The sequence below is a fragment of the Callospermophilus lateralis genome, unplaced genomic scaffold, assembly GCF_048772815.1.
Source record: "Callospermophilus lateralis isolate mCalLat2 unplaced genomic scaffold, mCalLat2.hap1 Scaffold_199, whole genome shotgun sequence".
Taxonomy (NCBI): domain Eukaryota; kingdom Metazoa; phylum Chordata; class Mammalia; order Rodentia; family Sciuridae; genus Callospermophilus; species Callospermophilus lateralis.
Window position 1 is genome coordinate 437,022 of NW_027512988.1, and position 72,089 is coordinate 509,110.

Sequence of the window (72,089 nt, forward strand, 5' to 3'; positions counted from 1 at the left end):
AGAGTTATTAGGATAGAGGAAGGAATAGAGCTCCAAATCAAAGGAATGAACAATTTATTCTTAGAAATAATATCAGAAAAATTTTCAACCATAAAGAATGAATTGGAAAACCAATTCAAGAGGTTTATGGGAGATAAAATGTATAAAATAACAACAGATCCACACCAAGGCACATTATAATGAAAATGCCTAACATACAGAATAAGGAGAAAATATTAAAAGTCATCAGGGAAAGGAATCAGATTACATTTAGAGGCAAACCAATTAGGTTATGTGCAGATTGTTCAATCCAGACCCTGAAAGGTAGAAGATCCTGGAACAACATATATCAAGCTCTGAAAAAAAATAGATGTCAACCAAGAATCTTATATCCAGCAGAATTAAGCTTCAGATTTAGTAATGAAATAAAAACCTTACTTGATAAACAAAAGTTAAAAGAATTTACAGTTAGAAAATCTGTACTACAGAACGTCCTTGGCAAAATATTCTATGAAGAGGAGATGAAAAACAACAATGAAAATCACTAGAGGGAGGTACTTCACTAAAGGAAAAACTAAACAAAGGAGATACCAAGTCAAGTTAAATAATAAAAACAAACAAAAATGGTTGGGAATACAAATCATGTCTCAATAATAACTCTGAATGTTAATGGCCTAAACTCACCAATCAAAAAACATAGGTTAGCTGATTGAATTAAAAAAAAAATAGACTAAAAAATGTTCTGCCTCCAAGAGACGCTTCTCATAGGAAAAGACATACACAGACTGAAGGTGAAATCATACCACTCACATGGACTGCAGAAGCATGCAGGAATTTTCATACTTGTATCAAATAAAGCAGACTTTAAGATAAAGTTAATCAAAAAGAATAAAGAAGGACATTTCACATGAGAACAAAGGAGAGAGAAAACTCAGACTTCTAACATACATGATGAAAATGGAAGTATCACAACAATCACTACAGAAATACACTGCTCAAGGGAACCATACACCAAGAAGACATAACAATTATAAATATATTTTCCACAAAAAATGGTGCAGCTATGTTCATCAAACAAACTCTTCTTAAGTTCTAGAGTCAAATTGATCACAACACAAAAAATTAGGTGACTTTACCACACCTCTTTCACCACTGGATAGATCTCCCAAACTAAAGCTGAATAAAGAAACTATAGAACTCAGGAATACAATTAATAGCTTAGATTTAATTATATAATATTTATATATGCAATATTTCATCCTTATATGTAATATTTATATATAATAATTATATATATAATATTTCATCCTTATATATAATATTTCATCCTTCAAAGAGAGAATACACTTTCTTCTCAGCAGCACATGGATCCTTCTCTAAAATAGACCATATACTATGCCACAAAGCAACTCTAAGCAAATATTTTTAAAAAGTAGAGATACTACCCTGCATTCTATGAGATCATAATGGAATGAAATTAAAAATCAATAATAAAAATTTAAAAAACACTCCAATACCTGGAGACTAAATAATATGCTACTGAATGAACAATGAGGTGCAAAAGACATCAAGGAGGTATTTAAAAAATCTAGAGGTAAATGAGAACACTGATACAACATATCAAAATTTGGGGACACTATGAAGACAATACTAAGAGGCAAGTTCATTGCATGGAGTTCATTCCTTAAAAGAAGAAAAAGTCAAATACATGACCTAACATTACATCTCAAAGCCCTAGAAAAAGAAGAACAAATCAACAACAAAATGAGTAGAAAACAGGGAATAATTAAAATCTATGAAGTTGAAACAAAAGAAACAACTGAAAAAATTGAAAAAACAAAAAATTGGTCCTTTGAAAAAATAAGTAAAATTTAAAAACCTTAACCATGAGAACAAAGAGAAGGAGAGAGAAAACCCAAATTTCTAACATACATGATAAAAATTGAAATATCATAACAATCACTACAGAAATACTGAAGACAATTAGAAATTATTTTGAAAACTTGTACTCCAAGAAAATAGATAATATCAAAGGCATCAACAAATTTCTAGAGTCATATGATCTACCCAAATTGAATCAAGTTGATATACACAATTTAAATAGATTCAACTAAATAGAAGATGCCATCAGAAGCCTATCAACCAAGAAAATCCCAGGACCAGATGGATACACAGCTGGTTATACAAGACTTATAAAGAAGAACTAATACCTATACTGTTCAAAGTATTTCATAAAATAGAAAAAGAGGAAGCACTTCCAAACTCATTGTATGAAGCCAATATCATCCTGATTCTAAAACCAAACAAAGACACATCAAAGAAAGCAAATTTCAGACCAATATTACTAATGAACATACACACAAAAATTCTCAATAAAATTCTGGCAAATCAAATACAAAAGCATATCAAAAAGGTAGTGCAAACAATCAAGTGGGGTTTATCCTATAGACGCAAGATTGGCTCAATATACAGAAATCAATAAATGTAATTCATCACATCAATAGACTTAAAGATAAGAACCATCTCAATAGTTTCAGAAAAAGCATTTGATAAAATACAGCACTCTTTCATGTTCAAAACACTAGAAAAACTAGGTATCACATAACATATCTCAGCATTGTAAAGGCTATCTATGCTAAGCCCCAGGCCAACATCATTCTAAATGGAAAAAAATTGAAGGCATTCCTCTAAAAGCTGGAACAAGACAGGGATGCCATCTTTCACCACTTCTATTTAACATAGTTCCTGAAACACTGGCTAGAGCAATTAGATGAAAGAAATTAAAGGATTCACATATGAAAAGAAGCACTCTTTGCTGATGATATGATTTTGATGATATGATTTTGTACCTAGAATACTCAAAAAGTTCCATTAGAAAACTTCTAGAACTAGTAAATGAATTTAGCAATGTAGCAGGATATAAAACCAACACCTTTAAATCAAAGGCATTTCTGTACATCAGTGAAAAATCTTCAGAAAGGGAAATGAAGAAAACTACCGCATTTACAATAGTCTTAAAAAATAAAATACTTGGGAGTCAACAAAAGAGGTGAAAGATCGATAAATTGAAAATTACAGAACTCCAAAGAAAGAAAATCAAGAAGACTTTAGATGATAGAAATATCTACCTTGCTCTTGGATAGGACAGAATTAATATTATCAAAATGACCATACTACCAAAAGCACTATACAGATTCAATGCAATCCCAATCAAAATCCCAATGGCATTCTTCATAGAAAGAGAAAAAGCAATCATGAAATTCATCTGGAAAAAATAAGAGACCCAGAATAGCTGAAACAATTCTTGACAGGAAGAGTGAAGCAGGTGGCATCACTATTCCAGACCTTAAAGTATACTACAGAGCAACAGTAACAAAAACAGCATGGTATTGGCACCAATTCAGACTGGTAGATCAATGGTACAGAATAGAAGACACAGAAACTAGCCCACAAAATTATGACTATCTTACATGCGTTGGAGAAAAGATAGCCTCTTCAACAAATGGTGCTGGGAAAACTGGAAATTCATATGCAACAAAATGAAATTAAACCCCTCTCTCTCACCATGCACAAAACTCAACTCAAAGTGGATCAAGAACCTAGGAATAAAACCAGAGACCCTGCATCTAACAGAAGAAAAAGTAGGCCCTAATCTCTATCATGCCAGATGAGGCCCCAACTTCCTTAATAAGACTGCAATAGCGCAAGAATTAAAATCAAGAATCAATAAATGGGATGGATTCAAACTAAAAAGATTCTTCTTGGCAAAAGAAACAATCAGTGAGGTGCATAGATAACCTACATTTTGTGACCAAATTTTTACCACACGCACATCAGATAAAGCACTAATCTCTAGGACATATAAAGAACTCAAAATTTTAACACCAAAAAACCCCCAAATAACCCAATAAATAATTGGGCCAAGGAACCGAACAGATACTTCTCAGAAGAAGAGATACAATCAATCAACAAATGTATGAAAAAATGTTCAACATCTCTAGCAACTGGAGAAATGCAAATCCAAACTATACTAACATTTCATCTCACTCCACTTAGAATGGCAACTATGAAGAATACAAACAACAATAAGCATTGCAAAGGATGTGAGGAAAAAGGCATACTCATATATTGCTGGTGCAAATGCAAATATGGAAAGCAGTATGGAGATTCCTTGGAAAACTGGAAATGGAACCACTATTTGACCCAGATATCCCAGTCTATACCCAAAGGACACAGCCACATCAATGTTTATAGCAGCACAATTCACAATAGCTAAATCATGGAACCAACCTATATCCTGTTGAGTAGATGAATGGGTAAAGAAAATATGGTGTATATACACAAAGGAATATTACTCAGGAATAAAAGAGGATAAAGTCATGGCATTTGCAGGTAAATAAATTGAGTTGGAGAATATAATGCTAAGTGAAGTTAGCCAATCCCCCCAAAATACAAATGTGGAGTATTTTTTCTGAGATAGGGAGGCTGATTCATAGTAGAGTTGGGAGGAGGAGTATGGGAGGATTAGACAATCTACGTAGGGAAAAGGGGTGGGAGGAGAAGGAAAGACACATGGGGGTAAAAAAGGTGATGGGAATGAGATGGATATCATTACCCTAAGAACATGTATGAAGACACGAATTGGTGTCAGCATACTTTACATACAACCAGAGATATAAAAAATTGTGCTCTATATTTTTAATTTTTAATGTGAATTGTAATGCATTCTACTAACTAATTCATATATAACAAATTAGAATTAAAAAATTTTTAAAAGGGCACAAGAAATAAAAAATAAAAAAATAAAGTTGATATAAATGTAGTATTAAAAATGGCAGTGTATTTATAATGGCTCTGAAACAGCATGGGAATATGATTAAAATATTTTGGAAAGATAATGGGTGGAAATTATCAATGAAATACCAAATGAAAACTGAATTCTAAACATTAAAATGCAGCTGGTATCCTCATTTTTTTGGTCTGTGTCCTTGTTTAGTCTGAGTTAAGATTTCTATGGCTATTGACAAACTATTTAAATATGTTCAGTTTTCTATTTTGCTCACATATTAGGTTCTGCATTTAGTACCTAAAAAGGCATTATTTGGTTGTTTTCTATAATTACACATTCCTATTTTGTGAATGTTATACCTTCTTTCATTTCACAGAGTATCTTAAATATGTTTATTTTAAAATATTTCTTATTCTCCAAATTAAGGTTCTATTCAGTATATTACTGTGACTATATTAACCTAATCCATGACTTTAACCTTCTAATTCTTTGTCAGCACAATGCTTTCCTAACCACAAGTTGTTCCTTGTTAAATGCTTCTATGCAATTACTGATGATGGTTAGATTTATTTCAGGAAACAATTTATAACACACTATTCATTTTTACATAATTTTTGAAAATAAATGCCATATGTCCTTCATGGATTGGCTTTGATTAGCCTGAGTAAATCATCATTAAACACAAATCATATTAAGCCCTAAAGGAGAAGAGATTCCAGTGTCATTCACATCTGATCAATAGAGTGCCTGGAAATTTAATGATTTAAGAGTAATTACCAGATAAAAAGAGCAATCCTTCCAACTTTATAATAACACTTTTAAAAAGTAGTAGTAAAATTCTAGGACTGGAGTTCTTAAATTATGGGCATATGAGAAAACTATACCTCATGAAGGTAGTAATTACCTTTTTGATAAAAATTATAATCCTAATTCTGTCTCCTTCCTCTGTGGTCTAAGTGTTGGCTCTTCCTCAAACTCTCATCCTCTCTGTGAGTTTTCCCAAGCATGATATTCATTCTGTTTTCCCTCCCTTACCAATTTCAGCTGCTTTTAGTACTTCAACTGTCATTTTTATGTAAATGATTGCCAAATATACATTTCTAGTCACAATTTCATTATTGAGTTTCTCGTGTGTATTTTAAAATTTCCTTTAAAAAAGTTTAATGTATTTACCTCAATTACCATAAAATCCATCATGTTGCAAAACATGATACTTCCATCTCTAAGAAATACATAGTTACTTCTTGTTCTGCCTTTCCATTAGGGACCACACTGCTTTTCTGTTAGTCTATCATGGAATCACTTATTCATCAAATATATATTTAATAGTTACTATAAAATAGGTACTAGAAATAAACACAACATGAAATATTATGTATTAGTCAACTTTCAATCACTATAATGAAATGTCTACAATGATAAATTTATAAAGGGTAAGGGTATTTCAACAAATAGTTTTGGAAGTTCCAATCCAAAAATGGGCATACCCATTGCTCTGGGCCTCTGGCAGGTATGGCAGATTTCAGTGGTAGGGAGCACATGGTAGAGGAAATTTCTCTCCTGGTAGCCAGGAAGCAGAAGAGGAAGAGAACAGAGTCCAAGGGAATCCTTCAAGGCACATCCCTAGTCACCCAAAAAGCTTACACAAGGCCCCTCATCCCAGAGGTCCACAATACCACCTCGTAACATTACCTAGGGAACAAGTTTTTCACTCACAAATCTTTGAGGAAAATTCAAAATAAAAATTATACCAAGACAGTTAATACTAATCTATATGAAACTTAATATTTGTGTCTGACAAAACAAATACCTTACCATAATTCTAGATGCTATGTATGTTTGACTTTGCACGTAAATACTTGTATATAAGCTGTGTGAAAATAAACAGGATGCCAGGATGGGAAATATGGAGGAGCCAAGGACTTATCAGAGAAGTCATCTTTATACTGATGAAGGCTAGCCTAAATTGTCCCTGTAAAGACTCCAGAACCCATTGACTACAGAGGCTGAGGTAGAAGGATCACAAGTTCAAAGCCAGCCTCAGCAACTTAGTGAGGCCCTAAGCAACTTAGCAAGACCCTGTCTCTAAATAAAAAGTAAAAAGGTCTGATAATGTCATCCAGTGGTTAAGTGCCCTTGAGTTCAATCCCTAGTACCACTAAATAAATAAATAAATAGATGAATGAATAAATAAATAATCATTCCCAGGAAATGTATTTGTGAGAGTAAGCACAAAGGTTGTAACATAACAAAATGCCTTTTATTCTGCTCTAGGAACAGAAAGAAGGCCAAAATAGCTGCAGTGAGAGAAAGAATGCTCTCAAAATATGTTGGGAAACTTGGCATGGTCTAGGGCATAAGAACCTTGAAGGGAGAACTTGAATTTAGTTCTAAGTACAAAAAGAAATATGCCTTGGAGACACAAATTTGTTAATCATTATCACTTAAATCTTGGTAATAGGTGAAATTGCTTAAGGAGAGAGTATAGATATAGAATATTTGGCAGAAAATAGGTCCTGTATCACAATGTAGGGTCTGTTGGGGAAAAAATAAAGCAGGGTGGGAGGACTGAGATTGTCAGTAGAAGTGGATGACAGAATTTTACTGAAAAGCTAAGAGGGTTTCAAGGAGAAAGAATCAGCTGAATCTAAGAGAAAACTAGGATAAAGTTAAAACATTGTCCTCTGATGGACAAACAGGATGACACTGGTAGCAAATGTAGCAAAGAGGGAGGGAGATTTCATTTGAAGTATCCAAATTTATGGGAATCTTTCAAAAATAATGTCTTCACTCTGCTCTTAAATTAGGCAATCAGAATAATCTAGTCTTCTCCTAAAAGCTCAATCATCATTAGGTACATTAACTCTTATTTTACTTCACTGCAACTCAATATGATGTGGGGGTGCTGTTTATCCCTACTCAATCTCTAGGTCAAGAAGTGTGGGGCAGTGTTATATGTGTGATAGCTATTTGAAATTTATTTGCTTTGTTTTTATTCTTTCCTTTAATATTGAGCTACATAGCATGACATCTTGGTGTCTTTGTTGGCATGGTTAAATAAATATACATTATTAAAAAAAACACTGAAGCTTGTGCAATTTGTTGAAATGAGAAGTTAAAAGTGAGTTGTCTCATTGGTAAAGTTTCCATCCAACGTGGCTGCAGAATTAAAGTCTGTGAAAGCGATGGAGAAAAACATAAGCCCCATGTAATTATAGACATTGATATTGGGCTGAATATTTCTAATTCTTCCCTTCTTAAATAATTCACTCATTGTTTTCCCCCTAGCTAGAAATTTTGAAGATTTTTATTATGCTCAGCCTAAAATAGGATCAAATGATTTTACACTAGAGAGTTTTTGCTTTGTGTCAACTACAAAAGATATTTTGACCCACACCCTCCCTCTGCTGATCTTGACAGTGTTGTAGAGTGTTAAGGTTGCCTGGATGTGACCTCTAGAAGGTTCTGAAGTTAGGCTTTACTGAATGCTATGTAACAGGATTTACAAAATATGAATGGCATTTGTGCCATTTCATTGCATTATTATGTCTTCTCATTTAATTCCCAAGATGATAGTGCAATAAAGAAGAAATAAGCTATAAAAGTGGCAGGTATTGCTGAAAGACTGGTTTTCTAATTTGAAATACCTGCCTCATGGGCCCAGAAGCTTTGTAGTACAGTTTCCTATTCCAGAAAATAACTGCTCAATATGCTAAAAGAACAAAATCAAATTACCTAAACAATTGTCAGAATGGTACATATAATGGTGGATTTTGTCTTTCTTCTTTATTTGCATGAAAGTTTCTATGTCACTGTTCCTAAGAAATGAATCTATTAAAGTGAAGAAACCTTATTATTAGCCACTATTTATGAATTTCAATTTCAATTAACTGAGGGGAACAAACACCTGTTAAATGACTTCCTAAATAGGTAAATAACAAAGTAGACCAGAATTTAGAAGTGTCACCAAGACAATGTGCTTTTTCTTCCCTCAGCTTATATCACTTCTTGTCTTTCCAGTATTAGAAATATCTTTACAGTTTTATAATCCAGATCAAAATAATCTAAGGCCTATTTCTAAAATGATTGAAGCAATTTATTTACCTATAACACTACTAGGACTACAGACAGCACACTGTAAAGTGGTACTAGTTTTGAAATTATTATTATAAGTAATATTTTTGGAGGATAAATGTATATGTGACTTATTGCAGTGACTTATTAACTTTTCCTTAATCAAGATAAGAATGGCAACATTTTAGCATAACCAGGTGTACAAATTCAAAGGGATAAACTCTTGTAAGAGGCCAAATGTGACCACAAGGGCCCAAGAAAGGAGGTTTTGTTTTGGTTTTGTTTTCCTTGCACTAATTAAGGGCTTCAGTGAAAATTAAGCTGTATATGTTTTTATCACAACTGAATTTATGTTTGGAGAGGGTCTAGCACCATATGGCAATTTATGGAAGCCAAAACAACTTAAAAATTTGTGAAGAAAATCTGAAGGGTGGCCACTCTAATAAGTTGTTCCTAAAAGCCTTAGAAATAACTGTCAAATCTGTGAAGAATTTTAATGATATACTGTAAGGATTCACCTTGACCTGACAATAGCTATTTTGAGTCATAACCACCATGACTGCCCTTGAGTAACCCTGATCGGTTCCCCTACATAGTTTCCCTGTAAACTATAAATAAATGAAACCAACAGATGGCATGTGGGGCTTTCCCATCCCCCGCTGGTGTGGTAAGGATGGGGAATGCACCTGACATCCGAGGTATGAGTATGGCATGAGCCAGGTCAATTCCAGCAGAGATGGATTTCTCTGCTGTCCTATTAGGAAGGCTCCTCATTCTAACCTGAGTCACAGGGATCTCCTGGTCTTGCTGTGGCCCTTGACCATGGTTCTCAATAAGTTCTCAATAGAATGTTTTCTGCACAATCATGGATCTGTTTGCCCTTTTCTTTGGTCCTACCACACATTCTGCCAAGGCCACTCACTTCCTTTGCACTGAATTTGTTCAGAATAATCAGTGACTGCAAAGAAAGAGATCTTTATCTTTTTGTTGTTGTTGTTTTTGTTAAACAAAAGGAAAAACAAAACAAAAAACTGCTGGGAATCAGGCAGTGTCTACTCCATTATCTGCTACTATAATGAATACCACTGACTGGGTCATTTATAAATAGTTTATCTGACTCATAGTCCTGGAGGCTTAGAAGATCCAGGGGCTGTACTTGATGAAGCCATTCTTTCCAGGAAGACCTCACACAGCAAGACAGCATATGAAAAGGAGTGTATGAGAGAGGGTCAAACTCTATTCTATAACAAATCCAGGCTCTTGATGACAATGGTCCACATGAGCCCTGCCTTCATAATCTAATCACCTCTTAAAAATCCCACCTCTGAACATTTTTGCTTTGAGACTAAGTTTCTACAGTGTAAGTTCTGTAGGACTCATTGAGACTACAACAGTCGGGATGGCTTTTATTTGAGAACATCTTAGGTAACTCTGAGGCCAAACTATTGAGAAGTTAAAAATATGATATCTCAGAAATAAGTGGAGAAATAGTGTGCAGTAATAACAATAAATGTTGATTTTCTATTTCTAGGGTTAAATACTATGTTTAAATGCACATTAAATTCACACTATATCTGCTATTCCCTTTCAGGTTTGCATGTTATCTATTTTTAAAAAGTGTTATGGCCAAGACACCTGTCTTCAGAAGATCTGAGAAAAATCATACACAATTATTGTGAGTTTTACCTTTAATTCATTGGAAATTAAATATGTGTACAAGTATTAGCAAACATCTGTTAAAGTATTTTTATCCTCCTTTAAATGTGTATCTGATAAAATACATTTGCATATGTGATTGTTAGTTTTCATATTTATTATTTTTTAATCATTAACTTTACACATATAGTATTCCATAAGGCTTTAAGAGAAAACAAAATACATATTTGAATTCCCCTAGGATATGGAGTTTCATAACTTGATGGATTCCACTAATTTTTCTCTTTTCTAAAACTTACTAGCTTTAACATGATCATTACTGTAACTGTACAGAGGAGGAAGTTAAGTCACAAAGAACAATGACTACTTTTATAAAATCTAAGTATGGCAGGTAGAAAATATTTGAAGGAAATTTATAATGTAATTTATATTCAGCCATTGCTCTTTAGTTGCTGTAACACTTGAGTGAAAATTTCCCTTAAGTCCTATTTTTCTTCAGGGTATGAAATGAAACATTCTACAATCCTAAAGCAGATTTGTGTTTATTTCCCAGATGGAAAGTGGGCCCAAAGTCTAACAAGGATATTTAGTTTGTGAAACAAAGAAAAATAGCAAATAATTCATAATATGCAGAATGGAAGAAAAAAATAAAACTACTAATACATACATTTGTTGTCATAAAATTCTGAAATGCTATAAAATATGGTGAATGGTAGAATTAAAATTAGGCAAATAACAACACAGAAAACAAGGTAAATACTTCTGCATGAATTTCTAGATTTCAATTGACTTAAACATAGTTTAAAGTCAACACAGTCAAATTTGTAAAATGTTTCACAGATTATAATTTGAAATTTTAATTCTCTAATTAATATTTCAACAAACATTTCTGTTACCTATAATATCTCTCTTTATACAAGGCAAAAATACAGCTGGTTAACAGACTGTCATTTTCTCAAGGCTGCAGGTTTATCAGTCACTTTCTCAGGGTAAGAACAATCTGAGCCTTAGTCCATACTCTTTTTAGCACACCAGATTGATACTTAGTCACAATATTTTCTCCCTCAGAACCTTTTTCATTCAATATTGAAAGCAACTGGGTAGGGTTTTTGACTGTGATGGAGTATAAAAGCTGGCACATCTTCTTCACCAAAAATCAAGAGTAAAACTTCAACAAATTGTCAAAAATAACCATTTTAGGACTCTGAAACTTGAACAAAGGCAAAAAACAAATTGAGTTGCATTACCACACACACACACTCAAACACACACACACACACACATACAATCTCCTAGAATACTGGATAAGAAAAGATTCTATATTTTTTGTGTGTATCTGCTCCCACGCCTCTATACACAGCTTACGTGACACTGAGGAAATGCAGAACTTCTTTGCACAAAATGACTGTCCACTGAATGTTGACCAAACTCTAGTATGGTCTCTTGTGTGGTTCCTATGATGAACCTACATCCTTAAAATGCCTGCCTGAGAAAGCTTTCAATTATAAACCTTTTCTCTGTTCCTCTGAGATGTAAATCTTATCCCATCCAGAAATGTCTCTTCAAGGACCTGAGAGCTGTCCTTGGAAATGCAAAATGTAGAAAGAGGGCTCTTGTCATCTGATTGTCCAGACCCTGTGGAAGGGTAAAATCCTAACACTGATGGGTGCCTTATCCCAAATTACACAACTGCCTATTGTCATTAATATATAAAAAGTTTGTTTCTTCCCTGTAGAACTACCAATTAACAAACTAAGATGTTCAAATCATGCAGTCCCTTTTCTTTAGTGTACCCAAGTATTTAAAATATCTTCTGCATTTTGTTTCAGTGTGATTGAGCCCACTTCTCAAGTCTCTATCTCCTCCGGCAGTGAAATCTAAACAAATTCTGTCTATATACAACCTTCAGCCAGTATCTAGTTTTATTTTTCCTTAGCAACACAAATTTGTCAGGGTGGGGTTGACTCTAAATCAAAAGGTTTATTACTAAGTGGGATGAACTGACTTGGAACAAAGAACAAAACTCCACACCAGTATTAATAAAAGCAGTAAAATTGGCAGGTAACAAGTAGGGGTTCTGACTTAGGTAGGTGGTAGAGAATCCAGATATTTAAAAGAGAACCATTTAATGATTCATAGAGGGCTAAATAAGCTCTTCACAACACTGGATGAGAATAAAAACTACAGGCAAGCACCAGGAAAACCCAAAGAGTAGCAGTACAAAGTACAACCTGAGGCACATATGAACACTGTCTGAACGTTACATGCATTCCTTAACTCATACAATCTTTAATACATTCCAGGTATAAGCTATACAATCTGAAGTTCATTGCTGTGCCCAATCATTATTTAAGTATTAGGATATGCAGACAAGGGAACAACTCCTAGAAACCCAGGAAAAAAGAAAAATGAGGCCAAAATCATATATACTGAGTAGAGACATCACTAGCTATATGTCTCAGTATGAAAGAATCTGTAAATCAAATATGTCAACTTTAAAAATTTTGAAAACCAAATCAGAATCTAGAGTTTCTATATCTATAGGTTTACTTGTCAATAGAAAGTTACAAGAGTGCCAGGTGCAGTGGCCCATGTCTGTAGTCATTCTGGCTTGGGAGGCTGAGGCACAAGGATCACGAGTTCAAAGTCAGCCTTGGCAAGGGTAAGGCAGTAAGCAACTCAGGGAGACCCTGTCTCTAAATAAAATACAAAATAGGGATGGGGATGTAGCTCAGTGGTTGAGTGCTTCTGAGTTCAATCTTAGATACTCCCCACCATAAAAAAAGTTACAAGAGTATAAAACATAAGAGAAGTGTGACCAATCCTCAGAAGAATAAAATCAGTCAATGTACCAAGAGTGGGACATGAGGTTGAATGTAGATGATTTCAAAGCAGTCATAATAAATATGGTCTAAAAAAGAAAAAAATAATATTCTAAGTATTAAAAATACTTGATTGCAACAGTAATATGAATATGAATTTTGTGAAAAGAAATAAAAATAAGAAGAATGCAAATGGAATTTCTAGAATTGAAAATGAAAATAACCAAAATGAAAATTATGCCAGATGAGCTTAACAACAAATTGACAGGATCATGAACTTGATAATAGATCAACAGAAACTACTCAATGTGATGAACACAAAGGAGAAAAATCAATATGAAAGAACTAAAGGCAGCAATAGGAAATCAAAAATTATTTGCAAATTTCAGTATTACCCTCTTAATAATTGAAAAAGTAATGAGGAAAGCAGCAAGGATATAGTTTTTATACCCATAAATAACTTATCTGACACACCTAGAACATTCCACCAAGAATAAAATACATATTCTTGAAAAAACACACAGGAAATATTTTGAAGAATAACTCAATCAGAAAAAAAATTTAAACACAAATAAAAATATTCATAGGATGCATTGAAAACATGGCTTAAAATAGAAACTTAAAGTAGTAAATACCTATATACAAAAAGAAGGACATTCACAAATTTTCATCTTAAAAAAATCAGAAGGAGCAAATTCAACCCAAAACCAGGCAGAAGAAAAAGATTAAGATCATAGTAGGATTCATTAAGTGACAAAGAAAACATTGTAAAAAGCAAATTAATAAAGATATTTATTGAAGAAATTTTTTTTTAAATTTGATAAAAATTTAAAAAGAAAAAAATCTAAAATTGGCAGAGAAGATATCATCATCAATGTTAAAAATTAATAACACTTTAAGGGAATTTTATGAACAGTATTGTGCCACCACATAGGTAATTGAGATGAGATTTCCCTGGGAAATCTTTCTCGTAGCACAATACTTTCAAAAGTGACTCAGGAAGAAATAGAAAAACTTAATAGGCCTTTAAGAATACACAGAAATGGGAACTTAAACATTTTTTTTACCAGAATAAAAAGTTCAGTCCAGACAACTTTACTGGTAAATTCTATCAAATATTTTAAAAAGAAAAATATCAATTTTACACAAATGTTTTTATTAAATATAGAAATAGGAATGCCTCTAAACTCATTTCATGAGACCACTATGAGTGGTTTGGTAGGCAGAAGTTTAATGAGTCCTTACCTCAAAATTTCCTAATCTCATTGTTCAAGCAATAATTTAAATCTTTGCATGAATGGATTTTTATAGGATGTAATTTAGGTCTCAAATCAGTTGAATTTAAAATACATAGTATAATCAGGTAGGATGGCCGTAATCAACAAACCCTTTCAAAGCAGAGATATTTCCAGTTGGTAGTAGAAGGAGAATCCAAAGTGATGGTTCCTGTTGGCCTTGAGGAAAAGAGTGACAACTCTGTTGTAAACTGCAGTTAGAAAGGGGCAGCCTTCTAGGTGTTAAGAGTGACATTCTGCTTATAGCCAATAAGAAAATGGGGAACTCAGAATTATAAACTATAACATCAAGGAATTGGATTATGCTAACAACCTGCAAGTTTAGAAAGGGACCAAAGCTTAAGATGAGGATCATTTCACCAGCTGAAGACCCAAGTTCAGTTTACGAACAGAGAGGGGATTCAGCTAACTCATGTGGGACCCATGAGGATTCGAGTTGAAATGTGGCTAATCTGAACGTGAACTTAAAAAAAAAATTTCCACAGTATGAAAAATAATTAAAGACATAGGTTTAAATGTAACAAAAATGTATAAAGTTTAGACCTGAACAACAAAACATTGTTGAAAAAAAATATAATTTATCTAAATAAATGGTACAATGCCCCATGTTCATGAATAGGAATATGCAATATTGTTAAACTGAAAATGTTTACAAAATGATCTATAAAATTAAAAAATCTTTATCAAAATTCTGTCAAGCTTTATTTGTAAAAAAAGTTAATTCTAACATGTACATGGAAATGCAAAAGAACTAAAATTGAACTAATTTTTAAAATGAAGAACAAAATTTGAGGACTATATAATTTCAAAATTTATCTTAAAACTCTAAGAACCTAGATTAGGCAAAGGACAAGAGCTTCTGGTCACAGTTATGAAAATAAACAAAACTAAATGGAAACAATTCAATGGTGGAAAAACAAACAAACAAAACAAAAATGTGGTCTACAAACACATTGGAACACAACTCAACAATAAAAGTTATGAAAGACTGACAAATGCAACAACATGGCTGAATTTCAAAAGTATTATGTTAGTTGAAAGAAGACATCTGATATGCTATATTAATTTTATTTTTCATAAAATTTCCAGACAATAAAAATACAGGAGGGTTGGGGATATAACTCAGTTGGTAGAGTGCTTGCCTCATATGTACAAGGCTCTGGGTTCAATCCTCAGCCCCATTTAAAAAAAGAGAGAGAGAGAGAGAGAGAGAGAGAGAGAGAGAGAGAGAGAGAGAGTTAGAAAGTAAATCAGTGGTTGCCTGGGCTTGTTAGCAAATTGACTTTGACTACAAATAACACAAGGAAATAATTTTACATGCTACAAATGCTCTAAAACTGGATTTTAGTAATGTTTATACAACTATAAATTCAATAAAAATCACTGACCTATACATTTAAAATAGCTCAATTTTCTAATTACTAAAATATACATAAAAACTTAAAAACAAAGTAAAAGCACCCTTTAATCCTTGTTTTAACATCTACTTTGAATACTATTTTAGATTTTTGTTTCTTTTCAGCAGTTTCATATATTTGAAAGGATTAATACAATTATCTAGTCTTAGAGGTCTTTCCTCTCCCCAAAAAAAACAAATAGAATATTAATTTTAAAAAATTAAACTCATTTTTTTCCTTGCAATTATCCTAAAGGTCTACTGAAACTTTAATATGGCTAACATATAGGTTTTGGGCATCTTATTTTCCCAAATCTTGAAATACTTTGGTATTTCATTAGGAATCATTTCATCATTACTTGCCAATGATCACTATTTTTGAAGTATTGAAATTACAGTAAAATGAGCACAGGACCTGCCCATTCGTCTATTTATTCTCATCCCTAATTGTCTAATAGTGTAGGTAACATAGGATATCCAGAACTTCACTCAGTATCCCCCTTTCTAATTCCAACTCCTTTGCCCTGGTCCCTGACCATTCTGCACTTCACTGGTGATAGCACTATGATCTGCAAAGGTCCAATGCCCAGTATATGGGAGACTTTTCAGAATGCTCTTACATTCTCACTCCACATCCAATTGATAAGTGTATCCTGCTAAATCCATCTCTTAAATACCAGTCTTATCCCTTCCCTCCCATTGTCTATTTTCATACTGAAGCTACCATCACCTCTCTTCTGGTTTCCAGAAGTTGACTCACAGCTGTGTCCACAGTCATCTTTCAAAGATATGGACATAATTCTCTCTGTTTAAAATTAGTCGAATGCTTTCCACTAAGTTTTGAATAAATGCTGAAGTCTTTAAAATGACTTAAGACTTAATGTGATTTTAGTAATTTACCACTTCATCTGTGGCCACTCTTTCCCTCTCTTTGTATTCTCTTCCATATGCTTTTCACCTAACTGCAGGCTTTTTATACTTGCTGTTTCCTTAACCCAGATGTTCATTTTCACCATCTTCCTCTGGTTGTCCTTCAGATCTCAGGTGAGATCCCCCTTCCTCAGTGACATTTTCCTAAACCCAATCACCCATCTCTGCTGTGTGATCTCTTATTACCATTCATTTTTTCCTCTGGAGTGCTTTTTGCAAATGTGCTTAAATAATTAATTGAATGACTTATTGTTTATGTCTATTTCTCCTACTAAAATGTGAGCTTCAGAGAGCTTACACACAACTTCCAAGTTTCTATTCCTGTGTGCTAGAAAGTTAGGGGTGCAGTTGGCTAGAATGAGAAACTGATAAGAATTTTCACATCAAGATGGATGGTGTTTGTCCTCAAGAGCCCTAGATCATTGGCATCTTTCCCAATATGCATTCCAGTGAAAATCCAGGAGATTGTTTCCTGGCAAATATGCAGAAATTTCTTACATGTTCAATCAGAAAAAGAGCATAATCTAAAACCTACTTTATTTTACAGTTTTCTGCTTAATATTATTCAATAACAAATTAAAAGTAACAAATACCAATTGTTGATATAGCAAACGTGTAACAAAACTGCAATTTTAGACTAGGAATTTAGATCAGGGATTTCAGAATACTTTATTGTAATTAAAAATGTTTTTTCTCATTGTGAAAAATATATATTTGGAAACAGGAAATTTGGCACCTTATTACTATATTCCACTTGTACAATATGTCATATTTATAAAAGACCTTCCTCACCAAATTATAATAAGAATTGAATAACATTAAAAATTCTTCATAAATTCTGAAATATAGATGTTAGTCACTATGTGTAGCTATAAAAGGAGAAGAGATTAGAACTCAGGGAAATAATTCTATTTTACATCCCCAATGGACTCAGACTTGAAACACATTTATGAAACTGCTGTCAATATCTTCTGTGGGAGTTCTAAGTAGTGTGTTAGAAATATATTATTAGATACAGAAAATTTTTTATTCTTAGAAATTATGTGCATATAGCTTGACTTTCCCACAAATTGTGAATGTACACACCTCTAATATCACATATCAGCTATTTTAATTACAAAAACACAAATGAAGCTTTTGTGATAACACTCAAGTATATGTGCATATAAATATACACAAATATGCTATTCTGTTCACATACAGTTCAGTTCAACTGAACCGAATCAAGGTGTTTTTCCCCTTTTCAAGCCAGAGACAGGGTGCTGATTGGCCTACCTATAAACTTCAGAATTCAATGGCCCTATGGGATATTTAAATGGCTTGGTTAATGAGGGAGTAACACTATTAGTGCAGAACCTAATGTTTCTAACTATTAATATTGACTGCCGCTTCAGATTAGAGAATATAAAAACAGCTACATTAATCACCACTCTACATTAGGAGTATATTCCAGGGATGTGAGGAGAAGGATAAATTCACAAGTATTAGGTCCTATTCCTCACAAAATGTCTAAACTACTTTATTTTTATCTGAGCAATGATGCAAAACCAAGGCACTGGTCAGTCCCAATGCTTATAGAATCACTTCAGGAGAAAGCTTGATTTCATACACCTATGCCCTGCTTCTGATTCTTTATTTAAGAGGCACCCAGACATTTTGTATAAATGTTGATGATAAGCTTCAGCAGTTATTTTGGGGAAAGAAGATGAAGGTTTGGAACAGGCCAGATAAATTAATGAATATCTAAACTTCTATCAGGAATATAGGAGCTGACAGCAGCAAAATTACAGAATCAGAGAAGCCCAAAACATTAAATTGGAACTGGATGACATTCTTAGGACCAAGATTTTAAAGGGTGGCATGGAATCTTCTGCATATCAAGTTAATAATCAGGTCAAATTGCAAGTGAATTCACCTCCTATGTAAAACTTTGGAATTCCCACAGAGAGGACTTGGAAGGCAAAGGTATCCGTAGGTGAGCAGTCAGAGCACCTGATTCCTGTATAATTACATGGAATGAGAATTTGATACATGACAGTAATTACCTAGCTGAAGGTGCAATTAGCCATTTGTGACCTCATTCTGAGTGGCAACTAATTAGCCCTTAATGTCAAAAATGTCAACCTTCATCAAGACACCAAAGAGAAGTACTACACCATCAGCTAATACTTGTTCCAACCTATTAATGGTTGAATCTGTCATTAGAAATGAGAATATTTCATTTCTACATCAGCATGTATGTTAAGATGTGGATTATGCTCCATTTCTTTTATTTTGAGGCTTCATTTTCCTCCCTTATCTTTGTGTGCATAAAAATCCTTTTATAAAGTAGGAATAACCTTTTGTATCCATATATAATAATAATGTCTAAGATAAACCTCAATCAGAGATATATAAAGAAATATAACTTTACAGTGCTATGTGATTGGTCGTGGTTATGAAAATGTCAGAATTTGAAAAGACTTGTAACATTTTCATTGTCATCAATACCTCTCATTTATTGGCCACAGTGGAAACTGACTCAGGTACCATGTTCTTATAAATGCTGAAGAAATAAAAAACTAGTTCTGGGGTTATACTTGGAAATAAATATTCTTTTTAGATAATGGGCCCACTGTTACTGCTAGTTTCTTTTTATTGTTATTGTTTATTAGTAATAAAATCATGAGACTTGAAAATCTAATTGACATATTACTTCAAATACAGGAAAGCACTGTGCTTTTTCTTCACAATCCTAGGGTTCATAAGAGTAATTTCAAAGACAATCTTACAAATAATTAGCATGAACCTGTAGCCATTTGTTCTGAAATAAATCCAATTATTAAATAAGATCAGTGTGGCAAATATTTGTTTTTAAATTTGACAAGAAAACCTAGTATGGAATTTCATTGTTTTGAATTCACCACTGAAAAAGTATGAAATGTGTTGCTGAAATTCTGTCAGGTATTGGATTCTTCTACTCCTCCTTCAAGGTCATTTCAAGGGTCTAAACTTAATCAAGGTAATTTCATTTTTTTTATAGGGACCAAACCATTTTCTCAAGCACCTTACAATCTCATCATTCTGGAAGAGCAGGTGCAAAGAAAAAAAAGTGCCTAACAAATGTCACACCATATTCTTTAACTTCTATGTGTGGCACTTCAGAGATCTGATCTTTTTACCTGGAAGATCAGAAAAGCTGATTATAACTTACCCAAAATAATATTGACACTTCTTGTTTAAAATGATTCTAAAACTTATTTCAACTTATAAGAGAAAACATGCATTTTGATTTCCTTTAATAAATTCTAATTTTTGTACTATGTATAGTATTTCATAGCATCACAATTTCTCTGCACCTGGCATAGGAAACCACATAAAGGTGCCATATTCAATTCAAGATGAAAAAATACCTCTAGAGATTCCATAACCTTTCAAAGTAGAAAGACATCTCTAATACTGATTTAAGAACTTGATTTCACTTCTTCAGAATAATTAACTACAAGAATTTCTGGATTATATAATAACTCTACTTTTGAGAATTCCCATAATGTTTACCATAGTGACTACATCATTTTGCATTCCCAACAACAAACAGTTTATAGGGGTTCCAGAGTTTCTACACATCCATAGCAACACCTATAGTCTTTATCCGATATTTTCAGATGATTAGTAACACTGAACATTTCTCAGAGATTTGTATATTTTCTTGAGAAATGTCCATTCAAGCCCTTTGCCCAATATTCATTAGGTATTTTTTTTAGCTACAAACCTGTATTTTTTTAAGTATGTTTTACATATTGACCCATTATTGAATATATGCTTTTAAAATATTTTTTGTCTTGGGGCTGGGATTGTGGCTCAGCTGAAGAGCGCTCACCTAGCATGCGTGGGACTCGGGTTCGATCCTCAGAACCACATAAATATAAAGGCATTGTGTTGTATCCATCTACAAAAAAGATATTCTCTCTCTCAAGGTGCTTTACCACTGAGCTACATCCCCAGTCCTTTTAAATTTTTGTTTTGAGACAGAGTCTTGCTGAGTTACTGGAGTTCTCACTAAATTGCAGAGGCTGGTCTCAAACTTGCCATCCTCCTGCCTCAGCTTCCTAAGTGGCTGGGATTACAGGTGTGCACCACCATGCCCGCTTTTTGTTTACTGTTGCTTTACTAAGTGAGTGATTTACAGCAAACTTCACATTTATGAAACAATCTGTTGAGTTTTACCAGTGTTTATACTCATATAAACATTTTTGCAATCAAGATAAAAAGACATATCCATTATCTCTAATTCTTACCATAAGTCTTTTTATAATCCATCTTCTCATTTTCCCTGACTCCCAACCACATTTGTAGGTAACTACTAATTTCCTTTTCATCAATATACATTAACTTTATAGTTTTCCATACAAGGAGTCATACAATACTTAGTTTTATTTTCTAGGGTCTTTGATTTAGCAAAATCATTTTGAGATTCATCCTTAATGTGATGTTAATAGAGTTTCATTTTATTCCTGAGTGATATTCTGTTTAATCTGTCAAATTTGAAACATACCATTATCATTAGCAGGTTGATTTCACTGTGCCATGTATGGCAATTTAGTCTGATGCATTCCCACATTTATTTTTTGTTGTGTGTGTTCTTGGTGTCATATCCATGCAATCATTGCCAAGGCCACAGAATGAAGCTTATCCTCCATGTGTTCTAGGAGTTTACAGCTTCAGGTGTGAAGTCTTTAACCCATTTTGTGTTGAATTTTGTGTATGGCACAAATTCAATTTTATTCGTTTGCACACAATGTCCAGATTTCCGAACATTTGTTGAAGAGGTTGTCCTCTCCCTATTGTGTAGTCTTGGTACTGAGATCAGTGGACTGTAGGTAAGTTGATTTATTTATGATTAGTTTTGCTCTGATGGCCTGTATCTGTCTTCATGCCAGTTTTAATTACTGCAGCTTTATGATATATTTTGAAATCAGGAAGTGTGAGGCCTCTATCTTTATTTTTTCTCAAGACTGATATGAATTCATGGTCTTTTGTGGTTCTCAATAAACTTTTGAATTACTTCTGTGCTTTTTGTTATATTTTTGTATCCCCTTAAAAATTGCCATTCATGTTTTGCCACATTATTTGCAATAGAAGGAAAAAAAATCTAACATTGACAGAAAAATATATAAAGAAAATGTAGCATACACATATAATGAAATGTTATTCAGCCCTAAAGAAGAAATTATGCAACAATATAGATGAAACTTGAAGATATTATCCTAAATAAAATAAGCCAGTCCATAGAAAGACAAATTCTTTATGAATCTATTTATATGAGATATCAAAAATAATCAAATTTATAGAATCAAAAAGAAGAATAGTGATTGCCACAGACTGGTGGGAAGGGAAAGTAGATAAGTAACTAATCAAGTCAGAAGTGAAATAAGATGAATAAGTTTAAAGATCCGTACAATATTATGCATACAGTCTATTTCTGAAAATGTGTTAAAATGCAAATTCATGTTAAATGTTCTTACCAGAGCAAAATGCATTTTGATAAAAGAAGGTAAAGCCTCTTGTATAGATAGTAAATGAATGAAAACAAAATGTTTTTTAAAACCTCCACTTCTTGACTAATTAAAAGCAAAATAAAACCCTTGCTTGATGAATGAAACAAAGTCACATGGTTGTAGGAGACACTCTGTGTCCAAGGGGTTATTACATTCTGATTTTCCATTTGTTTAGAAACACAAAACTACAGAACACAGATGGTAAGCTTAGCAACCATAGTGGCACAAACAACCAGCTATTTTCAATGCTTGTTTTAGCTTTCATGTCCACACCTCTAAGGCCCACACAAAGCAGATTGGCGGCCCAGTCACTTACCCTTTCTGCTCCTTTCAACAATGGGAGGTTGCTGGGAATTCTGAATTTGGGCCAAGCACCACCACTCAATGGGCTTGTCTAGTCTCTTATTCCAAATTATAGTTGTTTACTCAAACCCTTATATTTCCATGTAGCAGTGTGCCAGCCAAGGGAGAAATTCACACATGAAACATGCATCCAAACAGTTGATTTTGGCAATACAATTGAATTATGTAGAATAAAATCTGTGAACCCTGTGCAGATTCATATATTTTACATGAATGAATGTCATTATTTCTTCCATAAGTTTTTCAATATTAGTTTATTCTATTTTCATGTTTCTCATAATTGTTTGCTGGTTCAATATTTCAAAACACTAGATGTGAAATTTCATTACACTGAAAATATTTTAATTAGAAGAAAACTTTGTCACTGGTGAAAAATTATAAATCATTTCAAAAGTAACAATTAAAGAGCTTAGTAAGTTTAATGGATACTACAATATTATACAGGTAAATTTCTGCATTATTCCAACTTCCAAATATCTAATAACATTTTTAAAATTAATAGTCTAGTAATCTCTTTTTAAAGTAATGATTCAAATTCTAGAAATACAATTTTCACTTTTGTAGTGTATGTTATAGTAAAGGAGATGGCTTTCAAATGTAGGTAGCTACAAATATTTCTTTTGCAACTAATAATGGAGACATTTTAAAAGGTTCCAAAACTTAACAAAAAGAAAAGTCACTATAACTGAAATACAGAAAATGTTTTATTATTTTCTTATGTGGTATATACCACAGTTCTGTTCTCATCAGACAAAATCCAAATACCATAAAACCCTTTATATATAATAATAATAGAAATGTAGGTGAACACATACATTCCTATTGCTATATAAGACTTTCTCATCTGTTACTATGTAATTGTTAATATTCATAAGAGTGTTTACTATTAGAAAATATTTATATTTTAATTATATTTCAGATAGTCAGAGGGAACCAATCAAGGAGGTTGTAAATTTTGAAAAACAAAAAATATGGAAGATTATCAAAGTGGAAACAGTATATTTTTTAATAGAGAACGGCTGGTTTCCTTAAAACTCTCATGTATACATGATGAAATTATTATATTTTTAATATTATATTTTAAATATAAAAAATATATATATAATATATATAAAAATTCATATAAGACTCAATTTCACTGAGATTCACACCAAAGAAGATCAAAACACAAGCGAAAACCACAAACATTATGTTCATATTTACAGTAGTTATTCTTCCTTTCTTTTTATTAATTTTTTGCTGGGTATCAAACACAAGGCATTATGCATGCTGTATCAACACTATACCACCAAACCACATTCTTAAACCATATTTGCAGTAATTTTTTAATAACCCAAACCTAAAACTATCCAAATTTCCATCAATTGTGAATGGAAAAACAACATGCATTATAACCCTACAGTTATTTTTCAACAATAAATGATGAAGTACTGATTGATACATTTTACAACATGGAAGAATTTTGAAAAGCCACTTGTAAATGAACACATATCCTGTATTTTTTTTTTTCTTTTCAAATACAGAAAGCTCAAAGTTGGCGAATCCATAGTGACAGAATGTTTTAAAATGATAAATGACTGATTAGGGTAGGGAGTAGAATAGAGAAAACATGACGGTTATATGACTCTGTGATTATCCTAAAACCATTGAAAGGGCTGGGCATGGTGGTACACACCTGTAGTCCCAGTGGCTTGAGAGGCTGAGATAGGAATATTATGAATTCAAAGCCAGCTTCAGCAACAGAGAGGCACTGAGCAATTCAGTGAGACCCTGTCTCTAAATACAAATGCCAACTTTTTCTTCTTGGCATTTGTATTTAGAGACAGGGTCTATGATCTACATACTGTGGGGTCGGGCTCCAAATTCCTCAATAGGACACCCATAGCACAAGTGTTAATAACTAGAATCAACAAATGGGACTTACTCAAACTAAAAAGTTTTTTCTCAGCAAAAGAAACAATAAGAGAGGTAAATAGGGAGCCTACGTCCTGGGAACAAATCTTTACTCCTCACACTTCAGACAGAGCCCTAATATCCATAATATACAAAGAACTAAAAAAATTAGACAATAAGATAACAAATAACCCAATCAACAAATGGGCCAAGGACCTGAACAGAAATTTCTCAGAGGAGGACATACAATCAATCAACAAGTATATGAAAAAATGCTCACCATCTCTAGCAGTCAGAGAAATGCAAATCAAAACCACCCTAAGATACCATCTCACTCCAGTAAGATTGGCAGCCATTAGGAAGTCAAACAACAACAAGTGCTGGCGAGGATGTGGGGAAAAGGGTACTCTTGTACATTGCTGGTGGGACTGCAAATTGGTGCAGCCAATTTGGAAAGCAGTATGGAGATTTCTTGGAAAGCTCGGAATGGAACCACCATTTGATCCAGCTATTCCCCTACTGGGTCTATTCCCTAAAGACCTAAAAAGAGCACACTATAGGGACACTGCTACATCCATGTTCATAGCAGCACAATTCACAATAGCAAGACTGTGGAACCAACCTAGATGCCCTTCAATAGACGAATGGATAAAAAAAATGTGGCATTTATACACAATGGAGTATTACTCTGCATTAAAAAATGACAAAATCATAGAATTTGGAGGGAAATGGATGGCATTAGAGCAGATTATGCTAAGTGAAGCTAGCCAATCCCTTAAAAACAAATGCCAAATGTCTTCTTTGATATAAGGAGAGTAACTAAGAACAGAGTAGGGACGAAGAGCATGAGAAGAAGATTAACATTAAACAGGGATGAGAGGTGGGAGGGAAAGGGAGAGAGAAGGAAAATTGCATGTAAATGGAAGGAGACCCTCAGGGGTATACAAAATTACATACAAGAGGAAGTGAGGGGAAAGGGAAAAAAAATACAAGGGGGAGAAATGAATTACAGTAGAGGGGGTAGAGAGAGAAGAGGAGGGAGGGGAGGGGGGAGGGGGGATAGTAGAGGATAGGAAAGGCAGCAGAATACAACAGACTCCAGAATGGCAATATGTAAATCAATGGTAGTGCAACTGATGTGATTCTGCAATCTGTATACGGGGTAAAAATGGGAGTTCATATCCCACTTGAATCAAAGTGTGAAATATGATATATCAAGAACTATGTAATGTTTTGAACAACCTACAATAAAAATTAATTTAAAAAATAAATAAATAAATAAATAAATAAATAAATAAATAAATAAATAAATACAAATGCCAAATCCTCAGGGATATGCCTCAGTGGTTGAGTGCCCCCAAGTTTAATCCTCAGTATCCCCTTGAAAAAAAATTCAAAAATATACTTTAAGTGCACATATTTTATGTATGTGAATTATATATCAAGAAAGATTTCAAGTAAGTGGATAAAGCCAGAAAAACTATTAACTAAAAACAAGAACAAAAACCCACCCTTCCCACTAACTTATATTTCTATCATCTAATAGGAATAATCCAAATTCTTCTGAAATAAGAAAATAGGAGCCATAACTACAAATGTTCATTATATCTACCACTTAAGTTTACCAATCACAAAAGGAAAAGAAACAATGTTGGAGTCAAATATGAACTACTGAGCTCACTTTCAACATATAAGTGATTTATAAATGTCTTCAGTAGAACAAAATAAGAATAACCATAACTTACCTAGGCTTTTCAAATCTGAATTCCTGTTGCAAACCACCATGTAAAGTGCCCGTGCCTCCTGCCCCATAACAGAAATCTCTATTGTAACCTGCTTCTTTATTCACTAATTTTCCAACAAAATTTTCTCTTTCCCACTTATGATGTTGTTTGGAGATTCCACCTTTACGATCCACAAATTTCCTCTCCCATTTTTATTTTCTTACCATTGTTTGACCATAAATAATATATATTCCAACCATCTCCTGGAGTCATTCTCTAAAGATGATAATTAAAAGTAATATCCAATTCTTTATCTTTTTTGGAAATAACTGAATTATTTCTAAATATTTAGTAAACCATATCTAAATTTTTATATATTTAATTGATAAGGTATGTATGTCATATGTCCAAAAATATTAAAATTCTTCAAGGATAGTGACTGTGACTTAATTTTTCATATCCCATAGAAAAAACATATTAATTAGGGAACAAAGATTTATAAAATGGGTGAATGATTGGGTAAATAAATGACTACTAGTGGATTAACTGGGGAAATAATATCACTTGAAAGCTGATTGGCTCTTTTGACATCAGATTCAAAAGTCATTGATTCTCTAGCAAACTTTGAAGGGAAATAACCAAAAGAAATTAAGACCAAATATGCTGGACATTATCTCCTGTGACATATCAGAGTACCAGAGAATGTAATATACTTAGAGCATAACAAAAGTATCATGTACATCATGTGGGATTGTTACTTCATCTATAAACTACAATAATGACATTTTTAGTGCATAAAGCCAGGCGCAGCTTGGTATAAAGTCCCAGAAGCTCAGGAGGCTGAGGCAGGAGGATATTGAGTTCAAAGCCATCCTTAGCAAAAGTGAGATACTAAGCAACTCAGTGAGACTGTCTCAAAATGAAAGACAAAAAATAGGGCTGGGGATATGGCTCAGTGGCTCAGTGGCTCAGTGGCCCAGGGCCCCTGGGTTCAATCCCCAATACCCAAAAAAGAAAAAAAAATGAGTGCATAATACCTGTTTTAGTCAACGTTTTTGCTGCTGTGACTGAACGACCTGACAAAAACAATTTTAGAGGAGAAAAGGGTTATTTGGGGGCTCATGGATGCAGAGGTTTTTATTCAGAGACAGCAGGCTCTATTTCTCTGAGCTTGAAGTGAGAATATCACTTTGTGGACTAGTGTGGTATAGGAAAGTGGTTCACATGAAAATTAGAAAGCAAAAGAGAGAGACTAAGCTCAGTTCAACAAATATACACCTAAAAGGCAGACCCCCAGTGACCCGCCTCTTCCAGCCACACACTACCCACCTTCAGTCACCACTCACAGTTAATCCCATCAGAGGATTAATGCACTGAATTCATTAAGGCTCTCATAACCCAGTCATTTCAGCTCTGAGTATTCTTGCATTGTTTCACCCATGAACTCCGGGGGACATCTCACATCCAAACCATAACAATATCCCTTTTGACTCTCTTACTTAGTAGAAATCTGAGTTTTTGCTGATCATATGAATATCCCCCAGAGTTAAATTCATAGGTTTCCTTGCAACTAGGTGTAATAATGTGTGGCTGAATTCAGATCAATAGTATAGAAAAAGCAACGAGAATTATTTCTAGATCTCCCCTTAAAGACAGGTAACTTGCCTTTTTTTTCTGTTTGCCTCTGTTAACTAGTGAGAAATCAGTAATAACTGAAACAGATGCATATGATGGAGAAATGGAAGCTGCCTATGAGGATGTCAGAACCATTGCCCTGCTCTGGGTGTCTGTGTGATGACACAGAGTAGGGCCTATATCTCCAGCCAGAGTTTTTGAACAAGAGGAAAAAATGCCTGTCTTCTTCAGGTCATGTAATTTTGTTGTTGTTTTTTTCAGAAGCTTAGTCTGTACTTACTTAATAATATACTACTTCATAGTGTATACCAAGTGAAAAACATAATATATGAAGCACAAAGAGCAACACCTGGAAAATACTAAGTTCTATAGAATTGTTTGCTATTATCATTTTAATTATTGTTATCAATTTTTAAATACCAAGCAACCAAAAAAAAAAATACCACTGTACTGAGAACTCAGAATGATTTATTATTGAATAGAATCCCAACACCCATGATTAAGTACTTACAATTTACTTATGTAATAATGACCCGGATTCATCTTATTTCTCACCATAATACAAAAGACACGGAAAATAAAGTAAGATTATTTTGAAAAATAGCATTACATTTAATTTATTCTGTTCTTTCTCTTTTTCTAATAAATTCAGAAAGCAAGAGAAAATTAAAATAAAGAAGGACTTGATTAATAATGTGGTCTTTGGACTTAGCTCTAAAACTTATTGCCTGACAAATCATTTAAATTAGCTGAATTTCAGATTCTCAGATTTTCAGATTCTCAGGTTTTCAGATTCAGTACGACGATAGCAGTAATAGTACCTAATTTAGCTGCCATTTCACTGCTTCCTCGCATCTTTTTCAGTTCCTCACCAATGTAGCAGCCACAACTTCTCTAGATTCCAACAATGGGACTGACTCTTTTAAGCTAATTTTGGTAATCACAGCTCCCTTGCTGCAGTGATGGGTACACACACGTAATCTAAGCCAATAAACATATTGCATCTGTGGCCACTGGTGTATGTGTGTACAGGGGCAGAGTGGTTTAGGGAGGGTAAAATTCAAATGAAGCCAAGTATGGTATGCAGGGTATCTTGTCCCCAAGATGCAAAAGAAATGAGAGCACTAGCTCTTGCTTGAAGTCGTTATAGAAAGCCAGTACAAAGATAAAATTCACACAAAAACAGTCTAGTTAAACTTATGAAATCGAGACTGGAGTGCTTAGTGACCCAATCAAACTCTGGATTTTTCAGTCTTATAAATGGCCTTTAAAGTTTGCTCTGCGTTTTACTGATAGCTAAAATCATTAGTATATTAACTCTTATTATACTTTGGTACGAATATTGTTGGAAATACTGATTTGCCTATTTTACCAGCCCAATCACTAATAGTTTTTATAATAACCATGGAGTAGTCACATTTATCTGCCTCAAGATATTTTGGGAATACAATTATCTTTGAAAGTATTCTCAACAATATTTATATAGAATAAAGTTGCTCTATGTCTCTTAAAAAATTACCATATGTGCTTTCCATTATGTTAGATCCATTATAAGACTTCTAGAATATCACAAACTGCCCAAGCAAACAGGAGGAGGTCACCTGAACAGTATTTTTAAATTTTATATTTCACACATTAAACACCATTGTATCATAAATCAAACTAAATCTAACTATAGTTCTCACATTTTTAGCAGTTTGGGGCAGTAAAGAAATCTCCTGCCTAAACTTGGAATGGTTGAAAATGGCCAGTTATAAACTTTGCTTCTGAAACCATTCAAAAAGAACTCAAACTGGGTAAGCAAAGCACAGAATAATATTAAATGCCTTCCATAAAATGGTGAAATGCAAGATAAAGAGCAGAGGGTTACTGGGAGAAAGGAAGCTTGGCTTTAATTAAAATGGAGCCTTGGGAGTTAAAATGTAGCTGTTTCTAAAAAAGACAAATCCAGAGGGTGAAATTTCTATGAGGCATAATCATAACCTTTGGCTGAACAGTGCACCAGGAGAATGCTTTAACAGACATGGTCTCATGGCTAACAGACACCTGGCACACACAAAGAACTTCCCATAACAGGTATTAGAATCCAGGCATTTCTTAAAAGGCAGAGAGGAAAAGTGCATGTAATGACTGTGCTTTTGTGCTTTGATGAACTGGCTAACTCTGCTGACCATTGCAGGCTATGGTGTAAAAGTAGCATTGTTACAGATAATAAGTGACACATTAGGAGAATTTCAGGTAGGAAGAACCCACGTGTAATACATGGAAATAGAAATATTAGTTTGCTTAATAGGTTAAAAATTATATATAATCTCAATATAGTACAAGTTCATCACATAGAAAAGTAGCATTAGTAAGAGTAAATGGCATATTATATAGAAATAAAATGGTATAAGACAATGACACATTTGAAAGAACTGGGAAAAAAAATTTCTTTCATTTTTTGTTTGAAAATCTTGGGTTCTAAATTTACTTCTAAGCCTGACATTTTCTGACTCCAAAATAAAACCTCTCTTAATTTTATGGTATTCATGGTAAAAGTAGGTATCTTTATCTCTTAGACTTGCTGAGGATTAAGTAAGAAAATGTAAGTAAAATAGTTTCAGTATAAAAAAAAGTCCACATAGTGTTGATGTTAAATCATTCACTGAATAGAAATAAAAGGTCATTATAGGTATGATGGTTAAGGGAGGGTGGCTCTAACAGCAAATCACCCAAATATATTAGTACTTTGAAATAATACTTTATTTCTTAGTCAAATAATAGTCCAGAGTAAGCTGTTCAAGTTAACAAACAGCTCTACTCTATACAAATATTCTTGATCCATGATCACAAGAGCTCTACACTAATTCCTGATTTACCAGCAATTTTAGGCATCCATACTCAAAATGGAAGAAAGTAAAAATCACAAGGAAGTTCTTCATAAGAATACTTTTTGAGCTAGGCTGCTCTCATCCATTGTGAAGTGAAATACTTTCCACATCCACATGCCCCAAAAGGAGAAATATGGTGGACATCCAGTGGACTTTGCTTTAGGCAGCTCCTCTAGCTTTCAAAATACTATGTTACACTTTCTTTCTATAGAAAGTACAAAACCAGTTTCTCCCAGGGAAGAAAATCCAAAGCCCCATTCAGTACTTGCATTCTCATTAAAGTCTAGAGTGTCTAGATAATTTGAAATCTTCCTCAGCATGTCTGCTCATAGCTCCTCATAGTATATAAAAAAAAGTAAAATACACGTCTTTGATCCATCCCTTTCAATATCTAACATTAATAAAACAAAGGTGATACAAAGACAAGAATAGTAATTGCTTCCATTCTGAAAAAGAAAAAAATTAGGAAAAAAGTTCCCAGACTCAGCATCAATTGACTCCTACAAGGATCACTATAATAAATCCCTTCACTGGAAGTGGGGAAGAGTCCAACTAGATTCTACTGCATGGTTAGTTTATCATGGTTCTTTATTCTTTCTCATCCTCTTAATTTGTTTGATCTTTCAGGTTGTGTGAAGTTTGGGTATGATGAACATTTTTTTGTTTTGTTTTGTTTTTAACTTATGCTTGCTATAGGGCTCAGTCTCTATTTTGTTTCACAAAGCAGTTCTCACTTTTATCTTCTAGAATTTAGGTTCATTAGTCAATGTTTTTTCCAATGATTTAAGGCTTTTAATGTCAAGGATTTTGCATTTTCTTGAATCTTTGTATGAAACCATCCAACTCCCTCTTGAGGTTACTGTTTTTGCGACACCCTACCAAAATTCAGATTACCAACACATAGCCATGTTCTGATTTTTTCCAACTTTCCTCCACAGACATATTATTCTGAGAAATAAATTAATGTACTAGTTATAACAGGCATAATGCTACTGAATTTTTGCTATAGCAAACATGGGTAGATTTTCCAGTCTGCTATAAATATTTGTGTTACCGTCCCGTAACACAAGACAATGTGTATGACCACCAAGACAATGCAACACCTTTATTATTTTCATATTTTATTAAAATTAGAACTACACCATAATTCAAGTTGTCAACATCATTAAAATAGATAGGACTTGCTAACTTCTAATTTTAGTAGACTTCAGAATTTCATTATCTTAATACATTGGAAATTTATTTTCTTTTTGCTTCACAGTCCGGGGGAAAAGTGAGGTCAACAGCATACCTTTCTTACTGTAGGCAGTGGAGAGCAGAAAGCAGTCTGCACTCCTGAAACTATCAGGGTTTGAAGAACTGGGGCAATGGGCAGATCATAATTGAAGGAAAAGTAAGCTTTCTCTTATTTTCATGACAAGAGGTCTGTAGTTTTACAACTTACAACAAAGAACCCAGTGATTTCTATGGAAGGATACAAGGCTTCTGCAGAGCTAGGAGACAAGGCTTGATTACATTTCAAAGAGATGGCCCCTTGGTCCCTGAGAAAACCAATTTTTGGTTATAAAACTGGTAATAAGCAATAAAATATTTGTGTCTCAAAGAATCAAAGAAATAATTCATAATTACAATTTTCTAAAGTGAAAGCTATAAGATAGGGAGGTTAAGGGCCTAGATTCTGATGAAGTCTATTGAAAATTTAGATGAGTTGAGGGGAACATCAAGACCTTGATCAACGGTCACCCAGGTCCCATTAGGGAAGTCAATGGACAAGGTACACAGTATGGGAAAGTTCACTGCCTGTCTTCATCGCTTTCATTCACATGTCATTGAATACTTATTACACATTTAATTAAAATTTAGTAACTTCTCATACCTAACTGCAGAGGAGACTGGGAAGTATTGCTGTGTGTACAAAAAGTGATACTGATAGCTAAATATCTCTTCCACACACACACAAAAAAGTTCAATATAAGCTTAGGTGAAAATCTTCCCTTCTCCACATGAAGCAGCAGCAAAGTAGTGTGTGTGTGGTGGGGGAAGTAAATGAGAATTTAAGGTAGTAAGGACTACTAAGTGAAAAGTAAATTGAACCACAACCAAAGGGGTCTATAAAAACAGCATGAAACCTTCATAGAGTATAGACTTAGATGTTAGGAGAATACTGGAGAAAATCATACATATTTTAGATTAATTATCTTAATATCAGGGACACAATCCAAGTTTAGGTAATGCACACAGAAAAGATACAGAAAAAGATGCTATTTTAAAACCTTAGGTAGATCTTTCAATTTCCAACAAGTCTTTTTTTTTTTAAAGAGAGAGTGAGAGAGGGGAAGAGAGAGAGAGAATTTTAATATTTATTTTTTTAGTTATCGGCGGACACAAAATCTTTGTTTGTATGTGGTGCTGAGGATCAAACCTGGGCCGCACGCATGCCAGGCGAGCGTGCTACCACTTGAGCCACATCCCCAGCCCTTCCAACAAGTCTTAAAGAGTACCCAGTTAGAAATAATTCACTAATTCAAAAGCTGTAATAGGAAGAAACCTCTGCTAGGACCAGTGAGAAGAGACCACAGGGTCGTGTTGATTCTACCAACACTGGATGCAGGAAGCCACCATGAGGGTTAAAGCTACCTCTGAATACGATGGTTCATTATGGTTGCTGCTGAATCACCCACATAAATACTTAGTGCTTGCTTCTTTGTGTCACTAGTATCTCAAATCTGGAGTAGATGCACCAAATTGATGGAAAGTGGATCACAGTTTCTTAGTTTAGTTGCAAGAAAATCTTGGAAAATCTTGGAACTGTGGGGTTCACATCCTGGATTCAACCAAATACAGATTGAAAATATTTGGAAAAATATTTATCTGTACTAAACACATGTAGACTTTTTCTTTTATCACTATTCCATAAACAATCAATGTAACAAATGTTTACAGAGCATTTACATTGTATCAGGTGTTAGAAGTAAACTAGAGATGTTTTGAAGTATATGGGAAATTATAGATGGGACTAATTCATCTACAAATGTTGGTTATCTATAAGGGGCCCTGGCACAAATCCATTGTGTCCCCAGATTCTGAGGGAGTAGTCTATCTGTCATTTTTAAATTTCAGAAAAGATTAATTCTGCCTAGTAATGTAAGGAACTTCACAAATATAACAAATATATTTAGGGACTGATGTGTCAAAAATGACAAAGAATGGCAGTATCAACACTAATCCCCTCATGCAGGTTATATGATCCATGAAACTTAGAAGGTCAACCTTTGTTTTAGGAAATAGTTTATGTTTGATGAAATTTTTAAGGTAATTGTAGGAATTTACATTGTAATTAAAGATATAATTATTTAATGAGTCAAACTTTTATTAATAAAAAAATACAGAACTTATTCTAGCCAAATCCATAGGCTAGAAAAGACCCAAACTTTCCCCAAGGTGTGTTATTTGTTTATTTAAGGGCACTTGGATAAACGTTTAGAAGGAAAGTATAATATACTTTTATTCAAAGTAAAGATATTATCACGGAGTTTATTGTTTTAATGCAATAACATTTTGTTCATCAAATAGACAAATACTAAGGTTAGTTTCAGATTCTTGGAAATAACGTGACACAAAAAATGCAACAAGATTTATTTGTCTGTAAGATACAGAGAAAAATCAGGGTGACTAGATCAGTAACCTTTGAGATAGAAACAGGCACAGGCTTCAGGACTCTAGGCACCTCTGGAGAGGGCAGAGAGGTACAGGTGATGATATCTGAGTCAGTTTCATCTGAGATTTCTCTGGAAGTTCAAATCCTAATATTTCAGACTTCAAATCCTTAAAAATGGGTCAATTCCAGTCACAGCCTTGCCTGGATAATGGCTGAAGACCTCAGTCCTGGGCAGGGGGGCATCACTTCAGTGTCAGGACTATGCAAACAGAAAAACTAGATTCGAATAAACTTCCTGACCATCATTTTCAAGCTAATACAGCTTGAGCCCAAAACTCACAAACTCTCTGAACTGCAATCAGAAGGAGTAGGAATTATAGTCATTCACAAGGACTTCAACTATTTGGGCAATGGAGAGGAAAGTAAGCCAGTAAGAAAGGGTGCAGCTTTGATAAAGCAAATATTATTGAGAACAAGACACAAGACAAGGTGTTTACAAATTGAGGAACATCTAAACACTAATAAAAGTAACAATAGAGTGCTTTTATACAGTGACTTCCATTTTTCAAAATATTTTTTGCTTTTTGGATTTCTAGGAAAGAATTTGGTTGAACTGATATGCAAATTGAGAACTAGAAAGATAAAAGGACTTCCTAAGACGGGGGAAAAATGATAGTGTCAGGACAAATACCAGAAATTGGGTTTCCTCTAATTCCTAACCTAGAGCACAATGCACCATGATACATGTCCCTTGATGTATATTTCAGACTGACAATCTAAGAGTTTATTAGACAATTCTGAAAAATATTAGCATCACAATCCTAATAGCTTATATAATCATATAATACTTTATACAGAACAGTCATTGAAGTTGCATTTACTTAACTTGATGACACAAAAAGTAGAAATTTCATGGCTTTCACCTAAGATTTAGGATGGAGTTAAAACTGTTATCATTCTGAAATTACTAGTTTGTTATTAAATGGATGGCACATCTCGCTTCAAAAATGCCATCCATTTAAATATAGTAGATAAAAAAGTAAGTCTGGACTGTTTTTTTAAAATACAAATCTGGATAGCTTTTAGTAAAGATAGGAAATCATGACTGTAATTCTATCCTGATGGAAAAACTATCTGAAAATTGATTAAAATGTAAACTTTCACAAACAGCTTCCAAGTAGTTATCAAGCAAGTTTTCAAGTAAAGGCCAAATGAAAGGATACTATAATAAAATCAGTTATTATTCTATAGATCAAGATAATTAAGTTAATCCCTTGGGTCATCTTACTTCTCCATTAAATATCCTACCTTCTGTCCCTCTCAAATTGTACCCAGATTAATAATCTCAAAGGGCTCTAAATTAATCCAGTGGTAGGTAGTAACCCTAAAAGATAAAATTATAGAATATTATCATTTTAATATTACTTACATTTTAATAACTGACTATATAAGAACTAAACACTTCCTATATTTGCAATAAACATCATGGAAAATGCTTTTGCTTAAAGGGGTATATCTAGCATCCTTCACATTACACAGCCTGACATTCTAACGTATACTCATAAAGCTGTTTCAAATTTGGCAACCAAAGAGAATGAGTTGACAAAAAGTAGAAATAGAAAAATTAGACTTAAAACAATAAAATACATAAACTACCAGCACTTCTTAACATTTTTTTCATTACATAGGTTTTTAGACCTCTACGGAATACTTGTACAATGGGCATTCTATTTAATCTTCATATAAAAGAGAATAAGAAAGAAAAAAGACATACACAGAGTATGGATGCATGAGAGCAGCAGGTAGTAATAATTTTCCTAATCTGATAGTTGATGAAACTGAGACTCAAGTTCACATTAAACAAAAATATGCTGGGAATTTATTACATATTATATATTGAGTACTCTTACATATATTATCAGTGCCAACTTGTGCAAGAATCTTTTAAGTTAGACTTTATCGCCTTATATATAAAACTGAAGCAGAGATAAAGGGCTTAACTTTAAGAACATACCAGGTACTGGCTGTTAACCTTCATTAACCAATCTGCTTTGTATAATCCTCCAGATACCTTCAGATACCATTTCATGGACCCAATGTCATGCAGTATGGAAATGAGTTAAAGAGGATTTTCAAATCTCCTGACAGTATAAACAGTGCTCTTTCTGCTCTACTTTGTCAAAACAATGACAAACATCCCAGTGAAAAAGAGAATTTTAATTAGGCTGCTTGTCTAAAAGAGGCCAAACATCTGGACATTTTAAACCAACAAGATGACTAAATGTATGTTTTAATTTTTTTCCCCAAATGTGAAAAGCAAATTTATGTTTATTATATGTAAAATGGTAACAATAAGGAAAAATATAGCCAGAATAAACAGTAAAGAGCCATATCTATATGGCTCTAGACGAGCATGATGAAAAAGATCATTTAATTAGGATCTAATGTACAATGCTTTTTGCCAACATGTTTAATATGTTAAAAACAAACCAAACACATAAACATCTATTAAGCAAAATTGTAACTGGTAAAAAACACTACAAACTCCAACTCCTACCTTCTTTGCCTACAATACAATTCCTAACAAAAACAAAAGAGGAACCCCTCTGAAGGACAGAGCCAAAGGACAGAGAGGAATAAACATGGGAAATAACCAGCCTTCGAGAAGTAATCCTGCCTCTTTCTTTCAAGGATTGTTTTCTCATTTTATTTTAATGACTACTTAAACAACGTGTATTAATTTCCACCTGAAATGGTACAAAAAGTCAAAGATTGAAATTAAAGCAATTTGAGCTCAACTGGAGAATATTTTAAGGGTAGGAAATCTTAGTAAATATGATTGATGAAATGACAAATGCTGTAGCAGTTGAGTTAGAGCAGAATAAGAGAACAATTTAAACAAAGGATGCATTTCGGGCTTTCAAAGATCAAATCATCCACAAAAGCTAAACTGTAGAATAGTGAACACATGGGTTTATGAAGCCTACTCACCAGGACTCTAGGGGGCACTAAGTTTTCCCAAGGAAGGCAACAAAATCCTCAAAACATTCCTAAGACAATATTAATAAAAACATATGTTGTAATAATATAAAATCATAAAACAAAGGAACCATTAGTGGTAGAATAAAAATTTCATTTCTACACACTGTGCTAAATTTAGAGCTGTACTAAATTTAGAATTTATAGCAAAACTTTGATTATTTAAAAATGATTTTAATCTATTAGCAATATATTCTAATGTCAAAGAAATCAGAATTTTTTTTTTAATTTTTTTTTTTAGGAAATGTACTGATTAAGAGTGCTAAGCCACTGGAAAATGAAAACTCTATGGAACATCTCAGGATGGGAGGAAATACAGGATAGAGGTCCTGGGCTATGATACCAAACAGGTTGAAAATCCTATGTATACTTAAGTGTCATTGTATGTGTAATCCTTAAAGTGTGTGTGACATAAAACATTTTTTTTTTCTTTTCCAAAATACATTTTGTGGTAAAAATCTAATCTGAATTGATGTTAGATTATTTATAACCTTTAAGAATTCCATTTGCTGTGAATATTCATTTATTAATGTTTTTAAAGACAAGGAGTATCTAGGCTGTACTGGAAGTGTTTCATATTATAAAGCATATAAACCATATTGATTTTCAGAGGCTGAACCATTTTCACCTGTTCAACACATTGATCCGCAAGGGTTTTTAAGCAGAATCTTTTGAAATAAAGTCCTTCATCTGTGTGCTGCTTTTGATGAGCACTCTGACTTGGATAAGATGCTCCACTTGCTTTTGGCTCAGTTTCCCCACTGTGTACCTGAGATAATGACAACAATCAGGTAGTCAGGGGAGTATGAAAGGTAGAGTTAAAACACACCTGGGACACACTATGTACTCAGTACACACAGTAACTACTTACTTTGTAACTGAATGCTAGAAAGTATGGAGCCAAGAGACTGCTTTATCCCAAAGACAGACTCTTTATTCCAACAAACTGTTTCTTGAACTCCTGAGTTATGTCTTTAATGCAAATAGAATGTGCAATCTAGATGTGGGAGATAGAAGCCTCCATCCATTCCTTGAGGGCTCAGGGAAAGGACATTCTATGATAAAGGTTTTAGGAGCTCCAAGACACATTCATCAAGGTTTGATCAGAGCTTCCAAAGAAGATTATGAAAGAAACACTAAGCAAGATAAACAAACAAAAACACACTCCCTGCCCCTTACCCCCAAGCTCTGGCCAAATAACTGCAATCTAGGGACTCTGAAAAAATCTCATTTCTGGATAAACTGAAATGGTCATCCATGGTGGAAGTAGGACAAAATGAGACACAGTGAAATAATAACATGGAGAACTAGGAAAGGGATAAATATTTATACTTTTTTATGACCATAAATAAATAAGCAAGACCAGTTTTAACCTCTCTCAAGGAGTATCACAGTAAAGAATCTGAAATAAAACTATCCACCGGACAAAGCCAGAATAATAAAAGAAATTTTGCTAACTACATATGCAGACTGAAGCACTATTTTACCTTAAGGAAAAGAGTACTTGAAATGTAGGAAACCATATTACCAGTCACAGTTTGGCCATATCCATGGACCCCTCATCTAAAATTAAGCTGTATTAGAGTAAACACTATTTTTCTTTCCCTTTTTTCTTTTTAATGTTCACTCCATCTGTGGATTTTTGTTCATAAGTAGTTATTGTATGCTGAATGCCATCTCAATATATTCTCTGGTATGCTAGGTGGAAATTGGATTCCTGACACAATGAGGAAATAAATATATTTATATAGAAATGTCAAGAGATCAGAATTAGGAGAAAAGCTAAGTATCCATACAATATTTGAAGAATACTATACTCCTTAGAAATATAATTTAATTTTTCATCTTTTGGAAGAAGCTTCAATACCCAACAATATAGTCACAGATGAGCCTTACATATATCTAGAAATATACCTTGCCAGATTTTATCTCTTTTACTATTGTGAGTGTCTCTTAGATTACCTATATCCAATGTTATTAGGTAGAATTTACAATGGAAAACATCGTTGTCCTGTCCCAGAGTCAGTCTGGGATGAGCTGTGATGAAGTAGAAGCAATGAAGTGATTTAGAACCTTGACACAGAATGGCTTTGCTCTCTCCCATCCTATGAGGAAAATTCTACTTTTTACAAGTGACATGATTTAATTCCTAGATTATATATTTTATCCCAATTCTTAGGAATGTCTCATGCTTAATTCCTATGAACTGGTTAGACAAAAAGCAAAACCAATCCTACAAGAAGATCAATGGGCCAAGTTAGGGGTTACATGAATGAAAATACAGCCAATGAGAAACACTGGGCCCAAACCATTAAGACTCTGTTTGCAAGCTAAGATGTATAGATTTTCTCATCTGGAAGGGGAAATCAACTAAGGATTTAAAGCAAGACCATAATGATTACCTGAGTTAGGGCAATGGTAATGCAAAACAGAAAGGAAATGATTAATTTGGAAGACATTAGGAAAACAAAATCAATAGGAACAAGGGACTGCCTACAGAGGAAGGCAGAGGAGAAGTCAGGCTTATTCTAGATTTTAGGTCTGGGTGCCTAGAAAAAAAAAAAAGAAAAAGTATTATCTCCTTTTAAAAGGATGTAGAATGAAGACTTGCTTATTTAAAAATATAGTGTTAGGTACTTCTTTTCTTCCTGTTGGATTTTAAATTGCTAACTATTATAGGACTTTATTTACTGAACACATTTTTTGAAAATAAAAATAGATCAATGGTTTACAAGTGACAATTAATAATTAAAAATCTCCAGGAATACTTTGACAAATATACAAATTCCTGTGCCCCAAATCTTGGAGGGTCAAATTTACACATTTGGTGGGGCTTTGTATTAAAAGGGAACAAAATTTAACAATCTCCAAAGGTTTCCAATGTATAGCCAGGTATGAGAAACAACTACCATAACTCTCTCTACCTTTGACTAAACATCTCAAAAATTTAGGGAAATTTTTAATGAATAAGTATGCTGAATGATGGAAAATGAAAATAATAGCAAAGCTGTGGGTGTCAGTAAAATTTCAGAATGAGAGCATAATTTTAGATGAAAATAGATTTAGCTTGACACACACTTCTAATTTAATTTTAGTTTAAGTTGCCTTTTTATTTTATTTTGGGAAAAATGTATTTTCCCTCAATTTCCTTTGTAGTCTTTAATACTTGCTCTACAAATGAAACCAGACTTTTTTTATTCAAGATTGTGCAAAATAGCTAGAGGCAATATTTCTCATTGCTGTCCCACAAAGGTTGCTTATTAAACTGTCATTTTGGTGTACACTATTATTTAACATTTCTTGAGTACAAACAATATATAAGGTTCTGACAAACTATGCTCATATCTCCAAAAATATAGTTCCTTCATTTCTATTTCATACCCCAATTTAAATGTCTCCATCCTTTCCTTAGAAATCAAACCAATCTTTGTTTGTGTTTTATATATTTTTCAATACTTCTATTCAATTCATTTGCCATGCAAAACTTTACAATTAAAAAATATGAAAATGAAATAAAACAATAACTTAATTTCTTAGAACACGAGATGAAATATTAAAGAGGCCAAACAGAAAAGGCATGAAGAACAAATTATATTCATTAAATTGCCTGGCATTATTCCAAGTGGAAATTCTTTGATAAGATAAAGCAATGTGATTATTATCCAGGAATGAAGAATAGGATGAGTCCAAAGGAAGTATAAAGTTTTAAAATGCTGAGACATGTATAAAGAGGCTTAGGATGGATAAATACTTTTTATGTCCACTGGCTACATCCATTTAGATATCTACATGTACTAAAATCCTTTCTCTGGTAATGAACCAAGATTCTACCAGACACCATCATCATGGGCTAATTCATATGAGACTATGGGGCAAGGGCCTTCAAAAGGCTCTCAGTTTTCAGCAGAAACTCTGACAGAATTGTGACAGAAGTAGTTAAATGCATAAAAGTGGAAAATGACCCCTACTCACCTCAGAGCTATTTCAAGCTTTCTAAGTATACACCCCAAATTACATCTATTGATCCTTATTTTCAAGGATAGAAGACAATTTTTTTTAGAAACTCTTTAAAATGTCTAGAGTAACTGTAAACAACGTCGTCTAGACAAAATTACTTTTTGAATAGAGTTCCTAAAATGAACCATGAGGTCTTTTCACCTCTGACGATATGGACAAGTACACAGACACTATGTTATGCGGTTGCCATTGGTCATTATTTTTCTAAACTAGAATGACCAAGTGGACTGAATCCATTCTGAAGGCCGGGTCACAGTCAGGTTTAAATTTAGCATTCCTTATGACTTTGTTATTAACCTTAGATCTATAAGTTAACTGGTACCAGAGTATCCAAGACAAGCATATAAACTAGAAACTATGGTCATTCCCAGATATGTTGAAGGCTTAGAGCCTATTATTTTTTGGCTGAAGGAAGGTCAAGAGTATCCCAAATTGAATCAAGAGAACAAAATGATATGAGTCATTGGTTACAGAACAGGTCCAGGTCTGACACCTTACAGAGAGAAAAGGGCGAAAGTTCAAGCTGACAGGAGAGTTTTTATGGAGGGGTGACAAAGAAAGCAGGGACTAAGGGAGAGAGGAATTCTCTTCAATTCTGTGTGGAGTTAGCAGCAGTGAATCCTGGGCTCTTGGAGGATGGGCCTGCTCACAGATGCTGTGTCCATGGAATGGTAGAAGCAAGGAAGCCTTCCAAATTCGAGGGCAGCAAACTTATAAAGCTGCCAGAGCAGGCCAACATAGAGGAAGATTGTGAGATCATCTGTAAATCACCCAAGTGTCTCCAGACACAACCTACCAGCTGTAGTGGGAAAGAGAAAGTGTGGTGTGTAGAGACAGAGGTGAGTATCAGAATTTACTGACATATTTTGTGATTGCCTAAAGCAATTAAGGCCCAGGACCATTCTGATTACTGTCTTTAATAGATGCTATCTTATAATGTAATAATAATTTTGCCTCCTATTTTTAATTTTTTAAATAAAACTTTTGGAATAATTTTAGATTTTTTAAAATGCTAACAGTGTAGAATTCCTGTACACTGGCTACAAAGTTTTCCCCATGTTAATGTCTTCAATAACTGCTTGATTTGTCAACTTTATGAAAATAACATTGGCACATGCATAATAACCAAATCACAGACTTCAGATTTCATCAGTTTTCCATTCATGTTCTTTTATTGTTCCAGGATCCAATCTATAAAGGCACAAAGTACTCAGCACAATTTTATTCATAAATGACAGAATAATTCAAAAATACATATTCTGTGTCTAAATAATGTGCAAGATATAATATCTACCTTCAAATCTCATACAATGTGATAGAAAAAATAAGCAAAGTGGAGGAAAAGGCAACAGCTGTGGTGTTTTACAAGGTATGGTATGATAGGAGCAGGCACAGTAGGCCATGGAAGTACACACAGAAAGCCAAGATAGTTTGGGAGAGGTGACATTTACTTTACAACCCTCAAACAAAGGTTAAGAGAAGGCAGTTAACTAAAGGCAGGGGGACATGTTAGAGACAGAGGAAGCATCTTTTAGGTAAATAATTGTTTTTAAAAAATCATTAAAACTATGGTTTTGAAAATCTGCCTTTGTTCAATTTTTCATGAACTGTCATTTTTCTTTCCATTTCTAATTATAATTTTTTTTAAAAAAATCAATAATTAAATGCAGTATAAATGATTGTTGGTAAATTCATAGACATTGAGGTTCTTTCGCCTAATTCATCCTATTCATTAGTAGTGCTAGATGCTAAATCCTGTAGTAATAACCCTCAACTGTGTTTCAATATATATTTATTAATATTTGATATATATTAATATATTTACCAATACTTAACATATAGTTAATATATTCATATATTCTTTTAATGTTAATATTTTATCACAAACATTTAAAACTGTAATAGTACACTTCTAGGAGGCAATAATCCATTGTATGTCTCCAAGAGACTGCTTTGATTCCATATAATGAGGATCTTCAATAAATGTCATTTAAGCGACTATCTCCCCCTTAGTATTTTGGGAAATGGGTAACCTCCATGCATGTTTGTTTAAATTTTTCTTTTATTTGTGGGGGCAAGAGACATATATACAGACAGAAATAAAGAGATCAATTTTTTTTCCTTTGAAAATACTGCAATGATAATGATAAAATAGAAGAAAAGTCCAAGCTCCTGAAACTGTAACTGAATGTTAAATAGAACTATGAAAATTTTAGTTTAATAAGAGAGCAGACCAACAAAACTTAATTTCTTCCATGTTCTCACTGAAATATCAATGTGATAAACCATGTATTGTTTATAAAACTGAAAATCACATTGCTACTAAAATGATATTATAGTTAAAAGGAAATATCAAGATGCAATATACTTAATGTCTAAAACTAGCTTTAAAATAATGAACACATTTTACATGCATTTATCGTAGAATGCAAAAACCCAACTTTTCTCATTATTCTCTGCCTTCACACACAATAATTGATATACCTATTTTAAGGAATTAATTTCCTTAATTGAAAATTGCATTCAACTAGCAATAATTGTAAAGCATTTTGTATTTTCTGTATGGGTAAGCTAAAACGTGACACCACAGTGTCATGAGTACTGGCAAAGGATGCTAGACTTCTTTATCAGAGATAAAGAGTAGTTTATTACACTGATAACAGCAGCCAGTGTTAACTCAGCTAAATACCAAGCGACTCCCTATATTCCACATTATTGTGTAAGAAATTCCAGGTACTCTTTAGTATTTCTTCCACATATAATTAACAATGATAATCACATATCAACCGGATTGATCCCTTTATATGAACTGATATATGCTATTTTGCATCTTGTAGCAAAATATTCAATACTTAAAATTTTTACTTCAAAAAGCTTTTATTATGCCAATTTTTCATTTGATATTTCTATTATATTTTTCATTTTAATGTAATTTCCAGAAATAGATTCCAGAAAAACAGTGAAAAATACAAATAAGATGTGACAATGGCATTGATATTAACACATGGTGCAGTGAACACATTTTAGTTGAAAATAGAGAATTACCTGTCTATGACATGAATAAACACTATGTTTCTCTATTGATGAGATCATATTCTAGCAAAACTAATGTCAGACAGAAGATTCATGAAACTTACACAATAAAAATGCCATAATCAGAATTGAGTATAATTAATGGTTGGTTCATGAAAAAGAGCAATAGGAGATTTTAGCCTTTGTTTGAGACAAAACAAAAATCTACTTCAAAAAGGAAAGAAACACAAAGAATACTCTGAACATTAGGTCCTGTGTGCTATAGTCTTGCACGCTTTCTCTGAGGGGGGAAAAATAGCTTCTTTCTCTGTTGCTGTAGCTCAGTTCAGGAAAATGGAATTAAATAAATGTTTGGAAAGTCCAAGGAATTAGGCTATAAAACAAACATATCTATACCTAGGAGTAGTAATCTGTCAGGGTCCAGTTGTACAATTAAGGGAGTGAGTTAAAAATGGGACTTAAAAAAATTATTTGCAAATGCCACCTAGAACCCATAGCTTAATGTTGAATAATAAAAAGCATTCTGCTCTTTTTAAACTCATTCACTCTCTCTCTCTACACACACTCACACACACACTCTCACAATGATAATCATTCTAATGGGGAGGCTTTTTCCATAAAAAATAGAATATCTTTAGATAGCTACACATAAGTTGGACCAGCGAGTCATATTGAGCGAATTCACTGTCAAAAACACAAAATAAAAGAACTATATGGAAGGAGAAAAGAAAATAAAATCAACAATGAAATAATCTATGTGTGTTCCAGCTGAGAAAAGATCAGATGTTGTGAAGCACAACTTCAGTAACATGACGGGTGATATTCAACTGAATGACTAATGCAGAATATAGCAGAAAAGAAATGAGAACCTTGAGAAAAAAAAGAGACAGTTCCATTGGAAAAGAAATAGTGTTCTAGACTATAAAATGTTTGCCTTCCCAAAGAAAATAGAATACAAAGAACAATTACACAATAGAAAAATATGGATAAATTATCCTTTATATTTAATATTTATTTTTAATTATTTATTTTTGATTCCAGAGATTGAAACTAGGGGTGCTTAACCACTGATTCATATCCCAAGCCCTTTTTATTTTTTATTTTGGGACAGGGTCTCGCTAAATTGCTTGGGACCTTGCTAATTTGCTGAGGCAAACCTGGAACTTTCTTCCTGTTTCAGCCTTCCAAGCCCCTGGGATTATATGCATTCTCCACAACGTCCAGCTCTAAAATTCCTTTTTTTGAGCTGAAGAAGAAATTTGAATTTATAGAATAAAAGGCTTCAGTCTGATTTAAACAAAGTTTAAAAACAATAAAACAAAACACGGTCTTATACAAATTCAAAATTAGAAAAATATATGGAGAAATACATGAACTGAATTACTCATGAATTACGAAATGCTGAATTACTATAAGGGGTCCAAAATAAAAATTTTCCTATTATTATTAAATGGAATATTACATTTCAAAAAAGAAAACATTGTCCCCAGAATTTGCTTGACAATTTTCCATATTTTCTAAAATATTTTAATATAATGCATATACATACATATTAAAATTCCACACATTTCATTAGATATAAAATGAAAAGCGATTTTTTTGTATCATTCTTTGGTCCCTGACATGAAGATAACTAATACTGGCAGTTATTTGTGTATCCACCATTAAAAATTGTACATACCTATGTATGAGATGATTAGATGGCAAGATACAGATAGAACTTTAACAAATGCTTACATAGAATTTACAATGCACCAAGCACTATTCTAAGTACTTGGGAAAATTTCATACTATTCTGAATTATTTAACATCTTCTTAAAATAAATTTACAAATATTTGATAGCATTCATTTTAAGGCTATATCTTATTATTATTTATGTACAAAATCAACAAAAAAATCATCTGAATTATATAACTAAAAAAATGAAACAGTTGCAAAAATTCTTGAGAAAATTATTACTCAAGTGTCAAGCCTAAAATAGACACTTAAAAATCAAGAAGGCAATAATGAAGGGAACATATTAACAACACTAAAGTAGATTTTGGCTCCAATTAAATTAATGGGATGGATGATCTTATAAAATGATTACAAATAACTATTCAATGTTAAAAATATGTCATGATATATTCACATTTTATTAAGACGATTCTTGTAGAACATGATGCTTTTGATTAAATTAGTAAAATCCCATAAGTAGCATACACAGGCATTCACACTGGGTAAAATAATTTATTACATAGGAAGAAAATCGTTATTGTTTTAGTTTCTATAGTTTACGAATATTGTTTCCAAAGTTAGTTGAAATACTGGAAAATAAAAACATAGAAGGAAAACAAAACCCTAAGAGTAAACTGAAAGTATGTATCAAAGCTGACCAAAAAAACAAAAACCAAAAAAAAGGAAACAGAAAACAAATAAATAAAAACATATAAGATGAAAATACTAATGTTTAAAATATATTTCAAAATTATATGGAAGTATAATGTGAATGAGTTAAAATTTCTATGTTAAAGATTGATCCTTTTAAGTGTAAAAATATCCTACTATAGTTCTTCAAGAGAGTGTACATAATATAAAATAATGCAGAAACTATAAAAATTAAAGTATATGCAAACCTGCATCTGCTTAGCACAAGTAAATCGGAAGAGTCAGCAACAATATTAATATCAAAGTAGAATTTTAAATAAAAGTAGATTTGACAAAGATGCCTGAATAATGTAAATCAAGAAAAAATAGAATATATTCATAAACTAACCCGAATAGCACAAAATGAAGTGTATATTTAAAAATTATTCAAGCATGATTACAATAGTTAATAACATATACTTAAAAATTACTAACAGACTAGGTCTTGAACAATATCACTGCACATGCACACAAAACATTAACTATGTCAGGTCATGAATATATTAATTAGTTTGTGATAATCATTTCATATATACATACTGCAAAATCATATTACACAATATAAATACAGTTTTTATTTGCCAATTAAACATCATAAAGGTAGGCAAAATAAGAAATATTTCCAATATATACAATGTTAAAAGCAGTAAATATAAAAAACAGAATATTTAGAACATATAAAGCAAGATTTAAATCTTCTAGTAACAAAGATTAAAAATGGGAATACAAATCATGTCTCAATAATAACACTAAATGTTAATAGCCTAAACTCACCAATCAAAAGACATAATCTAGCAGATTGGATCCAAAAATAAAAAAAATAAAAAGAACCCAACAATATTCTGCCTCCAAGAGACTCATCTCATAGGAAAAGACATCCACAGACTGAAGGTGAAGGGTTGGGAAAAATCATACACTCATATGGACTGCAGAAGTAAGCAGGGGTTTCCACACTCATATTAAATAAAGTAGACTTCAAACTAAAGGCAATCAAAAAGGATAAAGAAGGACACTACATACTGCTCAAGGGAACCATATACCAACAAGACTTAACAATTATAAATGTATATGCCTCAAACAATTGAGCATCTACATTCAAACAAACTCTTCTCAAGTCCATGAGTCAAATATAGCACAACACAATAATTTTGGGTGACTTTAACACACTTCTTTCATCACTAGATAGATCTTCCAAACAAAAGCTGAACAAAGAAACTATAGACAATAATACAATCAATAACTTAGTCTTAACTGACATATATAGAATATTTCATCCTTCAATGAGAGAATACACTTTCTTCTCAGCAGCACATGGATCCTTCTCTAAAATAGACCATATACTATGCCACAAAGGAACTCTTCAAAAATATAAAAAAGTAGAGATACAACCCTGAATTCTATCAGATCATAAAGGAATGAAATTAGAAATCAATGATAAAATAAGGAATAAAATTCACTCCAACATTTGGAGACTAAATGATATGCTACTGATTGAACAATGGGTTGCAGAAGACATCAAGCAGGAGGTTAAAAATTTTTTAGAGGTGACTGAGAACACTGATACAACATATTGAAATTTCTGGGACACTATGAAAGCAGTTCTAACAGGAAAGTTCATTGTATGAGGTTCATTCCTTAAAAGAAGAAAAAGTCAACAAATAAATGTCTTTACGTTACATCTCAAAGCCCTAGAAAAAGAACAACAAATCAACACCAAAAGCATTAGAAGACAGGAAAAAATTAAAATCAGACCCGAAATCAATGAAATTGAAATACAAGAAACAATTTAAAAAATTGACAGAACAAAAAGTTGGTTGTTTGAAAAAATAAATAAAATTGACAGATCCCTAGCTATACTAAAAAAGAGAAGGAGAAGAAAACTCTAATCACTAATATGTGATGAAAAAGGAAATAACACAACAGACTACAGAAATACTGAAGATAATTAGAAATAATTTTGAAAACCTGTACTCCAATAAAATAGAAAAAATCAAAGGAATTGACAAATTTTTAGAGTCATATAATTTGCCTAAATTGAATCAGGATGATATACACAATTTAAACAGAACAATTTCAAGTGACAAAATAGAAAACTCCATCAAAAGTCTACCAACCAAGAAAAGCCCAGGACCAGATGGATACATAGCTGAGTTCTACAAGACCTTTAAGAAGAACTATTACCAATACTCTTCGATTTATTTCAGGAAATATAAAAAGAGGGAGCACTTCCTGAATACTAATAAGGAAAAAAACTATTTTTGATGATTCAAAACAAGCTAAGTAAATATTTTTAAAGCTTTATTTCATTTGTAATAAAAGAATAAAGAAACTAAAAAAATCCATTTATTGTCACTCAAATAGGTTAAAACTTGATAAAGACCAGTTTTAACAATAGAATAATTCCACAAGAATATGGTTAAATGGGCATATAATTCACCCTAATGAGTTGAAGTTGCTACAACTTCTCTGGAAGGCAATGTGGAAATGTGTATAAAGCAACATTAAAATGCTTGGAATTTTCACAAAGAATTCTGCACATGAAAATGTACTTGTGAATAGTTAGTTATTCATTTACTAGAGCAAATATGCACATATATCTATCAAAGAATTATTTATAAGAGATTAATGAGTAAAATACCCAATTATAATATAGAGGATGTAAAAATACATTATATCCACATATTAAAATCTTATATAACCATTAATGTGCATATGAATGGACAAATTCATTGGTAAGAAAATCTTTATCATAATTTGTTAGAGAGCAAAAATAGATTATAAAATATGTATGAGTTAATATAAAACTGTGCTATTATATGTGAACCAGAAGAAATGAAAAATATTCAAAATGTTAGATGGTGTAGGCGATCCCCCACTCACTGTCTTGACAGGGTCACAGTGAGAAAAAGTGTTGGCAAAGCCGCTCTCCCACTGTCTTGACAGGGTCACAGTGAGGATGAATGCTGGCAAAGCCATGCTGGTTGGTGGGTAACTGAAACCATGAGACCCTTTTTTATGTAATTGGGACTTTGCATTTTCATGCTTATGTTTCTCACAGGAGGCATGAGTATGTTAAATGCCAAACAAATTAAATTTCAGATGGCTAGAACAGAACAGGTAGTTCGTGCCTTGGAGGCCGTTCTACCCACCCCTCAGCATATCAAGGACAAAGTAAAAGGCTATTCTTCTATCTTAGTACATTGTGGACAAACCTAATAATGGACAACAATCATCCTCTGAAAAACAAACTCTTTGAGAACTAGTGCACCTTGACTGAGAAACAAACTCTTTGAGAACTAGTGTACCTTTACTGAGAAACAAAAAAACTCTTCGAGAAAGCAGCTCAACCAGTTTTATGAGAATAAATTTAGGAATTAATTAAAATAGCTTTATAAGACACAGTTTTAAAATAATGTTAGAAATATTTTATTTAGATTCTTAAGTTTAGAAATTCTTAAGTCTTTAAGTTGTATAGGTTTCTGATATGTTTTAAGGATGATTCATAAACTTTAAGATATTTTAAATATAAGATTTAAAGGGACTTTTTTAGATGGGAATTTTGAATTAGAAATAAAGTACAAGTGTACTTTAGGTTAATGATTGGCTAGGAGACTTGGAGTCTGGTTACGTAGTTTGGCATTAGTTAATAAGGAAATAACATATCTTGGGAAAAATAGTAAATCTTGGGAAAATCTGAAGGATGTAAATTGGTGACATGTTTTATTGATGATTCTGTACTTTGATGATTGTATGGCTGGGGGTCATATCCTGGAAGAATGTAGATCAGTGTGCTCTCAATCATGGTTAAGGAAATGTCATGTCTTGGCAAAGTTTTAAATTATATAACCAATGATGTATTGTGAATCTATAATGATGAGAAAAATTGTAATAAAAAGGGGACCCAGAGAAAGCAGTTTTAGCTCTCTCTCCAGAGATTGCTCAAACGGAACGACTCCTGTCTCATCATTTCGCCGACGCCACTCCTCCTTCAGGACTCCCTGGACCCTGCTGGGGCTGGACCCCAGCAGTTAGACTTGAAAAAAACAATTCTGATTCTATATCTAACAATTAATGATATTTTATGCAGGACAGATGTACATGACATTTGAGAATTTAAAAAAAAAACTGAAGGACACAGAAGATCATTGCAGGCAAAAGGCATACTAAATATACAGTCTTTGGGGGAAATGCAAATTATCAGAATTAATTCAAGCATAATAAGAAAACTGGACTAAAATATTGACTAAGATAAAAACTATTAAAAAAGCTCTAAATGATTAGAATTTTAATGGTTCTATGTCCGGACACTTTACAGATAAAAGAAATTACCAGCCACACGTCATTATTAGATGTTATTATTAGCTCACAATGAGCACACCATATAAGAAAAATGTTTTTCTAAATAGGCAGATGGATAAATAGTAAAATACAAGGATTATTCAAGAAAAGGCAATATTTTAGCCAAGATACATAGAACAGATAGAAGATTCCAATGCAGATAATGGAGTAATGTCAATTCAGAGACTATTAAAGAGACAGGAAAACATACATGTGTCTATTGTCACATAGCAATAGTCAAAAAGAGTGTATGTTATTCTGTATTTTTTAGCATCTATTCAGAAAAGGAAAGAAAGATTTTAAGCAAAAAATTATTTTTCATGCCATCTATCATGTCACAGTTGAGGAATATCTGCTTGACTGAACAGGACAGACAACAAGGAAAGTCAAGGCTAGATGAGTGGTAATATAAGTGGTCTTGGTAAGAGATGATGAAGGCATGACCTGAGGCAGTAACAAGATCATCATCTTCAGTAAAGATCACCAACCCCTCTTTGTCTGAAGTGTCACCTGTGCTAGCACTACTGTGGCCTTCATGTGTAAAAACAGCCACTCTTATAGACTTCTTTTCTAGGGAGGCTCCTTAAATGAACTCTCAAATCAGAACAATCCTTGGTAGAAGGACTTCCAGATGTTCCACACCCATTTCAAGCAACACCACATGCTTTCCCACCTGTTAAAATCCTCTTGTTTTCTAGAAATCAAATGGAATTCAAAATATCTACCGGAACAGAACTGGACATCTATTTGAGACACCACAGATAATGTAACCAAGGTTCTATTTCTTCCCCTTGCTGAACTCTATGTCCCAAATCTCTGTGCAGAAATTTGTGGAAACTCTTTGAGCCCACTATGTATTTGTTCAAAACAGACAAGTAGAACAACTTCAGGATATGGAGATAGCTGAAGTTCTGTAGTGAAAGTACATCATTATACCCAAGATGCTCATACATGCTTTGAATTTGAGTATCACTCATGTCATCTTTTCATGCACACTGATCATCTAAAAATCTCCTGGAGGAAGATATGGCACTGCCTTTAAGGAACTGGTCATGTTGTCCACATCCTCTTCAACTCTGAACAATCTTTAGGACAATGACTTCACACTTCACACATTCACTGAGAGGGAGTGTTTAGGATATGTTGAGAGATTCTTCATTAAATAGGTATATTGCACAGGAAATTCAAGAATCAAACATGGGGTAGAAACAGATAACCTCTAATGTCCCAACTCTGATTGTGTGATAAGCTACCTGTCTTGTAAAACAATAAAAATTTTACTCTTGGGCATGGTTGAAAATATATCTACATATATCAATGACATAATTTTACAGGGAATAGCAACTTCACAAGCTGTGACCAACTCAACATGCCAAGGGATTTAATGTGATATATGACCAGAATCATTGGACTAGACTACTTTATTGCATTCTCCAGCATCAGCAGGCTGCTTGTCAAGAGCAAAGAGTATGTTAAAGCTACTTTAAGCAGAAAGCAGTAAAGAAGGAAAAATGTGTTAAGACCTTTGTTTAACCCCTTTACCCCAGCTCTCCTCCTGCTGGCCTGCATTCTCTAAGGCACCTCACTATCACAAGCCTTATTTATTTTAATTTGGATAACTATTAATACCTAAGCCTCTTTTAAGTTTTATTCTATTCTATGAATTTCCACTCCTTCAATACAAGTATATTCTTTTTCTTTTAATGCAATGTTAATATTTACCAAAGATGTGCACTCATCCAGGTTTAGAAAAGACAAATTTGATAAATGAATTTTACAATAAAGTGTAGGTATTCCCTCTATTACTTTCCCCAAACTGATCCACAGTCCCAAGAGGTAACTCATTCAGTATTTTTGGCTGTTTCTTCTGGTTATACTCTTCTGTTTCTAAATAACATTAGATATTTTTCATCTATTTCATTTTAGATGTTATCTATAGACTTCCTAGTATGGAAAAGTAGGACTTTGCCATCCTTTCACTTTCTCTTCTGCATATTCAAATCCCTATACCTTATTTTCAATGTGGTATTATCTGTGTTCATATTATCAGTATTAGTATTCATTACTATATTTCTTTTATAAGTTTTTGCATACCTTGGAGATATTAATTTTGTCGTTATTTCATATAATTCTTTTTCTATATTCACTCCAAACTCTCAGACATAAATACAAATCTTGTATGAATGTATATTAAAACATATCAAGTATTTTTGAGATCGATTTCTAAATATCTTATTTTCAATCCTTTGTACCCTCAATTTTAAACATAATTGGTGCTTCTGATTCTCGAGCTTTTAGGAATTCTTTAGTGTGAACCAGCCTACTTTTGAATCTCTCCTACATCCTATCTCACCCTTCTCTCCTTCCTACTTCACCCACACCAATTGGTCTTTGTTTCCAGCTTCCAAACTTTTTCCATCTTTCCTTGCCTTTCTGGATTTAAGCCTTTTAAAAAATCCTTTTAAATTAGAAATCTCAAGGTTTATTCTTAATTTCAGTTATTTTACCTAGTTCTGGGCATGCCTCTCTCAATCAATATAGTCCATTGCCTAGGACAAGACTTTTATGAGATATCTTTGAATCACCCCATTTTCTGAAAGTGTTATTTAGTGCTTCTTGATTTCTCATGAGCATAATTCACACTAAAGTAGGCAAAACAATTTTATCTGCTTCCAATAATAACTAAACATCCTGTCTACAAATAGAAATGAATCAAATTCCATACCATAAAAAGATAACAATAGCATGTAGCATTATTGAGCACTAGCTTATTCCAGGTATTATTCTGTTTTATAAGTATTATAAATAAATTCACTTGATTCTCATGGCATTCTAAGACCTCATTATTTTTATTATTATTTAAAAATATTTCCTGATATTAATAAAACTCTCATATATTATTAGCATTCTTATATTTAATTTTCAACATGCACAACTTTTCTTCCTCTAAGAAGTTTGGGATCTGATTTACCCACACTTATTGTGAACTTTGTTCCCTATGCTGAGCCATCAAATGTAGTGCTTTAAGGCTCTGACCTCACTGAATAATTCAAGGGTTAGGTGATTAATGGTATTTGCTTAAGTTTCCCAAGAGATGAGTAAAATATCAACAGGCCTGATCAGCCATGGAATAGGTAATATTTTATTAAAAATACAACAGCATTAAAGATGCACAAATTAAATTTATTGATTTGAATATCTTAGATAAGAAAGCATATTATTTATATCATTTTAATTGTATTGCTCTGCTCCATGCAAAAGGCAGTAAAAAAAGATGGTTTAAAATCTATTACCACTGTATTAGCATATTATCTGGAGCAATTTATATAGCATGGTTCAGTATACTCATCTTTAAGATGAGATTAATGACTCCTGAATTTGGAACAATATGTGCTACACATATAAAAAGCACTGGTTATCACCTAAATGACTGACAAGCCTCCCAGTAATCCAGAAAGGAAGGAATTATTCTGGATTTTTCAGAGGTAAGGAAACCCGACCTCACAGAAAACATACCACATCCCCCAGCTCCACTGTTTCAACACTGTGTCTGGAGTGCTCCAAAAATCGCCAGATAAATTAAGACCTGTGTAAGAGAAAAATGCTTTCATGGTTTCTCATAACTTCCATGTCAAGGAGGAAATACATAAGGGATGAGTTTTAAGGTTTAGCAAACTCCCTACCTTTCTATTTTGAAGAAATATTTGGAAAAACACAAAACTCTAGAAGGTAACAAGAATTTTACTCTTCAAAAATAATTTTGTACAATAGCAGAGATGCTGAAACAACCTAAATGACTATCAACAGATGAGTGGATAAAACAAAGGTGGTACATACATACAATGGAACATTTTCAATCTTGGAAAGGAAAGAATTCCTGTAATATGTGAAGACATGTATGAACCTTGAGGAAATTATGCTAAGTGAAACAGACTGGTCACAGAAAGACCAGCACTGCATAATTTCACTTAAGTGAGGTGTCTAAAATGGTCAAAATCATAGAATGGGGGAAGAAAAAAAGGAATGATGGTTTTGTGGGGAGCAGGGATAAAGGAGAAACCAGGAGTTACTAATTAAAGGGGATAGTAAAAAATACGTTGAGAGGGTAGATTTCATGTTATGTGTTCTTACAAAAATAAAATGCAATAAATAAAAATTATCTTCAAATGTCAATGAGTAAGGGTATTTTCTGAGACTTTAAAGCCATTTGTTTAGTCACACCTAAACATATATTGTGTCACTGCAAGGTCATGTATAGATTAACTCTCCTGGTCTCTCTCAGCTCATATTTCGCTAATCATTCCTGCAGTATGTATTTGAGCCACCCAAGATTTCTCCTCTTCAGCATGTTATGCTAGTTTCAACAAAGCTTTATTTAGTACATGCTTTTCCCTCAAATTGGAATGTCTCCTATTCTTTATCTAGAAAATATATAAAGATCTTACAGATCCTTCAATCTGAAAGTTTACATAATTTGCCCAGGGACAATGAACCCCGAGAGCTTAGGGAAGACTCCATTATAAATTCTCTTATGGTAAGTGTATTTCTGCTTCATAGTACACTGTAGGCTTATCATTGTCTAATTGATGGTGTAAGAATTTGCCTTTTCTGTCAACCTGTAATTCCCATGTCTAAGGTAAACATATCTGCATGGTTTTCTTTCTGCAACTTCACCCATATCCCCGTTGCTTAATATTGTGCCTTTACCCTGGGTAGGTCTCAATAAGCGTCTGTTGATTAGTGATCAATTACTTTGTAAAAGCATCTACTTCCAGCACTTATCCCCATTTTCCAAGATGGAAGATGCATTTTCTAAAGAAAATAGGCATGGTGCAGTGAGAGTAATTCAGTAAAAGAAAATTCTCTCCCCTCATCCTCTTCAATACATTTTTACATGAAGTCTCCTGGAAAATCTGCCTGCTACAAATCTAGGTTTATGTTTTCCTCTCCTCTTACTGTCTTGATTTCACAGGAAAAGAAAAACAATCTTCTTGTTATTAAAGAAGTAAAGGTGTTCTGTCAGAAATTATTTTGATCTGTTCTTTAAGATTCTGATTTAGGGAAGAATAAGGAGAAAAAAAATTCTTATTTTTATAGAAATGTGACTAAGAAGAGCTTTGTACCCTGCAAAAGTTCTTCAAAATTCCAAGTAGTTCTTCTGTAACAAAATCCACCAGGCAAATGACCCCTTTTCCTCTGTGCCAATCTGGCTGTGCAAGAACAATTTTTTACTTACTGATGTTTATGAGGAAAAGTCATCCCCACTCCGCTCTCATGGTTAACCAATTGTCACTGTTCTGCACTCTTGTAAACAAGAAGATGAGACTACTGGGATTCATTTTAGAGATCATTAGACAAGAGCTAAAATGGACTTAGTGAAATTTTAAAAGTCAATACTTAATCAAAAGAACACATACTAAAAAGGAGATCAGAATTTTCATCTGCCAAATTAAATATCAGCTCCAGGATGATTGCTGTAAAACAGAGTCAATTCTATAATTCCCAGCATACTCAGACTAAAATTTATTACTTAAGTCTAAAGTCCTTATCAGGCCATACAGATAATAGTAAAACTTTACAGCAGGGTCAATCTTCTGTTGATTTGTGTAATGAAATTACCATCCCTCAGAATAAAGGAATTTTGGATTCATTTATAGAAAATATTTTTAAGGATGAAAAAGTCCCCTGCCCCCACAGTATCTATGTCAATCTTTTCTTTATTATTTTAGCTTTTAATCTTTCATAAAGTTCAAACTGTCAGACTCTGGTGAAAGCTGCCCAATTCTTTCTATTCCCTTCTCTGCTCACTTGCTCTCTTGTGCTTGCTCAGAAATATCTGTAAATAAAAACTTTTTCCTTAGAACATGCTGAAAGAATACTTCATGTTTCCTGAGGAGGGACATGACTGTCTGTCACCAATGAAAAGGAATAAACATCAGTGGAAGCTAAACCTCATGAGGTTTATAAGGTTCGTTTAGATAAGAAGGGAAAAAAGTGTTTTCCAGATTGTACTTAAACCTCTCGAGTGCATAAAGTTTGGTCAAAGACTTCCTTTTTCAGTGTTTTGTTAGCCTTTGCAAGTAAAGGACAGTTTCTTATAGGAATGTGGCACTCCTATTTTGGATCTTTGCCAAAAACAGATAATTCAGAAATATAAACTATTTTTTTTAAATGTTAAATTTAGTAATTATAGAATAGTTTGATTCAGTTTATTCTTCTTGTTTATTATCCAGTATCTACTGAGAGCCAGACAATATAAAAGACAATGAAGCTGACAAGTTTATTGCCCAGTGAGCAAAGCAAATGAAATAGATTATATATTTAATATAGAATACGTAGGAGCCCAGATGTGCACCTCTTGGGGACAATAAGATGAAATGGTACATTTGCAGGCAATGACTGCTAGTTCTGTGTTACTAGGTAGATCTTTTTATTTTTATGTCTGAATTGTCCAAACCACCTTCAATTCACCTCCAGGAAATAAAAAGATACACACACTAATACACACTAACACACACACACACTAACACACACACACACACACACACACACAAGCTATTAACAACAATGTTCAGTGTCTCAACATAATTTCTGTAAAAATCTGTATCTCTGCTAAGAGTTACAAAAGATACCATGCATTCTAGCACAGAGCAGATAGCAGGCATTGACTAATTTTCATGAAAAGGGAAAAGCAAGCAAAAAGGGAGGCAATATTCTCATTTCAAAATTATTTACTTTTCAAGAATTGTAAAATTCATATATAAGTTATTTTTAATTATCTGAAATAGAAAGTGCTCAATGTTAGTCAATTAATGGAAAAGGAGTTAGGGTGATATTGTGTTGTTTTAAGATAGTACATTATCTCTTTAGGGTGATATTGTGTTGTTTTAAGATAGTACATTATCTCTTTTAGGAACCATTTGGTCCAGGTCCAGAAATAGTGTTCCAAAATTAACACCTGTTCCCAAAGTCCAGAGTTTTAATCAGACTCCAACAGCCATCTCTGACATGCCTTGCTATTCTGACTATAAATGCTTATAGCTACTAATTGTCTAGTTGGTTTCAGGATCCTGGTAAACCAAATGAATTTTCAAGGTTACTAAAGTAACTTCTATACTTGTAACTTCCATGTATTTCAGTTATTTATGTGTGCTTCTCAGTTTTTAACCTCAGAGGCAAAAGTTGCTCAGTTTGATGTCAAATCTCAATATAAGCAGTACTATTAGACAAAACAAAGCAAAAAAGAGAAAGACCACCAATTATCCCAAGTTCACAGAATACTTCGAAAGAAATACATGTGGGAAGGGACAGTAAACAAAAGAGTTGGCAATAACAACAATACTCTGAATAGGTAACAAAGAATATTGAATGTTATTGTGAAAAATGCTTCGTCATTTACTCAAAATTGGCCATATCTGTCCTTTCACATTTCCATTACAGGGGAGATTTTCCACACAATAAAATATGGACAGAAAGAATTTTTGATGAAAAGTCAGGACACACACACCTTAAAGGTGCTCTTGGAAGAAGGCTCATTTGAACAGGCAAGGAGAAAATGATTGACATTCTGCATAAGGGCTTTGAAAGTCAAGGCTTTGACGTGTCATTTGTTAGAAACCCTATTATAATAACTGACAGCCATACCCAGCAGATGCACCATAGAGGTGTTGTGCCAATTTCTTTCCTAAAAAACATTAAATATTGTGAATTTTAATATGAAATATTCTGCAGCAGAAACCAATACTGCTGCTTCTTGTTGACAAGGTAAGGACTAAACATCATGCACAAAATTCTAAAAGGCATAAAGGTTACAAGTGAGGAAAATTATATCAAAGAGTTACAAGCGTTCCACAAAACCAGATAATTTGAAAAGTGGACAGAATGAAAGATTTAAAAGCACAGAGGCTTCTTTTATGTATAAGAACTTCCTTTTGAGGGACAAACCTTGAAATCAGCATTTAGAATTTACATAGGATTACTTAATTAATACAAAACATTTTTTTGACACAAGATCATTGGTGAGTATGGAAGGTACATATTTAAATATTTCCAATTCGCTGCTTAAAATGGGGATTTAGTTATTATTCAAACTAAAGCAGGTTGCAGCCAAGGAAAAAGAATTTAATCTCTCCTCTTCTCACCAATTGAGAAAAAATGGTCCAAATGAGTCTAAATTCAGGGAAAGGAGACTTGGGCAGCCACACTGATAATACTTTCTCCTCCTTTTCTTCTCTACAACTCATATTCTATACTTACACAATTTGCATAGCTTTGAAAGGAAAAGGTTTGAGAAAAGCAGTATTTAAGTGCTGCTGAGGACTGAAGGGGACAGTGTTGCAAAGGCTAAAATGTAGAACATAGTCAGGCGTGGGCTGAGCTTTCCTTGGTGTGGAACTGTAACATCAACCTGTGGGAGCTCACACCTGTTTTCCTCTTCCTTGCCCTAACTGCTCATAACTACGGAATAAAAAGCTGTGTTTGACAATATCTGTACTCAGTAAATGCTTACTTGCTTCACAATTGAATGTAGTACTTTCTTCAGAAATGTTACTGACTTCTATAGTGTCATTCATCGATATCTATGCTTTACACATCTAGATACTGAGTCCTGGGATAATTGGGTAGACTCTGAAACACACCAGTGCAATGTACCCTGCAGGACCTGTTTTTCTCTATCAGAAAAGGTTTATCACCTCATCTTGAGGCTTACATGTGGGAATCTAAACATCTGAGTTAATAATATTTTCCATTTGGTGCTATCAATGTATACATGAATACCTAAGAGGTCAGTCTATTTTCATTGCATAAGACTACATGAATGCCAAAAGGTGGAAATAATTCTTGTCCATCTTAGAACAGCAATTTAAATTGATCCCATAGATATTTAGAGGGAGTTTTCTAAAGATGACAGCTAGTCTCCCATCTAATTGCAAAGCCTTTTTAAATGTCTCATTGTGGTTTTCATCTAATGGCTTATTGAAGCCATTATACTCAGTATAAGAATCCTGAGATATTGGCACCTGGAACGCGAGCCCAGAAGGCACGTCTCCTACTGATTAACTAATGAATTAATTAATCCAAAGAGCCTCTGTACTTTTTTTTTTTAAGAACCAAAGACTTACATGTTTCATGTTCACATATGGAGTGGGGGAACAACAAAGACTGTTTAAAAATATAAGATCAGTAATGAAATTCAATCTTAACTCTTTCTTTATGTACGTGAAAAACCTATGAAGACAGGAATGTAACCTCTTTGCTGCAAGAAGTGTTAGAGGTGATTTTGAGAACTTTATTAGTAGTCCTTGTGCTCCTCCCATCTGCATGTACCTTCTTGATTAGGGAATTACCTTATAATACCCCTAATTAATGCTAATTTATGCCCATTTAGTGACCATAAAAATGTGTCACCAAATTTTAATTGCATGGGGAGGGTAGATAGATGAAAGTACTAAAGAATTAGTGTGTCATTTACTAAAGAGACCTTTAGGAAAAATAAAGACCATCTGCCCTGTCAATCTTCATCTCTAGAGACAGCACTACACCTTAAAATCCAATGATAAATAAAACTTTCCCCATAGCAATGAGGGTAAATGTTGCCCTTCTTCATTATTTGTGTCAAACCAGGGTAGGTGGAACTTTTAGAGAGACAGCTTGCTGCAAATGCTGACTGTTCATTTTAAAATTAAGTTTTACTGGTAGCAAAGCATTTTTATAGAACAAAGGTGACATCTATTATCCACTTAGGTCTCAAGAGTATATTTTTTATAGGTTGTTAATTAAATAGTTCAGGAGGCAGTTTTTGAAATGTATCAGGTGAATTCTTTATTTATGTATGCCCCAGATTCCTAATATTCATGTACTTAAATGTGAATTTCATGTCAGTAGGTTTTTGCAGACTGCATCAGTGCTATTTCTAGATATAACCTAACTTCCCTTTATATTTAACACCCTTGCTTTCACAAGCAAGTGACTTCAACATCTAACAAAGCACACGTGCTGTGCCAAGCTTTAAGAAGATACAGCAGCCAACAAAATGCAGCTTTGATTCCTAAAAGCCTAGGAAAGAACCTGGTCCATGATATGGACTCAGTAAACATTTGATGAGAGAATGAACACACATGTTCAAAAATCATCAACATGGCCTCTAGTCTGACCATCGCTAGTTCTTAACATTGTGATTCTTTTTCCTTCCAGTTTTCCCAAAATAAAGGTAGAAAAACCAATGAATTTGTTCAAAATATTATAACTATATCCAGGATTCTGACACAAATTCCTATTATGTTCCATCAGGTTAATAATATAATAGCAACAACTGTTGGTTTTCCCACCTTAAGTCTTTCTTGGAAGGATTACAGATGTTTCAGAAGCTATTCTGGCAATCACTATGCAGAGGAAACCAGTAATCTCCCTACCCAAGGCCCCTAGCATACTTTTCCTAGGTCAAACTCTTTCCAGAGCACTCTTCTGTGCCTCACTGACCACAACCACTAATGAGAGAGATGAAACTCATGAAGCTTTTCTAGAATAGTGATCTTTTACCAGGTAGTATCAAGAATAAACATCCTACATCTCTTTCCCCATCTAGGATGGCCAAAGGTATTACTGGTAACCCTTGAGTCCTTAGATCTTGGGGCAGGATGGACCTTTCCACAAGCACAGTTCTGGGGCAGGGTAGGATTGCACTGAAGGCTGGTTCAGTCTTACCGCAGCTGCTTAAGAAAGAGATTTTCACTGAAGCTCAACCAGGCATGAGTCCCAGAGAAAAAGGACAGAAGCCAGAACAGCAAGGGCACTGAGCTGTTCTGATGGGGAAATCTGCAAAGAGTGATGCAGAATGATGTAATATTAAAACAAGTTAAGGCAGGTACAGTGGCTTGGAAGGCAGGAGGGTGCAAATTCAAAGCCAGCCTCAGCAACTTAGCAAGGCACTAAGCAACTCAGTGAGATCCTGTCTCTAATAAATATTTTTTAAAAGTCTGGTGATATAGCTCAATGGATAAGTGCCCTTAGGTTCAATCCCTGGTATGAAAACAACAAGAAAAAAATCAAGTTAAATTAATATGCATAAAATCAGTACCATTTGGTTGAAAACAAAATGCATATACACAAATGATTTGTTCTGTCTAAATTTTCTCATCTTTTATACACACACATACGTACAAAATCACATCATGATCTGACAGGAAAGGAAAAGGAAACCATCTCTTCTAATAGTCTTAACTTTCAGAAATTGTGCATATCAAAATTTTTACATGATGCAACTATGAAGAAAAAATACTGAATTTTACCACACACTTGCTTTGTAACATTCTCTTTAAAAACATCAATTTTTTTCCATTGAATCATTTGTATTTATATTTATATTATTTTAAAAATTTTATAATTTAGAAAATTGTCTGTAAAACCTTCAAGAATGTACTATTACAAATCTATTACTTGGAATGTTATTCCTAGCAACAACATTACTTAAAACAGAAATGCTTATGAAATACTAAGAGCAAACACTGCTATTTTCCCTCAAATCTCAGAAAACCAAAGTCTCACATTTGAATTCTTTCACATCTGGACATTTATAAAATGTGCTCCCTTTTCCAACCATTAAATTCTTTAAACAGACTAGCACTATCACGTCTGTATAGGAATGAAATTAGAACTATTTTCTCCTTAAATTAAGGAGAGTCTTTCTCCAGAGTTGAATTTATAAAATAGCACAATTTACTACCAAGAAGTGTAAGGCCACTTAGTCCACTGTATTGACTCCCTGTGGCTTCAGGGCTGTATCAAAGATATGACAGAGGCAGAAAGTTTTTTAAAAACCTGAAACAAAACATGACCAAGGTAATCTGAAAAGAAGGAAAAGAAAACAAAAGGAAGAGTTTTCTTTCCCCTTTTAAACAAATTCCCTTGGGTAGAGTCTTTAATGCTTTCCAAGGTCTTAGGAAGGAAAAAGGTTATCTAACAAGCATCAGGAATGCTATCCTGAGGATTTTATTACTGGGAAAGTGAAAAGGAAGCCCAGATACACTATCTGTCCAGCTCAGGGTCACCTCTGTGTGATGTTCCTTATCACTGGGCAGAAAGATAAACATCCTGCACCTCAGACTATTTTTATTAGTTAAGGATGTGAATAGAACTTGGTACTTTAAAATATAAACTTCATATTTAATTGAATTATAGGTATACTTAGAGAACATGTCATTGAATGGTTTATTCTCTGGAAATTTTTTTTTTCAACCTATAAAAATTTGTTTACTTGTATACCATATGCTTACTTTCAATCTTTCTTTTTGGATCTAAGGTCAGACAATATATTGTTTCACATAAAAATGAAAAAGTCCTTATTTTTCATACATGCAGAGTATAATAATTAAAATACATCAAGATCTGTGGCAGTGAATGTTAAAACACTCAAAACACTGAATGCCAAGTAATGACTCCAATCTACTCATAAAGAGACTGACAACTAGAATTTCACAGTTTCCAGCAATCAGAGATTGTGCCAAGATAAATGTGAGGATATTTGTAATAAAAGAGTGATAGGGACTGAGCTGTAGAGCTGAGATATCCGACTCTGTTTCTGGGGCAGGAATCACATTCACTCAAAATTTTTATGGCTCTTAAAACGATTATTCAGATTCTTGGTGCCTAATGATAACACTGGCTACTGCAGAGTCATTAAGGACATATTGATAAAATAATATCACAAAATGACATAAGCACTAGAGATATTTCATTTTTGGTTGTAAATAATTTGAAATTTACTTTTAAGCTGGTTTGAAATTAAAAGAAACACCACTAAGCATATGATGTTGGGGAAATTCAGCCTGAGATAAGAAAACTTATGAAAAAGAAAATGAAAGGATTGCTTAAGTGTGAAATAAAATAAGGATCAACCTATATAAAAACAGGCTTTTGTGTAGCCATATGTTTCATCTTTAATGAAGCAAATATGGATAAATCAAAATTAGAAGACAGTATAATAGAGACATTTTAATTGATTAGAATGTCAAAAGCAGAAAAAAAACTGGAAAAATCAACAAAGATCAGAGAGAGGCTACTGCAAGCAACACTATTTTAAATGATATAGCACAGGCAGATATGCAAATAAAATGGATATAGAAAAGAGCCTATTGTTAAGGGAAGTATTTACATAGCAAGCTATTCTGTACTTTTCTGATATATCTGTTTACTGATAAACTGGTTTCTCGCCAAACTCTAATGCAAGGTCTCTCTTTCACAAACACACAAAACCAAATCAAAATTAATTATCATCTTGTCTTTTATACTATTGCTAATGGAGGCTATCTTATCTCTAGCAAATAAAACGAAGAGGAAGTAGAAATGTTGTAAAAGAAATGTGTTAATGTTCATAAAAAAATAGATACTTCTGTAAATAAATTTTTTCTGAAAATGTTAGTTCATTTTAAATTAGTGTAATTTCAATTCTTCATTATGCATATAGTGGAATATATGGTTCTAATTTTTTTAATATATTTTAGTCTGTGCTCTTTGTTTATGTCTAAAAAAGAAGTCCTAATGATGAACTTCAGTAATATGTATCACTAGACTTCAAAGGAACATGGCAAGTTTTTACTTCTTGTCAAACCTTTTGGCAACTTAATGTACGTAAGAAAACAAAATATCACCTCTTTCTTATTACTGTCAAACATCAGCCCAAGAAGCCTTTTTCTCTTTTTTCTAAATCCAACTTTTCCTGGGAAACATGTAACACATTCACATTTCAAAGATTTGTCCTGCTAGGAGTTAGACAAGTAAAACACAAAGGTGGACAAGCAAATCGTAGTTTAGGCAAAATAGATGAAGCTGTTGTGAATCACATGTCATGGTATCTCTTGTACGACTGCTAAGTACCAGCAGCAGAAGAGGTACAACAACAAAACTGGGTTCTCTAAATCTTGAAAACCTAGGAACACATTTAGAATAGCATATAAATCATTAAATGGTATAGATCTAGAATGTGTTAGAAAATAAAATTGATTTCAACAGGTAAAAGATACAAAGGAAAAACCAGGAGCACAAAGAAAGTATTGGTTTTAAGAAGCAGGAGTAATCACTAAGTGATGGTTGGAAGTCCAGTTGACTAAATAAACCATTATAAAATAGGCAGGGAAAGAGGAAAAGGAAGTTAGATAATTAGAATGAACACAATTACAGAATACATGATCATACTGAGGGCTTGACTGGTAAAAATTATTTTTGCTTTTTTCATACTTCTAACTCTTTTCCAGCACCTTACTAGATTGCTTTTTCTGATATTCCCCAGAGTTAAACCCTTAACTCAATACTCAAGATATTATCTATGGCCACATAAATACACTTTATATATTATTCCAATTATCCCAAATGCCTCGGGCCACCTCAAATGTCTTTCTCTATTTTTAATATCTGAACTCCTATGCTAATCTCCAACTACATAACATTCAAATTTCCCCCAAGCACTCCCAAATAAATATTTTGCGACTTGCTCCTCTTCTAGAGTTAGTAACTAAAGCTTATCACTTTCCTATTATGAAAATAATACCTCATTAAACATACCCTTGGACAATGAAGTAAATTAATTTGCTTTAGGAGTATCCCAGAGCAGTTCATAGAGCACAGGAGACCATCTTCTATTCTTTTCAACCCCTTTCTTTTCTCACATGGAATAAAACTAGTGGCTACCTGAAGGATGGGCAGTTGGTCTCTATTGGGGACAGTGGCCTATGAGGAAGGCTGCTTCAAGGTATTCAGCAAGGTTGGAGTGTACTGGCCACAACAGCTAGGTAAATTTTCAGGAAATGGAACTTTAAATGTCTGCTTGTACCACACTCCTTTTCAATATACTACTTGAAATTTTAGCCATTGCAATTAGACAAAAAAAGTAACAGGATAAGAGCAGAAAATAAGTCAAATTATCACTATCTGCAGATAATATGCTCCTATACTTAGAGGATACTAAAAGATTCCACCAGAAGTCTTCTAGATCTGATAAACAAATTCACTCACATAGAACACAAAATCAATATACAAAAGTCATTGTCTGTGTTCAATACCAATAATGAATCTGATAAGATTTTAAAAGAATTGATTTACAATAGCTTAAAAATCTCTATGAATAAACCTAACCAAAGAGGTAAAAAACCTCTATGATAAAAATAATAGAACACTGCAGCAATAGGCAAAATGAATATTGCTAAAATGACCAGATTACCAAAAATTATCCACACATTCGATACAATTCCTTTCAAAATCCAGTGCAATTTTTCACAGAACTAGAAAAGCATAATCCTAAAATTTATATAAAGAACAAAAGACCCAGAACAGCCTAAACAATCTTGAGCCAAAGAGAAGATGCTGAAAAGCATAAAACACCCAATTTCAAAATAGACTACAGAGGTACAGTAATAAATACAGCATGAAACTGACATAAAAACAGACATATAGATCAATGGAATAGAAGACAAAAAGGCAGACCCATACACCTACATGCTGCAGTCTGGCTGGGCACAATTCAGGAGCCACTTGTCAAAAGAAATGAACTTTATATTTAGAACCACACACGCCAAACAAAACAGCTCCTCAGAAAAACCTTCAGAGCCCAACTGCCACCAGCAGCTTCCCACAAGCCTCTCCCCCAACCACCAGCCTCTCCACCTCCCACAATCCTCCTGCTCTTGAGGCTGATTGGCTGGGTCGCGTGGGCGGAGCCAAAAAAGTCCCCCAATGAGCAGCTCCGTGACCTGAAAGGGCAGGGAAACAGCCCAATGAGTATCACCACAGAGGAGCCAATCAGGTAGTTTTGATGGGGCCACTGTGAGCCAATCATCAGCTGGTAGTCTGAAAGGGCGGGGAAACAGCTCAATGAGCATCTCCAATGAGCATCACCACAGAGGAGCCAATCAGCTAGATGTTGCTGGGGCTGCTGTGAGCAAATCATCAGCTGGCAGTCTGAAAGTTTGCTGGGGTCCCTTGGGCTGTGGCTCTCAACACCTACAGTCATCTGATTCTCAACAAAGATGCCAAAGCTAAACAATGGAGGAAAAGAAAACAAGTCTTTTAAACAAATAGTCCTGGGAAAACTGGATATCCAAATATAGAATAATGAAATTAGATCCCTATTTTTCACCCTGTATAAAAGTTAACTCCAAAAAGACACCAGGAACATTTCAGTGGCCAGCAGAAAATAGGGAAAATATTCCAATATATAGGGACAGGCACCAACTTCCTGAATTGAACTCCTTTTACCTCTGAAAATACAACTAAGGATTCATAAATTAGGTGGTATCAAATTTAAGAGATTTGGCACAGCAAAGAAAATAAGAGTGAAGAGTGACCTTTGCAATGGGAGAAGAACTTTACAAGCTATTCTTCTGACAGAGGATTAACATCCAGAATACACAAAGAATACAAAAAACAACACCAAAAAGAAAATAAATAACTCATTCAATAAATGGGAAAATGAAATAAAAACACACTTCTTAAAGGAAGCACTAATAGCCACCCAAATCTTTGCTCATCAGAAAAATGCAAGTTAAAAGTCTATAAGGATCTCACTCAAGATAGAATGCCAGTCTTCAAGAACACAAATAAAACAAATGTTGGCAAAGTTGTAGGGGAAAAGGAACTCTTACATATAGTTGGTGACAATGTCAAATAGTACAATAACTGTGGGAATGAATATGGAGGTTCCTCAAAAAGCTAACAACTGAATTACCATCTAATTTAGCTATGACATCCCTAAGTATTTGTCCAGAAGAATTAGTCAGCAACATTTTTAGATATATGCATATCCATATTTATTGCAGCACAATTAAAAATAACCAAGTTATGGAATCAACCTAAAAATCCATTAATAGATGAATGGATAAAGAAAATGCAGTATGTATACATGATGAAGTTTTACTCAGCTATAAAGAAGAATGAAATTAAACCATTTGCAGAAAAATGGATGGGAATGGAGATCATCACGTTAAGTGAAATAAGCCAAATTCAGACAAATATTTTATGTTTTCTCTCATATATGGAAGCTGTTGAGAAAAAATAAGATGACAGGAAAGTACAAGGGAAATCAGTGGAGTATGGGAAGGGGAGAAATGGAAGAGAAGAGGAGACACTGGGCAGCAAAAATAAAATTATGTTATATAATGTATTAATATGCCACGTTGATACTCATCATTCTCCATATTTAATATGGAGTAATTAAAATATATATAGTTATCATAACTGGTATTAAATACCATGTACAAAGTATTTAATAAGCATCAAGTTTTCTTTTATTTAATGTGTAAGAAAGTGTCCATATGGCTTTTCAGATCATTTTCCTGATGTCCATAAGCCAAGAATCTGGTACTATTATTTGTGAAATAAACACAATTATTCTCTAAGTTTCAGCTCAAGGTTTCTGTTTTCTGATTATAAAATTGATTTTACAGTTTCCTAATTGATTCCTATGTTACAATATCTTACCATGAAACTATGCTTTTTATCCAGATATTATCAGTCATTAATTAGTACTTTTAGCTTCATTTATCAAGATTAGTAGTACTTATTTCATGAAATGAATGGTAGAATTTTTATTTTAAATTTTGTTGAAATAAATGCATACTTATTTAAATTAATTTGTTAGATTACAAATAATCACAAAGAGCCTCCCATTTAGACTACTGTGAGGATTAATGTATATATATTATTTTTATCTTTGATATAAAGTATATACATTTTTTCTGATTTATTATATTTAATCCCTTTAAAGGATTGGCTCTTTGGTATTAAGCATATTGATGAAATCTGCCTGCTGCCTTCATGCTTGAAATTTTTCTTAAACATTATTTAAATATTTAAATAATATAATATTTTCCCCTAGGGCCTCAGTTTCATCACCAATGAAAATGAAGGCAGTAGAGCTAGTTTAGTTTTAGGGATTCCTCATATCTAATATCGGTTCATTCTTTGACTCTTGCCTTAGAGATAGAGCATATTTTCTCTATGCCAAGACTGTATGTTTAGTCTATTCTCTTGGTTCACTGCATCACATTTACAGTATTAATACTAAATATTGAGGCAGCTTGAGTAAATGACAGTGCTGTGACCTACAGTACATGCAACAAAGTTTTTTTGTAATAATGTTTCACTATTTTTTAAAAATCTGATTTTTGCACATTTTGAAGGAAATGCAGGTGAGAAACAGAGGTAGAAAGGAGTAGAAGCATCAGAATATCTTTGGCCTCATAAAAGTGTCTTATGAAAATGTTATGCATATATAATATTTCTATTTTTTTCTTGAATTTGTATCTATTATTGGTTGAAGAGCAAATCAGTAATTTTGATTGTCAACTCTTGCCTTATGGAATGATGTTCTAGAAAAAATGGTACACTTGTGGCTACTTTATAGGTTTGCTATGATTTTCTTTATGCACCATTTTAAGTTGTTGATTGATATTAGTTGAAATGTCATTTTTCACCATCTAAAAATGATGTTTAAACGATAAGGTTATTGGGGGTTATGTCAAGAATCCAATTGAGGAAAAAAAATGTTAATTCTCTATTTTCATTTCATTTGGAAATTTGACAGCTTACCTTTGCCATTTGTATTCCCCCTTTATTTTCCAAGTAATACATTTTTCATCTGTTGTAGGCATATAAATTTGATCCTAGCTTTAGGCAAATAAGTGGCTTGCTTCAATCTCTATAATGACCACTTTTCTGAATTATGGGATAAGACTGGAATGTGGGTGGAGTAGGTAGATATTAGAAGATGATGGTGATCTAAACAGTGGAAATTAGAGAAGTGGGGTAATAAGATTTGAATAGTTTTTTAAATATTTAGATGGCACGTCAATAGAGGGAAAGGCAAATTGAAAAAAATTCTAGACTTCTGTCTAACTGGGTAGGGTAGATGGTGGATCCACTAATCCAGGTTGAGAATATCAGAGGAAGAGCAAATGATGGTGTCTTTATTGATATAGTGCAAAGGGTTTGAGTGGGAATATAATGGGTTTGTTCATACTTACTGAGTTTCAGGGACTATGTCAAAAATTTAATCAGTATATGCAGTGCTAATGATGTTTGGATCTTGTGTTAGACTCCAAAATGCCCCCACAATAATCCCTGGCAGCTGACATTGATACCTTCCTGCAATCTCCTCCCACAATGTATCAACACTGATCTGTGTGACCAATAGAGAATGTCCGAAGTGATAATATGTCACTACAGAATACAAATGGTAAAAGACATCATTGTTGCCCCCACTGCTCCACTAGTACACACTTCTAGAAGAAACCATAGCTGTGTTTTAAAGACATTATAGGCAGCACTAAAGACAGGTTCACCCAGCAAGTTTTAATTTTGGAAGTGGGCTAAAAGTAGTTGCACATCTGAAGTGTACCCTTTGATCACAAAAGAAACAATACTGACACCTAATCTTCCAACTAAGGTACTCAGATTTTCAATGGAAAGATGTACTAAACGTGATCTCCAGTGAAAGATCAACAAAATATACAAGAATACAAATCATCATGAGTGACCATAAACAGAAGAAAACTGATTATTGATAATGGTTTTCAGAAAAGGATATATTATAGCTAAATATATAAAATTAAAATATGAATTTACAAAATGGTCAAGCATTACAAAGAATCCCAAACTCAAACAGGCAAAACAGAAAAAACAAATGTCTAAAAATAACATGAAATTTTAAAATATAATGAACAGATTTAACAGTAGATCAGATATGTTGATACATATAATGAATGAATTTGTGAATCATTGTAAGCTGTTTCAGTATAATGTTGAAAATGGAAACAAAATGAAAAATAGCTGAAACTAGAGTAGATAAAATATAAAAGAATATAGAGCTTTAGAAATGATCCAGAATTCAATACAGAGAAACAATACTATAAAAATATTTTGTTTAAAGAATAACAAAAAGATGAGATACATGGGGAGTAAAGATATTTGAGACACAAAATGAAAACTGTACTAGTCTACACATGAATGAAAGTAATATATGATATTGGTGCCTGTGTGGACTCTTAGGATACTTCCATAAGTGATAGTAAGGCAAATGATATACACATGGGGAGAAATAAGATCACATGGCTATTTCAAACTGTGGAAGATACATTCAACAAAATCTTACTGAGCAATTACCATATGCTCAGCACTGCATCCATTCCTCCATTCGGAGGTGAGAAGCACAGTCTTTCCTTTCATAAACTTATATCCATTTCTTCCTTCCTTGTCCTATTGTCCTATTTAAATATTGATATCTAGATTATCATCATCATCATCATCTAGAAACTATCTCTATTTTAACTTTAATCTCCATAATTTTTCTTAAATCCTATTTCATTTTTTTTCCTTTTGGGGGGGGAGTAAAGGGATTGAACTCAGGGGCACTCCACTGAGCCACATGCCCAGCCATATTTTGTATTTTATTTAGAGACAGGGTCTTACTGAGTTGTTTAGTTCCTCACTTTTGCAGAGGCTGGCTTTGAACTCATGATTCTTCTGCCTGAGCCTCCTAAGCCACTGGGATTATAGATGTGAGTCACCATGCCTGGTATTAAATATTATTTCTATGAATAACATTATGTACTCCTTTAGTAATGGCTACTCCTAGGAATTAAGTAA